This window comes from Bos indicus x Bos taurus, chromosome 21, assembly GCF_003369695.1.
Source record: "Bos indicus x Bos taurus breed Angus x Brahman F1 hybrid chromosome 21, Bos_hybrid_MaternalHap_v2.0, whole genome shotgun sequence".
NCBI classification, from domain to species: Eukaryota; Metazoa; Chordata; class Mammalia; order Artiodactyla; family Bovidae; genus Bos; species Bos indicus x Bos taurus.
In genome coordinates, this window is record NC_040096.1 from 384,811 (window position 1) to 456,899 (window position 72,089).

At 38.9% G+C, this 72,089-nt stretch overlaps 1 long non-coding RNA gene and 1 pseudogene across 1 annotated transcript in view; one reads left to right on the top strand and one right to left on the bottom strand.

Annotated features, from left to right (window-relative positions):
• Window positions 1-6,633: 6,633 nt before the first annotated feature.
• Window positions 6,634-49,632, bottom strand: LOC113880072 (annotated as a pseudogene).
• A 15,512-nt stretch (window positions 49,633-65,144) lies between these two features.
• The window catches only part of LOC113879540, a 20,320-nt gene continuing 13,375 nt past the window's right edge, over window positions 65,145-72,089 (top strand). Inside the window, exon 1 of the long non-coding RNA XR_003507372.1 lies at window positions 65,145-65,280. This is a non-coding gene — a long non-coding RNA (uncharacterized LOC113879540). The remainder of the gene's footprint in view (window positions 65,281-72,089) is intronic.

Consider the following 72,089-nt stretch of genomic DNA (forward strand, 5'->3'; position numbering starts at 1 on the left):
CCTGCAGCCATGAAGTACCTGAAATGTGGCTGGCTCTACAATGAGATGTGCTGCAAGCCTAAAACACACACTGGATTTTAAAGACTTAGCATGAAAAAAAGAATGTGAACTATTTCATTAGGTTTTATCATGTTGATTACACACTGAAATGATAATATTTGGGGTGTGTTAAAATAAAATATATTACAGGTAATTTCACCTACTTCTGCTTTTATTCAACGTGGCTACCGGAATCTGAATTACATGAGTGACAAACCTGATGTAACTAATACACATGGAAGATTGCATTCCCACTGATACATATTATTTTCAAGAGCCCAAGGAACATATAACAAAAAGCATATGTATTGGGCCATTAGGAAAGCTCGAATTATATCAAAGGACTGAAATAATGCAGAGTATACTTAGGGATTGCAATGGGCTGACGGTTTATGGGCCCTCAAACTTCACCCGGCACGTGGTGATGATTCGAGGAGGCAGGAACTCTGGGAGGGGTCAGGCCAGGAGGGAATGGGCTCCCGTGCTGTGAGGACAGGGAGAAGCAGCAGGCAGTCTAGGAACCAGGAAACAGGCCTCACCAGATGTGGCACCTGCTGGTGATCTTGGGACTCCCCAGCCTCTAGGCCTACAAGAAACAACTTTCTGTTGTTTATCAGCTAGTCTATGGGCTTTATAACAGTAGCCCAAAAAGACGAAGATGGGGCTCTTCCATAGTGAAGGACAGGGAAGCCTGGAGTGCTGCAGTTCATGTGTCACAAAGAGTCGGACATGACTTAATGAATGACCACCACCACCATGACCAGCTGATCTGAGTTAAGACTAAAATGGAACTCATGGCTTAGGCTATTTAATCTGTTTAGCACAGGCCAAAATGACTAGTATATTTTAAAGTATTTATCTAAAAGTGCCCCTTGATAGCATTTTACAGCCTGTACATAATAGGATGTATACTTTTAAAATAAATTTAATAGTCTATACTTCTAAAATATAATATTTCAAAATATTTTCCTATAAGAGACTTCGAATATTTTTTCAGTAACTCTCCCTCTTTCCCTCTATTACAGGCACTGAACAATTTTGAGGGAAAATCAGTTTGGTACTAGGAAGTCACAGGCAGGATACTTACCACTTTAAAGATTAATAGCAGGAAAAAAAATTTAGTAGTATATACTATATATTTATAGAGAATTATTTGCTGTCATTAATGTTGGAAGAGCAAAACATACCGATTTCCTTATGGTCCTTTCATAAACAATGCTGATTCCTTTTGGTATTATCTGGTGAAGGGGAAACACTGTTATCAGAAAATGAAGCTAAAATCATAAGTTATATATGATGTTATGATTCTATTTTTGTATGTTTCTGAATCAAGATTAGATAAACAACAGATGGGCTGCCTTCTGGGGCTGAAGATAGAAATAATGGGTTTTTTGTTTGTTTTCTACACAAATAATTTTTTAAAAAATTCTACAAATGGCTCTAATGTGAACTTGATAGTTCTGGCTAAGCTGCTTCTATTATGGTAACACATTTCTATTATTGAAACACAGGTTCTAGTATCAAAATTCCTTGGGACATAGATAATTGGATTAGATGGATGAAAGAGAAAAACACGAAGGGGAAACTTTAGGAAAGGAAACATATTCTTTTGAAAAATCAATGTTTAAAAGACAAAATGAGGATTCTAATACAGAATATAAGAACAACTTTTTTTTAAACCTCAGGAATTATGTACTTGTGACAACAGAATAATGAAATTTTTCTTTGTGTATGGCATTCTAGTAAGAGGCTTAACTTTATTTTCTCATTTAATCTTCACAGCCACGTATGAGGTAGATATTACTGTATTTAACATAGTATTCCCTATATTTACATGAGGAAACTGAGACTCAAAGTGTTACAGATGGGACTTTAAACCCCATGTTTTTAATAAATATGTTACATGTGAATGGCTTTCTAAAAATATCAACAAACTTTGAAATGTGTAACTCTTTCATAAAATCATTTGAGCCTCTTAGAAGCCCCTAAATAAATAGGAGGAAATACTTTACAAGGCAAAACAAAAAACAACAACAAAAACAACAACAACAACAACAACAAAACCTAAGTACCTGGAAAATTACTGTTACTTAAATAATACATAAGATGAAACATATTCTAGGAATAAACTTTACTGATTTTAAACTGTAAAATATACATTATTCTGAAAACTCAAGCTATATTTCATGACCAACTCTTTTCAGGCATTAAATATTACATTCTCAAGAATTATTTAACACACATTTTTTAAAAAGTGTTCTTGCAAAAAACAGTTGGTATAAAGCATTTTAAAATCCAAGCAGTGAATTCCTGTTTTCAGCATGGACATCCATTTTAAATATTTTAAAATACTTTACACAAGCCCACTTTTCTTCAAATCAGGGACTTAAATACATGACATTTACTTTAAACCCAACTGGGTATTTTGAAACAATGTGATCAACTACCTCAAGCAATTTTCAAATGTTTGAAAGTTTCATTAGTATGAGAAATGACACTGATAGAAACCGCACTGATAGTCACGTGAACATACATTCAAATATTACGTTCTCCAAGACCTGAGGCAGCTACCTCAAGGATAACATCATTACTTAATACATTTTAAAAACCTCTCATTAGGAATTATCATCAAAACTTGAGAAGCATTCTTTTAGGCATGGTCAGTAACAGTAAATCATATTCAATTATGTATGGATATTACTTCAAATAGGAATTCAATAGCTCTAGTGCTCAGTTTACAAGTCTGTATAAAATTCCTCTGAAGTAAAATCCTGAATGAAAACTAATATTATACTTATAGTGTTTGAGTTTCATTAATATGAGGTACCCAGAGCAATCAAATTCATAGAGACATAAAGTAGAACAATGGTTGCCAAAGGCCAGGAGACAGGGAGAAATGGAGAATTACAGAATTTCAGTTTGGAAAGATGAAATTTCTCTCTCTTTACTTCAAAGATACCATGACAGAGGATTTTTACAGGATGAAACACCGACTCTTTCAAAGAGCAGACAGTCCCTATTCATTGTAAAAACTGTTTCCAAGAACAGGAGGAAAAGACCTCACTTTATGAAGCTATTACAGCCTTGACACCAAAAAGGAAAAATACGTGGCAAGAAAAGAAAAACTATTAATATCGCAGTCTATATCTCTCCTGAGTATAGACACAAAAATCTTAAATAAAATATAAGAACTGGAATGTGAGATATGAACTTGGCCTTGCTTGCAGCAACAGGATTTCTACAAAGAATACATAAGAGAATTTACACACAATGGCAACCCACTCCAGTACTCTTGCCTGGAAAATCCCATGGATGGAGGAGCCTGGAAGGCTGCAGTCCATGGGGTTGCTGAGGGTCGGACACGACTGAGCGACTTCACTTTCAATTTTCACTTTCATGCATTGGAGAAGGAAATGGCAACCCACTCCAGTGTTCTTGCCTGGAGAATCCCAGGGATGGGGGAGCCTGGTGGGCTGTCGTCTATGGGGTCACACAGAGTCGGATACGACTGAAGTGACTTAGCATAGAGCTAGCAGAAGAGTTCAGCAGGGATGCTCAATATAAGGTCAATATACAAAAATCAGTGGCATTCTTGTAGACCACCAAAAACCAACTGAAAAATGTAACAGAAAAGATCTCATTCACAATTGAAACAAATACTGTAAGGTACCTAGGAACAAATCAATGAATACATACATCAAGAAACAAAAAGATACTAAAACTCAGTATCACAAAGACAGAAATTTCCCCTGGATTCATTTAAAACCTAAAACAATTTCAACAAAATGCAAACTGTTTCTCATGAAGAAATTATTCTAAAATTCAAACAGAAGAGTGCCAGGAACAGTTAAAATAATTTTGAAGAAGCATAAGGTAGAGGAAATGTGGGATTGAAACAAGGTTGTTCAAACAGAGCAGTAAATAAGACAGCCTAAAAATGGAACTTGTATGTTACAGTAATGCATTATTATTCACATGATAAATGTGGCAAAAAGCACCATTCATATGAAAAACTAAAATTGTTACTCATAACACAGATAAAAATGAATTTCAAGAGATCAGAGTCATGAATTAAAAGATCAAATTTTAAAAACTGCTGGGAAAAAATGGCAGACCATTTTTATGATTTTTAGAGGTAGGCAGGGATTTCTGAAAACACAAAAGGCAAAGAAAACACAAAGTAAAAAGACAAGCTAGAGAGCAGGATAAGATATCTGCAATGCAAGTAACTGAAGAAGAATTTAAACAAGAATAACAACAGAAGGCAAATAACATGACAGAGCAGAGGACAAAGGCAACAAATAGGCAAATCACAGAAGAGAAACCCCAAACAGCCAACACACATATGAAAACAACGAGGCATAAGGGAAATAAAAATAAACATCAAGACAGGCTTGAGATATTGTTTCAAAGGTTGACAAAAACTTAAAAGCCTGAGAACACCAAGATGGGGTGAAATGGGGCATTCCAACTCTATACTGCCAGTGTCAATTAAAATAACCACTTGAGTTGAAGATGCCTATATGTTAAAAGGCTGGGACTACACTTTTGGGTATACACCCCATGAACATTCTTAGTCATGTACAAGGAAGATAGGTATTACAACAGTAAAACACTTGGAACTCTACGTCCCTCAGCAAAATAATGAGTAAATGAATTAAAGTATATTTGTCCATTAAATCTCTCTACTGCAGTTAAAATGAACAAGTTAGTGGTACACATACTGTCGTGTATATTCTCAATAACTTAAACATGGCATTTGCTAAAGTTTGGTACTGAATGGTTTAAAAAACAGTTTATGTACGTATGTGTGTGTGTAAATAACAGTAACAGAAGCAACAATAAATTAAAAAATGAGTAACAGAACTAACATTCGAGCACTTTTTATACAGAAGGCACTCTTCTAACTGCATGTAGATGCCTAAAAACAGTCCTAGGATACAGATTCTACTACTATTTCTATCTAACATGATTACTCTCTTATTACTATGAGATTCCATTACTCATTCTACAGATGAGGAATTGAAGTGGAAAGAGGTGAAGTTGATCTAAAACTATAAAACTAGTAAATAATAAGAGTGAGATATGAAGCCAGGATTCCTGACCCAGACTTTATACCTTAATAACTATGTTAGTTATTATACCATTTTCTATTCTTTTTAGGATGTTGGAAATCCAACATTATTTCTGGAAGTTGGAAATAAAAAACACTTATAGAACCTACGACTGTAAAGAAATGAATACACACCCAGGTTTTTATATAGCTCAAACTGGTTCTAAAGATGCTAAAAGATTCTCAGGAATATTTTGAAAATAGTGGCGTACCAACTACTCTAATTTACTATTTTACATGTTTGAGGTCTGGTATTTTTCAGATCATTATTTCTGAGCCAAATATTATTTCTTTTATAGTCCTAAGATAATATATATTTGGAATCCTAGAAACCTCACATGGAGAAGCACATGATGTAATTCAATCATCTCTTTCTCTGTCATCAGAGGCAAAATTTGATTACTTAGCTTCAGGCCTGAAAACTCATATTAAGAGTTTTTAATAAGCAATTCTATCAAGAAATGTAATAAAATTTCAATTATTCATTTTTTCCTGGCCTCTCAATTATAGGTTGGTGTTTTAAAAGCCAGTAGCTAATATTTATAATACTATATTATATATAAATTATAAAGATATAATAATTAAAATGTAATTTTGTGTAGAATTATTTACACCACAAAATAAAAAAGGAAATGGCATTTTCAGTCATCAAGCATTTACGAGAATTGACTATGTGCTAATCACACACTCCTTGTTTCCAGTAAAACTGGAACATTTCTTAAAAATGTCTTTTCTTCTCAATCTACACATTCCCATTCTCAATGCCATCATCTACTCACCTATAGAACATGCTTTGAAAAAATATGAAAAAGATGTTCTTGTGTTTAAAGAGTTCACTGTCTACTAGGGGAAAGAGACAAGTAAACAGAAGTTATCTATAATGCGTAAGTACTTTAATAAAGTGAGCAAGTCACTTAACATTTCTAAGCCTCAAATGAGATAGGTGTTTAAGAACTCTAAATGACAGAGGGAACTTGAATAAACCATCTCTAAGGTCCTCTCTAGATCTAAAATTCTGTGATTATCCGATGTCTTTAAATTAAAAGATAAATCACAAAATATTCAGTATGCAAAAAAGAAAAACTAAGACCAACTAAAAGATGAAACTGTTTGTACAAATGCATTCTAATTTTTTTTCAAAACTGTTAAAACTTCAGTTCTAAGTATCAGTAAAATTTCCACAGACACTGTCTTTTAATCAACATCTTCCCCTCAAACCTGCAGACTTCTAAGTAATCAACAAGCAACTATTTTGTGATAACAGAAGTAAAGTGCTTAAGAGCCCATGGCTTGGACTCACGGAAGTGATCTTTTAAAACGAAGATGTTAACAGAAAAGTGTGTATGACATTCTTATTACAATAAATTTGTTCATTAACTTCACTTCAAAATTTTAATGTTCAGGTTTTTCATGAAGAGTTAAAAAAAAAAAAAAGAAAAACAGCTAAGATTAGCTCTTTTCACTGTTAAATATTTTGAAATTTAGAACAAGGTTTCCCTGACCTTATATGGACATGGAATGTGATATGCTCTGCATCGTTCTTGTATCCACGTTGTTTCCCAGATGCCGCGGTAAGCTTGCTCATAAAAGTAGCATCCAATTACAACCATGAGTGGTACGAGATACAGAGTGCTGAAAACACCAATCCAGATCATAAACTTCACCAGTTTATCCTGGTTCACCTTTTGTAATGGAATCTCAACTCGCACTCTGTTTAGGGATATAATGCCGGCTAAAAGGAGTGAAACCCCAAATACCACATACAGGCAGAGGGGTGCAAGAACAAAATACCTCAAGGCATCAACATCATAGAGGCCAACAAAACACACGCCACTGATACTGTCACCTTCAATTTTATTCATCGCTAAAAGGATGATGGTCAGCGTTCCAGGGACGCCCCACACACTGGCATGGAACAGCAAGGCTTCCTTCCCAATAGCTTCACTACCCGACTTTGGCACAGCTGCCAAGAACCACGTGATGGTAAGAATCACCCACCAAATGCTGCCAGCCATAGTGAAAAAAATAGAGTATCATAAGGAGCATGATACAGGTTTTGTTATGAGATCCTTGGGTGACTGTGGAAGCCTTATACTGTGCAGGGCTGGATGAATTGCAGGCGACTCGGTCCTCAAGCAAAAACCCAATAAAGAAAATTAATAACACCATCATGTAGCAGACAGCATAAATTCTAACGGTTCTTTCAGAATACTGGAATCTTATCACATCAATCAAAAAAGTTAAAAAAGTAAACAACGTGGCAGAGAGGCAAATGACTGAAATCAATCCTATGAAATACCGAGCAAATGAAAGCTCTTCTCTCCTAAAGTACATATTTGGACAAGGAGGTGAACAATCACGCATGTGCAAAAAGCAACAGCCAAGATCAGGATCAATTTTCAACTCTCAGAGACACCAAAAGCCATAGTCCCTCTGCACTGCCACTGAGGCTCCTTCAGTAGGATCGCCAGCTAAATTCAGGTCCACCAGCCGAGGATACGGCTCACCACAATCTGGGAACCTAAAAACACAAGACAAGAATCATTTACTTATTGGGAACCTAATGATTTGGATTTCCACATTTAGCAGTTGTGACTTATTTATGCTTATGTCCTTGGAGAACATTACGGTATGTCGAAGAGATAATGCAAATATCTTGCTTGTGGGTCATATGATGAGATATTCCACAGTTGGCAAAAAAACAAAAAATGTATACTTAAGTTTGTTTCGGCTTCAAAAAGATTATTCTTTATTAAAACAGGCATAGCCATTAGTAAATAGTGTAATTAATACTATTTATTTAGGACACACAGTTTACAGTAAGATTTCAGACTATAAATAAGTATATATAAAATAAACATACACAAATAAAAAGCTTCAGTAGAACAGTAGCTAAGTGTTTTTTTTTAACATTTAATTACAAGATAGTCCTCAATTTACCCCAGACTCCAATAGAACTTTCTTAAAAATAAGAGGTAAAAATCTTCCCTAGAACAAGATGGTGGAGGAGCAGGTGGACATGGGGTACATCTCTCTCCAAGGATGCATCAGGAATACGCCTTCAAAGACAGAAGTGCGTGCAGAACACCAGCTAACAGGTTAGGGACAAAAGTACCTGACCAGTGGAAAAGAATATATAGAACCACGCAAAACTTGGTAGGACGAAGGAACTATGGGAAAAACAGGAGTGTTAGAAGGACTGGACCTGCCCTCGGTGGGTGGGGGAACTGAGGCAGGGGTCCAATCCCTGCATGGGGCAATTGTCTGAGTCAGAGGAGAAACATTTAAGGCTGAGAGTGAAACAGCTGATCTGTGGCAGCCTAAATGGAATAAGAATCAGACAGTCCTTACTACAGCCATACACACCCCGGACAGGGACACAGGTCCCCTGGAAGGCCCAGCAGCTGGGAGCTGGAGTTAAGGATTGTGCTGCAATCCCAGGGCGAGGGCTGCTGTTGAGTGCGGAGAGATGGACTGAGGAGTTGGGAGGGAAAAGAGAAGGATTGAGGGGATATGAGGGAGGAAAGCCAGGCAGCCACAGAAGCAAAGCGATACTGCTGAGTCAGGGGTAGGGGATGGAGCCATCACCATAGCGTCTCTCCCTCAAAATGCCAGCATCGGCAGCTGGCCCATCAAATGCCTGACACACTGCACTACAGAGCAAGACCCCACCCAGAGTGCCACTTTAAGTGCCAGGGGCGCCAACCTACAGACTAGGATCCCAACCAGGAGGGCCCCTCTATGTGCCTGACACACCGAACAACAGAGAAGGACCCCAGGCAAGGTAGCCCTCTAAGTGCCTGAACAGGCAGAGCTACAGATAGGCCTTTTGATCGCCAGCTACAAGAGGCTCGAAAAAAGACTCTGATAGGGACTTAACTCCTGCAGTGGAGGCAGTCCGTGTCCTTGCACACTTGGTGCTGCCAGGGTCCCTGCAAGCCAAGCAGCTGCATCACCTTCATGCTCAACTCTCACTGGGGCAGAGCTGCCACAGGCTAACAAAGTCTTGCATCTATGCCCACAGGGTCACTTCAGTCATGTGCAGCTCTTTGCCGCCCTGTAAACTGTGGCCTGCCAGGCATCTCTGTCAGGGAGGAGGGGGTTCTCCAGGCAAGAATCCTGGAGCGTACTGGCCAATACTGGTTGCCATACCCTTCTAGAGCACTGTATTTCCTGCTGCCCTAGCAGCCAACTCCCCTGAGTACCTGGTGCTGCCAGAACCCTTGCGCCCTAAGCAGCTGCACCACCTCCACACCTGGCCCTCACAGGGGCAAACCCAAGCCCTCCAGGGCAGCCCCGGGAGGAAACCCCAGTGGATGACCCACATATATAGGTGGAAATGTAACCACAGTTGAAACCCAGGGGCAGTGTGGCCAAGGAAGAAGACCTAAAACCTTACCACCAGCTGTACAAGCTGCAGATTAAATCCACACGATCAACTAGGAAGACTCTGTCTCTATGGAACAGAGAAAAGGTCATTGAGAGCTCCCACAAAAGAACACTCACTAGTTCTGATAGCATGGACACTGGAGGCAAGAACACACTGGAGTAGAACCAGATTAGAATCTGATCTGCCCCCACAGCAGGTCCAAAGTTCAGCACAGTGGTGGAGGGCATCCGAGGCGGGTAAAGTGGACTATGACTCCCAGCAATGACTCAAGAAAAACACTTATTATTCTTATTTTTTGACTTGTTCTGTAGATTCTTTTGGATTTTTTTTCTTTTTTCTCTTTTTTATCCCCCTCTGTTGTAGCTGTCGATTTTACTGGCACTGTGAAATCTAATTAAGCTTTTGAGCTTTATTTTTTCTAGTCACACTTTTTACTGTTATAAACCTCTGCCTCTACGTTGGGCTTCTGCGGTTCTGTGGAGTTTTCCTCTTTTTTAATTTTTTAAACCTATTTTTATTTTTTCTATATTTCTCAGTTTGCTTTTCTTATGGTTCTTTTCCCCTAGCAGTTAATCTTTAACATATATAAATCTTCTTTATCTACCTTTATCTAACTTTGCATATCTATTCTTTCTTTTGTTTCTTTCTCTCCTTTCCTCTCAACATAGTTGTTAGTTTTAGTTTCAATGCTTTATTCCCCAGTTGGCACTTTGCTTTAGCTTTGTTTTCTAGTTTGTGCTTTGGCTAGTTTTGTTCTGGTAGATATAATTTTTGGTTTCTTTTGTTCACTGGGTCAATCTACTGTACTTTATTTTTGCTGGACTTTTTTGATTTTGCCTATGGGTGTGTTGGAGAAGGAAATGGCACCCTACTCCAGTACTCTTGCCTGGAAAATCCCATGGATGGAGGAGCCCGGTAGGCTACAGTCCATGGGGTCGCTAAGAGTTGGACATGACTGAGCGACTTCACTTTCACTTTTCACTTTCATGCATTGGAGAAGGAAATGGCAACCCAGTCCAGTGTTCTTGCCTGGAGAATCCCAGGGACGGGGGAACCTGGTGGGCTGCCGTCTATGGGGTCCCACAGAGTCGGACATGACTGAAGCGATTTAGCAGCAGCAGCAGCATGGGTGTGTATGTATATGTGCATATTCAGTCACACTTTTTAATGTTGTTATAAACCTCTGCCTCTACATTGGGCTTTTGTAGTTCTGTGGAGTTTTCCTTTTTTCTTTCTTCTTCCATTTTTTTTCTTTTCTCCTCTTTATAATTTTAATTTTTTAAAACCTATTGTATTTTTGGCATATTTATCCCTTTCTTTGCCTTTCCTACTGTTTTTTCCCCTTGCAGTTAATCTTTGATGTATATAGATCTTCATCTATCTCTATTTAATTTGCATATCCATTCTTTCTTTTCTTTTCTTCCTTTCCTCTCAACATATTTGTTAGTTTTGTTTTCATTGCTCTATCCCCCACTTGGCACATTGCTTTAGTTTTGTTGCCCAGTTTGTGCTTTAGTTAGTTTTGTTCTTAACTGGTAAATATAATTTTTTATTTCCTTTGTTTGCTGGATCAATCTACTGTACTTTATTTTTGTTGGACTGTTTTGACTTTGCTCATGGGTGTATAAGTTTATGTGTATTTTATATAATTATTTTAACTATTATTTGCCTGATTTTGTAACTGCCATTTGTCTGGGGTTCATCTTTGGTTTCTCATTTTCGAATATTTGTTTTAATCTCACTTAATGCCATAACAAACCACTGTGGAGTCTTTGTTTCTGACCAGAGATCAAGTCTTGAACCTTTGGAGTAGGAGCACTGACTCCAAGACCCTAGACTACCCGAGAACTAACCGTAGGGAGTATCCAATAGTGAGAACTCACACAAAGGAAACCACTTGAACACAAGACCCGGCACCAACCAACCACCAGTAGCACCCTGTGCAGGACGCCTCATCTAAACAACAAACAAAACAAAAATACAAACTCAGTCATCAGCAGACAGGATTACCACCCCACTCAGCCTTACCCATGAGAGGAAACACAAACAAACAAACAAAAACTCAGCACAAATCTCACTCTACACAAAGCTTACACAACCACTGGACCAGGCTTAGGAGGGCAGAAACCAAAAGAAATAATTCAGCCTTCTTCAAGGAAAGAATTCAACTTCGCTTGAAGCCTGGGAAAAGGAGACTTCAAACACAACAAGTGAAGAAAAAATTATGAAAAGGCAGAAAAATACTACACAAATGAAGGAGCAAACCAGAAACACAGAATTCCAAATAAATGAAGAGGAAACAGACAAACTACCTGAAAAACAATTCAGAATAAAGATAGTAAAGATGATCAAAAACCTTGAAAACAAAATGGAGAAAATGCAAGAATCAATTAACAAAGGCCTAGAAGAATTAAAAGAATGAAAAGAACTGAGGATAGTCTCAGAGACCTCTGGGACAACAGCAAATGCACCAACATTCAAATTATAGGGGCCCCAGAAGAATGAGAGAAAAAGAAAGGGTATGAGAAAAATTTTGAGAGATTATAGTTGAAAACTTCTCCAACGTGGAAAAGGAAACAGTCCATCAAATCCAAGAGGCTCACAGAGTCCCATACAGGATAAACACAAGGAGAAACACGCCAAGACAAACACTAATCAAAGTAACAAAAACTAAACACAAAGAAAGAATATTCAAAGCAGCAAGAGAGAAGCAACACGTAACATACAAAGGGAACCCCATACACTTAACAGCTATCTTTCAGCAGAAACTCTTCAGGCCAGAAGGGAATGGCAGGATATATTTCAAGTACTGAAAGGGAAAAATCTACAACCAAGATTACTGTACCTGGCAAGGATCTCATTCAAAATTGATGGAGAAATAAAAAGCTTTTCAGACAAGCAAAAGTTAAGAGAATTCAGTACCACCAAACAAGCTTTACAACAAATGTTAAAAGGACTTATACAGTCAAGAAATAGAACAGAAGAGAAAAGATCTAAAAAATCAACCCCAAACAATTCAGAAAATGGCAATAGGAACATATATAGCAATAATTACTTTAAATGTAAATGGATTAAATGCTCCAACCAAAAGACACAGACTGGCTGAATGGATACAAAAGCAAGACTCATATATATGCCATCTACAAGAAACCCACTTTAGACCTAAAGACACATATAGACTGAAAGTGAGAGGATGGAAAAATATATTGCATGCAAACGGGAAATAAAAGAAAGCTGGAGTAGCAATCTCATATCAGACAAAGTAAAGAAAAGTACAAGAGATAAGGAAGGACACTACATAATGATCAAGGGATCAGTCCAAAAGGAAGACATAACAATTCTAAATATCTATGCACCCAACATAGGAGCACCTCGATACATAAGACAAACACTAACAGACATAAAAGGAGAAACTGACAGGAACACCATAATAGGAAGAGACTTTAACACCCCACTCACACCAATGGACAGATCATCAAAACAGAAAATTAATAAGGAAACACAAGTCTTAAATGACACATTAGATGTGATGGATCTGATTGATATCTTCAGGACATTCCGTCCAAATGCAGAAGAATACACCTTCTTCCCAAGGGCACATGGAACATTCTCCAGGCTATACCACATCTTAGGTCACAAATCAAACCTCAGTAAATTTAAGAAAATTGAAATCGTATCAAGCATCTTCTGCAACCACAACGCTATGAGACTAGATATCAATTACAAGAAAAAACCTGTAAGAAACACAAACACAGGGTGATTAAACAACATGTTTCTAAATCACCAACAGGTTACTCAAGAAGATAAAAGGGAAATAAAAAATTCCTAGAAAAATATGACAACGAAAACATGACAACTCAAAACCTATGGCATGCAGCAAAAGCAGCTCTAAGAGGGAAGTTTATGACAATACAATCCTACCTCAAGAAACAAGAAAAACGTGGAATAGACAACCTAACTTTACACCTAAAACAACTGAAGAAAAAAGAAAAGTCCCGAAATTAGTAGAAGGAAAGAAATCACAAAGATCCAAGCAGAAATAAATGAAAAAGAAATGAAAGAAACAATAATAAAGATTAATAAAACTAAAAGCTGGTTCTTTGAGAAGATAAACAGAGTGACAAATCTTTAGCCAGATTCATCAAGAAAGAGAGAGAGAAGAATCAAATCAACAAAATCAGAAATGAAAATGAGAGGTTACCCCAGACAATGCAGAAAGACAAAGGATTATGAGACTATTATGAACAAAATCGGAGAAGGCAATGGCACCCCACTCCAGTACTCTTGCCTGGAAAATCCCATGAATGGAGGAGCCTGATAGACTGCAGACCATGGGGTCACGAAGAGTTGGACACTACTGAGCGACTTCACTTTCACTTTTCCCTTTCATGCATTGGAGAAGGAAATGGAAACCCAGTCCAGAGTTCTTGCCTGGAGAATCCCAGGGACGGGGGAGCCTGGTGGGCTGCCGTCTATGGGATCGCACAGAGTCGGACACGACTGAAGTGACTTAGCAGCAGTAGCAGTATGGTAATAAAATGGATAACCTGGAAGAAAATGACAGATCCTTAGAAAACTTCTATCTCTCAAGACTGAACCAGGAAGAAATAGAAATTATGAACAACCCAACTGCAAGCACTGAAATTGAAGCTGTGATAAAAAATCTCCCAAAAAACAAAAGCCCAGGATGAGATGGCTTCAAAGGAGAATTCTATCAAACATTTAGAGAACATCTAATACCTATCCTTCTAAAACTCTTTCAAAAATTGCAGAGGAAGGAACACTTCCAAACTTATACTACAAGGCCACCATCAACCTGATACTAAAACCAGACAAAAACAATTAAAAAAACAAAACAAAAAAAACAAACAAAAAACCTCCAGGCCAATAACACTGATGAACAGAGATGCAAAAATCCTCAACAAAATTTTAGCTAACAGAATTCAGCAACACATCAAAAAGCTCATACACCATGATCAAGTTGGGTTTATACCAGGAATGCAAGGATTCTTCAATATATGCAAATCAATCAATGTGATACACCATATTAACACATTGAACAAAAGATCATATCATCTCAGTGGATGCAGAAAAAGCCTTTGACAAAATTTAGCACCCATTTATGATTAAAACTCTTCAAAAAGTGGACACAGAAGGAACCTTCCTCAACACAGCAAAGGGCATATATGATAAGTCTACAGCAAACATTATTCTCAATGGTGAAAAACTGAAAGCATTCCCCCTAAGATCAGGAACAAGATAAGGGTGTCCACTTTCACCACTATTATTCAACATAGTTCTGGAAGTCCTAGCTATAGTAATCAGAGAAGAAAAAGAAATAAAAGGAATTCAGATCAGAAAAGAAGTAAAGCTCTCACTGTCTGCAGATGGCATGATACTGCACATAGAAAACCCTAAAGACAGTATCAGAAAATGACTAGAGCTAATCAGTGAATTTAGCAAAGTTGCAAGATACAAAATCAATACACAGAAATCACTTGCATTTCTATATACTAACCATGAAAAATCATGAAGAGAAATTAAGGAATCAATCCCATTTACCACTGCAACAAAAAAATTAAATATCTAGGAATAAACTTACCTAAGGACACAAAAGAACTGTACAGAGAAAAGTATAAGACACTGATGAAAGAAATCAAAGACGACACAAACAGATGGAGCCATATTCCATGTTTCTGGGTAGGAAGAATCAATATTGTGAAAATGACTATACTACCAAATGCAATCTAAAGATTCAACGCGATCCCTATCAAATTACCAATGGCATTTTTCACAGAACCAGAACAAAAAATTTCACAATTCATATGGAAACACAAAAGATCCCCAATAGCCAAAGCAGTCTTGAGAAAGAATGGAGTTGGAGGAATCAACCTTCCTGACTTTAGATTATACTACAAAGCTACAGTCATCAAGATAGTATGGTACTGACACAAAAATAGAAATATAGACTAATGGAACAAGATAGAAAGCCCAGAAATAAACCCATGCACCTATGGTACCTTATTTTTTACAAAGGAGGCAAGAATTTACAATGGGGCAAAGACAGGCTCTTCAATAAATGGTGCTGGGAAAACTGGACAGCTACATGTAAAAGAATGAAATTAGAACACTTCCTAACATCTACACAAAGATAATCTCAAAATGGATTAAAGACATAAATGTAAGACCAGAAATTATAAAACTCTTAGAGGAAAACATAGAACACTTGATGACATAAATCAAAGCAAGATACTCTATGACCCACCTCCTAGAGTAATGGAAATAAAAACAAAAGTAAACAAGTGGGACCTGATTAAACTTGAAAGCTTTTGCACAGCAAAGCAAATGATAAGCAAGGTGAAAAGACAGCCCTCAGAATGGGAGAAAATGATAGCAAATGAAACAACTGACAAAGGATTAATTTCCAAAATATACAAGCAGCTCATACAACTCAATGCCAGAAAAACAAACAACCCAACCAAAAAGTAGGAAAAGACCTAAAGAGACATTCCTCCAAAGAAGACATACAGATGGCTAACAAACACATGAAAAGATGCTCAACACTGCTCATTATTAGAGAAATGCAAATCAAAACTACAATGAGATATCACCTCACAGTGGTCAGAATGGCCATCATCAAAAAATCTACAAACAATAAATGCTGGAGAGGGTGTGGGGGAAAGGGAACGCTCTTGCACTACTGATGGGAATGTAAATTGATACAGCCACTATGGAAGATGGTATGGAGATTCCTTAAAAAACTAGGAATAAAACCACCATATGACCCAGCAATCCCACTCCTAAGTATATACCCTGAGGAAACCAAAGTTGAAAAAGACCCATGTATCCCATTGTACATTGCAGCACTATTTACAATAGCTAGACTATGGAAGCAACCTAGATGTCCATTGACAGATGAATGGATAAAGAAATTGTGCTACATATACACAATGGAATATTACTCAGCCATCAAAAGGAAGGCATTTGAGTCAGTTCTGATGAGGTGGATGAACCTAGAACCTATTATACAGAGTGAAGTGAGTCAGAAAGAGAAATATAAATATTGTATTCTAATGCATATATATGGAATCTAGAAAAATAGTACCGAAGAATTTATTTATAGGGCAACAATGGACAAACAGACATAGAGAAGAAACTTAAGGACACGGGGAGAGGGTAGGAGAGGATGATACATTTTTCACCACCTCAAATTCTATTTTATTATGCCTGTGGTAGAGCCCAAGAAATCTGCATTTTGACAATTTTCCAGACTTGAGAGAGTATCACACGCACAGTACAGAAAAAAACGGATGTGCTGCAGACATTCTCACATGATCGGAAGTACTGTTCTCATGAACTTCCTGCATTTTCAGTTTTCTTGACAGCATGAGTTTCTAAGCCTTCAGACTCCCATCAACTAGATATTCAATAGTTACATGGATCAAATAGTTTCCAAGAAACTGTCACTGATATTAAGTTTGCCAAATACATGTATAAACTTATACTGAAGCTGATTAATACAAACCATTTTCTTCACAAGGCTTGGATTATAAAGCCAAATGACAGAAACATTGCACAGAGACATTTATTAGAACTCTGTGGTAAGCCAGGGCTTTAAGAGAAAAACACCTAAACAACACTCTTGAGTTCAAAAGAAGGCACAAACTTGTAAACACAATACAAAATACAGCAGCATGATGTATGAAGCAATCAAAATTAGGAGAGACTTCATGTCAGTCCCTCAACACAGGATTTTTGAACTAGTATTTGCCAGTACTGCCAATATGGCAATCAGTATTCTAACAAAAAAGGCGAGCAAAGGCACAGAGGTTCGAACAGGGTGTGTTTAGTACTGCTGGGGCACGAAGAGTGCATGAACTGTAAGTACAAGAGGTAAGCACTTTCAGAAATATGTGTGTGCATGTGTGTGCATACACACTGGTATAAACATATCGATGGATATATCTGTACATCCAACTGCCAATTCACCACATACACACTCCTTACGTTTTAATCCTTCCAAAACCAAACTCTTGATTTCCACTCCTTAGATTCTACATTTTCACAAATGGTAACCCCATTCTTCTAGTTGCTCAGGCTGAAACCCTTGGGATCCTCCTTGAAACTGCTTCTGTCATGTCCATCTCACAACCTACCAGCACTTCTTGTCATTTGACTTGGCAACGTATCTAGAACCTGAACACTTTCCATGTCCTCCACAGCGTCCACCTAGTTTGAGCTATTAGTACCTCATCCTTGGATTTCTGGAGTGGCTTCCAGTTCATCTCCATTTGTACACAAGAACCAAAGCGATCCTTGAACCAGAGTGATCCTTGAAAGACACGCCACCCCTGTGCTCATCATCATGTTTCTTCTGCTCAAAATCATCTAACTCACTCAGAATCAAATCCAAATTCCATAAAGGAGCTCTAAACATACCCCCAACCCCAGTGCTTTCTGATCGTATTTCCTTCCCTTCTCCCTTACTCACATGGCTCTAGCCTCTGTCGTTTCCCTGTTGTTCTGTGATATAACCAGCACGCTTCCACTTCAGAGCCTCTGCACGTGTTGCTCTGCTTCTTCTGCCTGGACTGATCTTCCCTAGATATCTGTATCATTTGTTCTCTCATTTCACTCATGTCCCTGTCACAGTGTCTCCGTCTTAAAAAGGACTTCCCTAATATCTCCATACTATATCACTATCACCTAACTATTCTTTGTTATTGACATTCATTGCCATATGACATCTATTTATTTCCTAGCACTTAATTCTATTCTTTCTTATTGGCATTCACTGCTATCTGACATTTCTGTTTATTTATATCTTACCATTACAACCATCATTAGAACTGTAGCTCCATAAGAACAGACCATGTTTTGTTCACTACTCATCTTCACTATCTGGAATAGTGTCTAGCACATGCTGCTGCTGCTGCTGCTGCTAAGTCGCTTCAGTCATGTCTGACTCTGTGTGACCCCATGGATGGCAGCCCACTGGGGTTACCCCCGTCCCTGGGATTCTCCAGGCAAGAATATTGGAGTGGGTTGCCATTTCCTTCTCCCATGCATGGAAGTGAAAAGTGAAAGTGAAGTCACTCAGTTGTGTCTGACTCTTACTGACCCCATGGACTGCAGCCTACCAGGCTCCTCCGTCCATGGGATTTTCCAGGCAAGAGTACTGGAGTGGGTTGCCATTGCCTTCTCTGGTCAAGCACATGGAAGACATCCAATTAATATTTGCTGAATGGATAACTGTTGACTAAATATTTGCTGAATTGATGACTGTTGACTAAATATATTCATATAGCCCTTACCCAACTTAACAGCTTCCCTGCTGCCTCAACTGGTAAAGAACCTACCTGCTAATGCAGGAGACGCAAGAGACGTGGGTTCGATCCTGGGGTTGGAAAGATCCCCTGGAGAAGGAAATGGCAACCCACTCCAATATTCTTACCTGGAAAATTCCATGCATGGACAGAGGAGCCTGGTGGGCTATATATATCGTCCATGGGGTCTCAAAGAGTTGTACATGACAAAGCGCTCACCCCACATACAAGTTAATTAGAAAGATGACTAGAAGGAGTACGGAAGACATTTGAGCTGTACAAAATTGAGAGCAGAGATATCTGATGAGCCATAACTAAAACCAGATAAGGCAGTGAGAATGAGACAGCAATGAAATGAGCTAAATAAAAGCAACAGAATCTACAACTGACTGGATGTGGGAGCTTAGGTCAATGAAGGAGGAATATGCCTTCTAGGAATTAAAAAAAAAAAATGAGCAAGGAGTAAAATCAATTTTATACATGTTGAAGTTGAGGTACTTGAGACAAATTCAGGTTAGGATATCCAATGGCTGCTTGTTAGGCAGATTTGGAACTTACCAGAAAGATGCCAAGGCTATAGATTTGTATTTAGGAGTCATCAGCATGTGAGTAACAGTTAAAATCAGTGAGATGAAATTACCCAGGGGAAGCATGTAGAATCAAAAAGAACAGAAACAGATTGCTAAGAAGCACCAGGAAGAAGAAGGCGCAAGAAAGGAAATTAAGAAGGACTGGACTGAGATGTAGCAGACCACAATAGTGTGCACAAAATGCCAAAGTAATTTTCAGGAAAGGAGGACAGACTGAGGTTGAGGGGAGTAAGGGTCTAATATGGAATAAAGGTGAAATGAAATATAGGTTTGAAGTGAGTGACATAGATTTGGTGTAAGTGCTGAGGAGAATGAATAGAAACTTTCCTGTTGACCACACTGGAAACTGACTAAAGACAAAGAGCAAATAGAGCGGCTATGGTTTAAAATGTCTATCAATAGGAGAACGGGTAAGCAAAATACAGTAATCTATACAATGGAAGACAAGAAAAAGGAAAGAACTATTAATGAACACAAAAACATTAATGAGTCTTGAAAATAGAGCAAAGAAGAGCAATCTTAACTCAAGCAAAATAAGAGTTATACAATGTATGACTTTATTTGTATGAAGTTCTAGAATACACAAAGTAATTCTCTAGGAAGGATGCTAAACAGTAGTTGCTTCCAGAGGATGATATAGACATGGGCTGACTATCAAGGAGCATGAGAGCATGAGGTAATGGTAATGATCCAGTTCTACACCCTTCTAAGGATTTGACTCTCTAAGCTGCAGATTTTTATCAAAACTCATGTGCTATCTTTAGATTTGTGCATTTCCCTGTAAAGTTTTAAATAGGAAAAAAAAAAACTATAGACAAATGTTTGGTGAAGGACCTGATAAAATATTTGTGAGGACAATACCTGTTGTCTCTAATTTATTTTGAAATACACTCAAAGAATAATGTAGATGAGTGGATCAATAGAGGGATGGACAGATGTGATAAATATAATAAAACAATGATAGAATCTGGACTATAGTAAAAAAAAAAAAAAAGGAGCGGCTATAGTTTAAATAATTAAATATGCAGCATATTTAATTTGTAAGAAATTAATTGAATTGGTCCAGCTAGAGATCTGAACAAGCACAGTAGACAGAATACATCGAAATTGTTAGCAAAAGTACTATTTTATGTGACAGACAACAAAACTTAATCTAAGTAAGAAAAGAAATGAGATCAGGAAGGGAGCTATTAGGAAAGGTGAGAGCAAATCCCCAAACTTTGGGGTATCCATAAAACTGAAGAACAGGTGCAGTATGAACAAGGATATGAGAGATGTGGAAGAATAAAAGGTTATTATGAAAGATCAGTTTGTCAGAACTTAAGTAAGAATTCAGAGTTAGGCAATTCCAGGCAAAATAGTGAGGACATAAAACAGATTTAATACTATCAAAACAGAGATCATAATGACATTTCTATAACTGTACATAATCTAATAAAATAAAAAGACCATCAAACAATAGGAGTTAGACACAAAACATAAAATAGGATTCCTGCCGAGGTAATTCATAACTGTTGTTATAAATACCAATAAATTTAGATTTCTAAAAGAGGAACTATAAACATTATAAAGTTTTGGGGAGACAGCAGATGAATGGTTTGATGGGTTAGGGTTAGGGTTAGACAAGAGAGTATGTCAAATAGGTGGAAAATAGAGTAGACAAATAAAAGAAAGCAAACTGTCAGTGAACTGACTACAAGTAACTAATATATGTTTTAAGTTTCTCCATCTATCAATGACAGTAACAGCATAGGCTTTTTACCTATCTCCAAGGGCTATTGATGGTTGACTCATTGGAAAAGACTCTGATGCTGGGAGGGATTGGGGGCAGGAGGAGAAGAGGATGACAGTGGATGAGATGGCTGGATGACATCACTGACTCAATGGATGGGAGTCTGAGTGAACTCTGGGAGCTGGTGATGGACAGGGAGACCTGGTATGCTATGACTCATGGGGTCACAAAGAGTCAGACACGACTGAGTGACTGAACTGAACCGAAGGGCCATTGACAGATGATAAATAAAATTAATTTTAAACATGAAGGAGAAAAAAAAGTGTTCTGTGCAGCACTGCCCATAATAGCAAACCCTTGGAAATAACTTAAATAACCATCAGTAGAAGATGGCTAAATAACTACAGATAATAATATTAACACAATTGGCCATTACACAGCAATTAAGAGGAAAGAACCAGACTAACAAATAGAAACAACAGATACAGATATAAACACAGATACATAAACAACACTATATATTTCTCTATATATGAAACCTAAAAAAGTATATAATGTTGCTTATGGATATGTTTGTAATGTATAGTAAGAGTATAAAAACAAACATAAGAAGAATTAACAACAAATTCAACATAATGATTATCTCATCTCTGCGGAGAAAAGAAGGAAATGAAATCAAGATGGATACTAATGAAGGAATCTTCAACTCTACCTGTACTGTTTTATTTCTTTAAAAAAGAAATCTGGGGCATTCCCTGGTGGTCCGATGGTTAGGACTTGGTATTCTCACTGTCTGGGACCCAGGTTCCATCCTTAATTGGGGGAACTAAGATCCTGCAAGCCATGGGGGATCTTGGGTGTGGCCAAGAAAAAATAATCGGAAGCAAACACTGCAAAATATTATTGGACAAAGCTAGATAGTGAGAGTTTTATAGCTATTCATCTATGCTTTATCCTTGAAACATTTAAGAAAACAAAAAAGGCACATTATAGTATAAAAAATGCAGTATTACTACCATACACGTTATTACTAACAATTATGTTCTCTTATACAAATCTATAGGACTGTCAGGTAAATATCCTCAAGACTTTAGGAACTGCTTACAATCTATATATTGGAAATGATCTGAAAAGTATCTGACATTTTCTGGGTCTGGGTATGTTAATACATGACAGTAAAACAGAACCAAGGGACTTTCCTGGCAGTCCAGTAGTTGATTCCGTGCTTCCAGTGCAGAGGCCATGGGTTCTATCTCTGATCAGGGAACTAAGAGCCCACATGTTGCATGGTCAAAAAAACAAAATTGAAAAAAAAAAAAAAAGAAAGAAAGAAAAATAGAAATGACAGAACTACTATAGTCATTAACACTGAAATCATAAAGATATTCAAGTCCCATTAAATCATTAAAGATATTTAATAATGAGGCAACAAATGATTATGTTCTCTATATCTTCTCATTTTTTATAAATGGCATTACTTTTATAACCAGGAAAAAAAAAAAAAAGTAAGGGAAAGATATCAACAATCAATATCTTGATTATGTTTTTCTTAATTGTTTTTAAAATTTCTTCATAGAAATGTTTTTCTTTTTCTACCTTTTTCATTTCATTCCAAATTCCTAAGGAAATGAACAGCTCTGAGGCATGAAACTTCTGTTCAAAATTATAAGTAATATACACACTTTGAAAAGTTCTTAAAAACTGATGAACTAGAAGACAAATAATTTTAAATATGCTGCAAAAGAAGCAATGGTCCATGAAAAATCTATGATTTTCACACCTACTGCATTCCATATCTTCAGGCCAAGCAACACCAAACAGCTCCATGAGCTTCAAACACTCACTGTGAGCCCGCTGACAGAACCTATGGCAGGGAGGTGTGACACGACTGTATTCCACACAGATAGGAGCACAGAGTGCACAGGGAGATGGCCGGAAACCCCGAGAGCAGTCCAAATTCACCACTGGGCGGAATGGCCAGGAAAAAGTTCAAATCAGATCATTAGATGGAGAGTTGTATGTATACAAGTCAAAGTTTTCTTCATATATAATATGGCAATATTCTTGTTTTTTCTGTTTTGGAAGATTTCTGAAGGCAATTAAAATTTTCTGAAGGTAAATTTTTGTTATTTTCAACAAAACCCTCTTCACCCTACCCCTAGAGATTCTGAATTGGTTAAGTATGAGGTGCATTGTAGAATCTATATGGATATTTTCATTATTACAGGTGATATTAATGAAAAGGCCTGGCTGAAAACAACAAATAACAATACAGTCCATTTTACACACAAAAATCCACAAAAGATATGCGTCAAATGCTCAGAAACCTGACTAATCACTGCTTGGTAATGGGATTACAAGAGATTTCAATTTTGTTTTTCTTATGTACTTCAATTTCTGTATTTTTGTCAACTAACATGTATCAATAGGAGAGGAGGATGAAAAATGAAAGAAAAGGAGAGGAGAGGAAGAGTAGTCATTACACATAGTAGTACATATTTTGAGGTGGGAGGTAAAGGAAGAGATATCACTTTGGTCTCATATTTTCCTGTTCTTTTTACATTAAAAGAAAAATTTAAAAACATACACTAGAGTTCTTTGAACTCTGAAATCACAAGATGTAAACAGAGCTAACACTGTAAGCTGATATTAAGGAAACAGAAAAAATAGTGGCCCCAAACATAAAACCATGCTAAAATTATCATCATACCCACAGGAATAGATCAATTATTCCAAGAAATGTACATCTGGGCTTTTGACTACCAAATTTTTTTTCACATGTTTATGTAACCGGTTTCAGAGTGAGAGGGTAACAGGCAGGAAGGCCAGGGGTCTCCAAACGGAGGAAATAGCCTGCAAGTGTCAGACATTTTTCTCTCTCTTAAGGGGCAGGAGGAAACAAACTAGCGATATTTTTTCTTTCTCTATACAAATTGAAAAGGAGGTTTCCCTTAAAATACTGTGTTGCCATAATGACACCCGGTTTCACCTGAAGTTAACCAATGCCTTTTTCTTATGGGAATGTTTGTCTTAAGCTATGCTAATGTACTATGCATTTACCCCCAAACTCTGTCTTCAAGTTGGTTCTGCCTCTTGGCTCAGAACCTGCTTGACAAACCAGTATGTTAGACTTAGATATTGTTCCCCTAATCTATGTAAATGAAACTATTTGCATGGTGGTCTGCCCTTCTTCAAGATTCAAATTAATCATTTTATGGCCCAGGATAAACCATTTAGTGCCAAGATTATCCCAAAATGCATCTTATGGGCGAGGGCCCTGGTGCCATTCTGAATTTTAAGACATTCCTTTCTTTCATTAACAGACTGCTAATGACTATATAACATCCAGCTGAAGACTAGCGGGCGGGTATTCTTCTGCCCCCTTCTGATGCCTATGTCAGAAGCTTTCTCTATCTCCTTTATACTTTAATAAAACTTTATTACACAAAAGCTCTGAGTGATCAAGCCTCATCTCTGGCCCCAGATTGAATTCTTCTCCTCTGGGGGCCAAGAATCCCGGTGTTTTTGTGTGATTCAACAACAACCTTTCAAGGGTCATTGCTGATTTTTAACTAATAATATATTCTCACCACAAGGCCTTTCCACTAAGACTCAATCAATTTATTTCTACATTGATATAAAACATTTTCCAGAAGACTTCTATACTCAACGCAGTCACAAAACCAAGAGTCACTTAGAGAAACTGGTGTTAAAAGAAGTTAATTGTATAAGAGATGTGATAACTGATACGTAACTATATGTGACAATCACTTTACCAATTATATTAATATATAAAATAACACTACATATAATATTATATATATACACTATATGTAATAAATAGAACATACATTTATATATAGTAACATATAACAAACTATATGCAACCAGCACTTCCAAGCATGAAGAAATAATTTTAAATTAATAACTTTAAATTAAATCAATGTTCCCATCAAGAACATTTTCAAAATATAGGAAAAGTTTTAAAGTATCTATTGAAGGCTACTAGGGAACTACTGAAGGAAAAGAACTAGACAGACCAGGAATCAGAGAGCAGGAAAGCCTGATAAGTGTGGCCACTTCTCCAAGGAGGTATCTGTTGAACCTGGGTGTAAGGCAAGAGACTGAGAAGCAAGTTTTGCTCAGGCTGATGCTAGAGAACCAAGAAACCAGCAGGGCTCTAGTAGTCGAGCAAGACCATATATAACTGAATCACCTTGCTGTACCCCCTGAAACTAATACAACACTGTTAATAGATGATGCTCCAATATAAAATAAAAATTAGAAGGAAAAAAAAAAAAAGACTACAGACAAAATTCAAAACAAAAGTGACAGATGGGTCAAAAGGGAAGTTCCTTGGTTTGGGCCCTTCAAGATATTTGAAAATTCTGGAGATGCACAGGGCAGGAGGTTAAAAAGCTAAGCACAAAACCTCTGAAAAGCAGAGTGGAGATTTTGGCAGCATTATCAGTATGAGGAAACATAAATTAGAGGCTCGAGTCCAGCTAGGGGAAACGAACATAACTCACTTGCAGCTGGAAGCCCCTCCCCTGAGTGACCACACTTCAGCAGTGGGGGCAAATGACAGGGAGGCAGAGACCGATCAAAACTGAAACCCAGCCTCAACTCAGCTCAGTCCCAAGACTACATGAGAAATATGTTGGAGAAAATAAAAGATGAAGGATTCCAGAAAATTGGAATCTATCATAAGAAGGGCCAAATGGAAATTCTGTAAGTGAAAAATAAATGATGACATTAAGAGCTCATTAGATATACCAGAAGAATGAACTGGCAAAATGGAAAACAAGGCAATAGAAAATATCCAAACCAGAAGCACACAGATCAAAACCTATGGAAAAATACACAAAAAAGCATAACAGATGTGTAAAACACATGAAAATGTTTAGGATATACATAACTGGAACCTCAAAAGTGGGAAGAAAGAATGAACAGAGGCAATATATAAGAAGATGATGGTCAAGAATTTCTCAAAGCTGATTAAAGACAACCCATATTCAAAAAGTTATGCAAATCCCCAGAAGAATACATACAAAAGATATACCTAAGCATATCACATTTAAACTGTGGGGGAAAAAAAGAAAAATATTGTAAAAGCAGCCAGTGGCGGGGGAAAAAGATATCTTACCTTCAACAGAACAACTACTGCTGGACTTTGGAATGCTAGAAAACAACAGAATGACTTATTTAAAGAGCTAAGAGAAAGCTGCTCACCATAATACTATGGTCAGCAGAAATAACCTTTAATAAGTGAAGGCAAAGTAAACACATTTTCATATAGGCAAAAACAGAAAAATTACTGGCCCAAACCTACACTAAAAGATAAAAGTAATCTAAGATGAAAATTCAAAAGGAATTAAAAGCCACAAAAGAGGTGAATATGTGGGAAAACAGAAATGAATATTCTCTGCAAAAACAAAAAATGCCTTAAAAGACATATAAAATACAAAATAATTATGTGTAATAAAAAAATGATAAAGACAGGGGCCAGAGGAACACTAATGGGAGACTGATCAAAGTTGTTATTTTTATTAGAATACTGTAAGTCAAGAGTATATATCATAATTTCTGGGGTAAGCAATAAAAGAATGCACAACGAACTTGGTAATCAGAGAGAGAAATACAATAATACAAAAGAAGTCAAGACAGGAGAGAGAAAAAGAAAAACAGTTTGAAAAAACTGAAATCGAATACTAAGATGGCAGATATCAACCCAAGTACATCACCAATTGCATTATATATAAATGAACTATCGACTACATAAGAGAGTAAGATTGCTGGACTAGGTACAAAAAAAATTTGCTGACAGGAATGTAAAATGAGGCAACCACTATGGAAAATAGTCTGGTGACTATTCAAGCAGTTAAACATAAAACTGCCACATGATCCAGCAATTCCACTCCTAGGAATATACCCCAAATAATTTTAAATCATGTCTAAGCAAAAATAACCCTGCTTATTTAACTTATATGCAGAGTACATCATGCAAAATGCCAGACTGGACAAAACACAAGCCAGAATCAAGATTGCTGGGAGAAATATCAAGAACCTCAGATGTGTAGATGGCACAACGCTTATGGCAGAAAGCAAAGAAGAACCAAAGAGCCTCTGGATGAAAGTGAAAGAGGAGAGTGAAAAAGTTGGCTTACAACTCAACGTTCAGAAAACTAAGATCACGGCATCCAGTCCCATCACTTCATGGCAAATAGGAAAACAATGGAAACAGTGACAGGCTATTTTGGGGGCCTCCAAAATCACTGCAGATGCTGACTGCAACCATGAAATTAAAAGACACTTGCTCCTTGGAAGAAAAGTTATGAACATCCTGGCATAATAAAAAGCAGGGACATTCCTTTGCCAACAAAGGTACGTCTAATCAAAGCTGTGGTTTTTCCAGTAGTCATGTATGGATGTGAGAGTTGAACTATAAAGAAAGCTGAGTGCCAAAGAATTGATGCTTTTGAAATGTGGTGTTGAAGAAGACTCTTGAGAGTCCCATGGACAGCAAGGAGATCAAACTACTCTGTCATAAAGGAAATCAGTCCTGAATATTCATTGGAAAGACTGATGCTGAAGCTGAAACTCCAATACTTCCACCACCTGATGGGAAGAACTGACTCATTGGGAAAACCCTTGATGCTAGGAAAGATTGAAGGCAGGAGGAGAAGGGGACCACAGAGGATGAGATGGTTGGATGGCATTGCTGACTAAATGGACAGGAGTTTGAGCAAGCTCTGGGAGTTGGTGATGGACAGGGAGGCCTGGCACGCTACAGCCCATGGGGTTGCAGAGAATTGGACACGGCTGAGTGACTGACCTGAACTGAAGCAAAAATGTGCATATGAATGTTCACAACAGAGTAGTGTTATTCATAATAACCACAAAGAGCAAAATAAAGCAAAAGCAAGCAAAGGAAAGGAAATAATAAAGAAGAGAAGTCAATGACACTGAAATCAGAAAATCAATTTTATAAAAAAGTCACGCAACCCAAGAGCTGGTTCTTTGAAAACTTTAGTACAATTGATAAGGTTCTAGTATGAATGATTTAAAACGACAGAGAAACACAACTTAACCAATATCAAGAATGAAAAAGAGGGTACCACTAGACACTGTACCGACATTAAAAATATAATAAGGAAAGACTTCCCTAGTGGCCCAGTGGTTAAGAATCCGCCTGCCAATGCAGGGGACACAGGTTTGATCTCTGGTCCAGGAAATTCCCTCATGCTTCAGAGTGACATGCCCATGTGCCACAACTACTGAAGCCCACACACTCTACAGCCCAGGCTCTGCAACGAGAGAAGCCACCACAATGAAAAGCCTAAAACAAAGAGTAGCCCCCACACTCTGCAACTAGGGAAAGACTGCACGCAGCAATGAAAACCCAGCACAGCCAAAACTAACTTTCACTTTCCAATAAAAATGTTAAAAACACCTAAGTAATAATACAAACAACTCTATGCATATAAACCAGACAATTTAGATGAAATAGACCAATTCCTCAGAAGTCAAACTGCCAAAACTCACCCAAGATGAAACAGATAATCTGAACAGTCCTATATCTATTCAACAAATTGAATTTGTAGTTTAAAATCTCCTGAAAAAAGATATTCAGGCCTGATGCTTTCATTGGTAAAATCTAACAATTTTAAAAGAATACCAATTCTACACAATCTCTTCCAGAAAACAGCAGAGAACTAATCCAAACAAATTCTATGAAGTCCGGATTACTTAATATTCAGTTCAGTTTAGTTGCTCAGTCGTGTCCAACTCTTTGAGACCCCATGGATTGCAGCAAGCCAGGTATCCCTGTCCATCAGCAACTCCCAGAGTTTACTCAAACTCATGTCCCCTGAGTTGCTGATGCCATCCAACCATCTCATCCTCTGTGGTCCCCTTCTCCTCCTGCCTTTAATCTTTCCCAGTATCAGAGTCTTTTCAAATGAGTCAGTTCTTCACATCAGCTGGCCAAAGTATTGGAGTTTCAGCTTCAACATCAGTCCTTCCAGTGAATATTCAAGACTGATTTCCTTTAGGATGGACTGGTTGGATCTCCTTGCCACCCAAGGGATTCTCAAGAGTCTTCTGCAACACCACAGTTTAAAACCATCAATTCTTCAGCACTCAGCTTTCTTTATAGTTCAACTCTCACATCCATACATGACTACTGGAAAAACCATAGCTTTGACTAGACGGACCTTTGTTGGCAAGTAATGTCTCTGCTTTTTAATATGCTGTCTAGGTTGGTCATAACTTTTCTTCCAAGGAGTAAGTGTCTTAATTTCATGGCTGCAGTCACCATCTACAGTGATTTGGGAGCCCCCCAAAATAAAGAGTGTCACTGTTTCCCCACTTATTTCCTATGAAGCGATGGGACCAGATGCCATGATCTTAGCTTATTTTCTGAATGCTGAAATGATCTGAAAAAGAAAATGATCTTATTTTCTGAATGTTGAGCCTCAAGCCAACTTTTTCACTCTCCTCTTTCACTTTCATCAGGAGGCTCTTTAGTTCTTCACTTTCTGCCATAATGATGGCATCATTCATCTGCATATCTGAGGTTATTAATATTTCTCCCGGTAATCTTGATTCCAGCTTGTGCTTCCTCCAGCCCAGCATTTCTCATGATGTACTCTGCATAGAAGTTAAATAAGCAGGGTGACAATATACAGCCTTGACATACTCCTTTTCCTATTTGGAAACAGTCTGTTGTTCCATGTCCAGTTCTAACTGTTGCTTCCTGACCTGCATACAGACTTCTCAAGAGGCAGATCAGGTGATCTGGTATTCCCATCTCTTTAAGAATTTTCCAGAGTTTGTTGTGATTCACATAGTCAAAGGCTTTGGCATAGTCAATAAAGCAGAAATAGATGTTTTTTCTGGAACTCTCTTGCTTTTTTGATGATCCAGTGGATGCTGGCAATTTGATCTCTGGTTCTTCTGCCTTTTCTAAAACCAGCGTGAACATCTGGAAGTTCATGTTCACATACTGTTGAAGCCTGGCTTGGAGAATTTTGAGCATTACTTTACTAGCCTGTGAGATGAGTGCAACTGTGCAGTAGTTCGAGCATTCTTTGGCACTGCCTTTCTTTGGGATTGGAGTGAAAACTGACCTTTTCCAGTTCTGTGGCCACTGCTGAGTTTTCCAAATTTGCTGACATATTGAGTGCAGCACTTTCACAGCATCATCTTTTAGGATTTGAAATAGCTCAAATGGGATTCCATCACCTCCACTAGCTTTGTTCGTAGTGATGCTTCCTAAGGCCCACTTGACTTTGCATTCCAGGATGTCTGGCTCTATGTGAGTGACCAGACCATCGTGATTATCTGGGTTGTGAAGATCTTTTTTGTATAGTTCTTCTGTGTATTCTCACCACCTCTTCTTAATATCTTCTGCTGCTGTTAGGACCATACCATTTCTGTCCTTTATGGAGCCAAACAATCTTGCTGTTCCAAAGAATAGCAAGGAGAGATAAGAAAGCCATCTGTCTTCAGTGATCAGTGCAAAGAAATAGAGGAAAACAACAAAATGGGAAAGATTAGCGATCTCTTCAAGAAAGTTAGAGATACCAAGGGAACATTTCATGCAAAGATGGGATCAATAAAGGGCAGAAATGGTATGCACCTAACAGAAGCAGAGGATATTAAAAGAGGTGGCAAGAATACACAGAAGAACTCTTTAATATTAAAGCAAAACAGAAGTGTGTTAGTCGCTCAGTCATATCTGACTCTTTGTGATCTCGTGGACTGTAGCCCGACAGTCTGCTCTGTCCATGGAAAGCTCCAGGCAAGAATACTGGAGTGGGGTGTCATTCTCTTCTCCAGGGGATCTTCCTGACCCAGGGATTGAACCTGTGTCTCCTGCATTGCAGCCAGATTCTTTACTGTCTGAGTCACCAAGAAAGCCCAACAAAGATAATACAAAAGATGAAAACTATAGACTAATACCACCCCCTTAAAAATGCAAAAATCCTTCATAAAATAGTAGGAAATCAAGTCCAAAAATATACTAAAAGTATTACACAACACCACAACTTAGTAGGATTTGTTCCAGAAATCCAAAGCTGGTTCAATATTCCAACATCAGTCTAATCCACCAAATCAACAGGCTAACATAAAAAGAGAAAAATCACACGATTATACCAAATGATGCAGAAATAGCATTCATGATTTTAAAAGTTTTCAGCAAACTATGGCAAGTAACTTCTTCAACCTGAAAAAGTATATATAAGAAAACCCTATAGTCAACATCATACTTTGTGGTGAAACACTGGATTTCTATCTTCAATGTTGGAAACAAGGGAAGAATGCCTAGTCCCACCACTCATATTCAGCAGAGTACTAGAAGTCCCATCAGCACAAAACAAGAAAAGGAAATAAAAAGTGTAGAGAGTGGAAAAAGAAAACTGTCCCTTTTTGCATGTGACATTACTGTCTACATAGAACATCCCAAGGGATCTCAAAAAAACATTTTTAAATTAGTAACAACAACAAAAAACTAATACAATTTGTTAGTCCTAGAATGAGTAAGTTCAACAAGGTTGCTGAATACAAGAAAAACATACCTAAAAATTTAATTTCTGTATACAATTGTATTTTTATACATAATGAACATGGAGGAACAAAATTAAAACAATACATTTATAATCACATTTATTTTCTAACACCTGGGTATATACTTAACAAAACATGTATGTCTTCTATGCCAAAAACTATAAAATGCTGATGTAATCAAGGAAGATATAAATAAATGAACAGATATATGTTTTATTAGTTTGCTAGGGCTGTTATAACAAAGTCCCTCAAACTGAGTGGCTTAACCAACAGAAATTGATTGTGTCACATTTCTGGAAGCTAAAAGTCTGAGATCAAGGTGCTCCAGAGGATACTCCCTCTAAAGGTGATAGGGAAAGATATGTTCCAGGTATCTTTCTTAGTTTCTAGTAGCTCCTTGCCTTGTGGCAGCACAAACCTAGCCTTCACAGAGCATTCTCTCCATGCTTCTACACGAATCTTCCCTCTATGTGTACCTGTGTCCAAAGTTACCTTTTACAAGGACACCTGTCATACTGGAACAGGAGTCCCTCACTACTTCAGTATTAATCTGTCTTAACTAATAACATTTAGAATGACCCTATTTGAGGTACATTCTGAGGTACTGGAGGTTAGGGCTTATCAGGGGGGCTCAAGGGACTCCCCTGATGGCTCAGACAGCAGAGGATCTGCCTGCAATGCAGTCGAACCAGGTGCAATCCCTGGATCGTGAAGAGCCTCTGGACAAGGGAATGGTTACCCACTCCAGTATTCTTCCCTGGAGAGAATTCCATGGACAGAGGAGCCTGATGGGCTACAGTCCATGGGGTCACAGAGAGTCAGACACGACCAAGCGGCTAACACTTTCACTTTTCAGGGGGACTCAAGTCAATCCATAACAACACTGTTTATGGATTGGAGATTCCACATCTGACCTCTAGATTTAATAACATTTCTGTCAAAATTCAGTAACACTTTTAGTAGTTAAAGACAAGCTTATTTTAGATTTTATATGGAAAAGAAAGTAGAATAAAAGAAACAATTTTGAAAAAAAAAAAAAGTGGGAAAAAACTCTATCAGTTCACTTCACTTCAGTCACCCAGTTGTGTCCGACTCTTGGCAACCACATGAATTCCCGCACCCCAGGCCTCCCTGTCCGTCACCAACTCCCGGAATTCACTCAGACTCACATCCATCGAGTCGGTGATGCCATCCAGCCATCTCATCCTCTGTGGTCCCCTTCTCCTCCTGCCCCCAATCCCTCCTAGGATCAGAGTCTTTTCCAATGAGTCAACTTTTCGCATCAGGTGGCCAAAGTATTGGAGTTACAGCTTTAGCATCAGTCCTTCCAAAGAACACCCAGGACTGATCTCCTTTAGAATGGACTGGTTGCATCTCTTTGCAGGCCAAGGGACTCTCAAGAGTCTTCTCCAACACCACAGTTCAAAAGCATCAATTCTTCAGTGCTCCAAAAATCAAGACACTGTGGTATTGGTGGTGAAATACGCACAAAGATCAACAAGACAGAATAGAGAACTCAAATATAAATCTATACAAGGACAGATAACTGATTTTTAAGGAAGAAACAAAAGCAGTTCAATGGTGGAAGGATAGACAGCCTTTCCAACAAATGGCACTGAAGCTAGTGGATATTCACAGGCAAAACAATGAAACTCACTTTATACAAATTAACTCAAAATTGATCATAGATTTAAATGTGAGACATCAAGCTATAAAACTTCAGAGAATTTGCAGACCCAGTGAAGAGTTCTTAGAAATGACACCAAAAACGCAGTCCCTAAAAGGAAAAAAGCTTGGTAAACTGGACTTTGTTAAAATTTAAGGCTTCTTTTCTCCTAGGCTTTGTTAAAAGGATGAAAAAGCAAGCTATAGACTAGAATAAAGTATTTACAAACTACATTTCCAACAAAGTATTTGTATTAGAATATATAAAGAACTCTCAAAGCTCAAAAGTAAAAAACAATTCAACTGAAAATGAACAATAGACATGAACAGACATTTGATCAAAGAAGATATATGAATGGCACATGAAAAGATGTTCAATAGTATTAGTCATAAGGGAAATGCAAATTGAAATCATGTAAGATATCACATCATCTGAGAAAAGCTGAATAAAAAATACTGAAAATACCAAATGGTGGTAAGAATGCTGAGAACACATGTCTCTCATACACTGCTGGCAGAATGTAAAATGGTAGAACTTCTATGGAAAATAGTTGAGTAGTTTCTTAAAAATTCAAAGATATGCTTATCCTATAACCCAGCAATCACAATTCTGGGCATTTATTTACACAAAAGGAAAATTTATGTCTGCACAAAAGCCTGTACATGAATGTTCAGAGCAGCTTTATTTGTAATAGCAAAAAGCTGGAAACAACTCAATATCCTTCAGTGGATGATTAAATAAACTGCAGAACATCTCTATTTCTGGAATACTACTCAGCAATTAAAAACAGTCACTACTGGTACATGAAGAAACTTGGATGGGTCTCAAGGGTATTATGCTAAATGAAAAAAGTCCATCTCAAAAGATTATATACTGTATGAATCTATTTATATAACATTCTTGACAAAATTATAGGGACAGAGAACAAATTAGTGGTTTCCTGGGAATAGGAAAGGGTGGTAGGGAGAAAGGAAGCACAAGAAAGATGTGGTGATAAAAACAGTTCTGTATCATTTTGGTGTTTTGTTTTCTTTTTGCCACGCTGCGGGTCTTGTGGGATCTCAGTTCCTCAACCAGGGATCTGAACTCGTGCCCCCTGCAGTGGAAGCACAGAATCCTAACCACTGGACTGCCAGGGAATTTCCACAGTAGCTTAACCAAAGTGATGGCTACATGAACTTATGCATGTGATAAAAATGCAAAGACAATAAAAGTATATGGACATGTGCATATACAGACACAAAAATGAGTACATGTAAAAACGGGTGAAATATGATAAAGGGCTAAAGAGTATACCTATGGTAACTTTCCTTTTTTTTTTTTTTTTTTTTTTTAGATCACCTGTGCCTTTAAAAAGTTTTATTTATGAATTTGGCTGTGCTCGGTCTTCACTGCTGAGTGCAGGCTTTCTCTAGCTGCAGTGAGTGGGGGCTACTCTCTAGTTGTGGTGTGCGGGCTTCTCATTGCAGCGGCTTCTCTTGTTGCAGAACACAGACTCTAGGGCATAGAGGCTTCAGTAGTTGTGGTACATGGGCTTAGCTGTCCCGAAGCATGTGGGATCTTCCTGGATCAGGGATCAAACTGATGTCCCCCGTATCAAACTGGCAGGAGGATTCTTAACCACTTGACCACTAGGGAAGTCCAAGGTCCCAGTTTTGATACTAATGGCTACATAAGATAGCAAGACACCATTCCCCAGCCCCCCGGCCCCGGTGAAACTAGCTACAGTATATAGAATTTCTACACTCCTTAATTTCCTGAGCTGCTGCTGCTGCTAAGTTGCTTCAGTTGTGTCCCACCCTGTGAGACCCCATAGATGGCAGCCCACTAGACTCCCCCGTCCCTGGGATTCTCCAGGCAAGAACACTGGAGTGGGTTGCCATTTCCTTCTCCAATGCATGAAAGTGAAAAGTGAAAGTGAAGTCACTCGGTCATGTCTGACTCTTAGCCACCCCATGGCCTGCAGCCTACCAGGCTCCTCCATCCATGGGATTTTCCAGGCAAGAGTATTGGCTTCTCCCTGTGAGTCTATAACTATTTTAAAGTTTAGGGGTTCCCTGGTGGTCCAGTGGTTAAGAATCCACCTTGTAATGCAAGGGACACCAGTTCAATCCCTGGTCTGGCAAGATCCCACATGCCACAGGGCAACTGAGCCAGTGGGCCACAATTAGTGAGCCCGAGCTCTGGAGCCTGCAAGTTGCAACTATTAAGCCCATGCTCCACGACTACTGAAGGCTATGCATTTTTGAGCCTGTGCCCTGAAACAAGAGAAGCCCCTGCAATGGAGAAGCTCTTAAACCACAACTAGAGAAAGACTGTGCACAGCAACAAAGACCCAGTGCCACCAAAAAAAAAATTCAAAGCCTAAAAATGCATTATATTCACATGCTGATGTATGTACAGACATCATACATACAAGCATATGTATGCCTTAAGTAAGTCTCAAACTTGCTTAGTCCTCAACTATACAATACCAACTAATCTGATATTGATATGTTACCACATTAGTAAAACCTCCATTTGTGAGCACCATCATGAATTATAAAACTGACTTGAATCACCATTTTGTGCTGCTTGCACTGAGTATAAGGCTTTAAGTGTATGCTTCTGTCACTCACTAGCTGTAAGTATCTTGTGCTGTGTCTCAGCTAGCATTGATGGACACTCACTACAGGCTGGGCAGTGCTGTAAGTGCTTCACACACCTAACTTAATCTTCTCAACGATCCCATAAGGCAGGTACTATCATTAGTCATACCATTTTATAATAAATGTGAAGGAAAGAAGACACAGAAAGTTAAGTAGTTCGCCAGAGATCACATAGCTACAAGACAGTCCCAAGAGTTAAACCTTGGCATTCTTGTCCAGAGCCCTCGAGCTTATTAACCAGTTTGTTCTCTGTAACCTCTCTAAATTTCAGCTTTTCCTCTATAAAATGGTGTTAATATATATAGATGTATTAAGGAGATCAAACCAGTCCAGTCAATCCTAAAGGGAATCAACCCTGAATATTCACTGCAAGGACTGATGCTGAAGCTCCAATACTTTGGCCACCTGATGTGAAGAACTGACTCACTAGAAAATATCCTGATGCTGGGAAAGACTGAGGGCAGGAGGAGAAGGAGATGACAGAGGATGAGATGACTGGATGGCATCACAGACTCAATGGAGATGAGTTTGAGCAAATTCCAGGAGATGGTGAAGGACAGGGAAGCCTGGCATGCTGCAGTCCATGGGGTTGCAAAGAGTCGGACACAACATAGCGACCAAACAACAACAACATATACAAATAAGAATATATAAAATAGGATACAGCTCCTAGTAAATGACAGCTTAAAAAGAGATTAGGAAAGAGTTACAAATTAATAAAGCTGCAGAAGGCCTATTTGATGGGCACCAGGAACCCTGCTCAATTCCCTGTGCTCAACTACCAAGTGAAAAAGTCAATTGTCAACTGGAATGGTGTTTTTAAAAAGCAAAATAAAACATGCATTAAAATCTAAATCACAATTCTGAGTGAAGGAAACCAGACATAAAAAAGTAGATGCTATATGTACATTCATATAAAACTCTTAAAATGAACACACTAATCCACAGTGACAGAAAGCAGATCAGTGGTTGCTTCCACAGGGAGTCACCTCAGAGGGGTGGACTACAGTGGGCACAGGGAAGCTTTTGCAGCATAGTAGTGTTAGTTGCCTGGAGAATCCCAGGGACGGGGAAGCCTGGTGGGCTGCCATCGAAGGGGTCGCACAGAGTCGGACACAACTGAACTGACCTAGCAGCAGCCGCAGCAGTGTTAGTCGCTCAGTTGTGTTGGACTCTTTGCAACCCCATGGACTGTGGCCCACCAGGCTCCTCTGTCCATGGGATTCTCCACGCAACAATACTGGAGTGGATTGCCATTCCCTTCTCCAGAGGATCTTCCCAATCCAGGAATCGAACCTGGGTCTCCTGCAGATTCTTTAGTGTCTGAGCCACAGGGAAGATCCCTAGGAAGCTTTTGAGGTGATGGAAATGTATGATATCTTGATAGTGATGATGGTTTCACAGATATATACTTCTGTCAAAACTCAAGCTGAACACTGTTCAATGGGTACAGTTAACTGTATACAAATCATACCTCAATAGAATTATGTCAAAACAAAAAACATTAATATTTTTCAAATAAGCAAACTGCCCTGATTATAACTCTGAACAATTTTTAACTTCATCACAGTCAAAATTAAATGTTAGCCAGCATACTGCCAAGTTGAGAATATATATAAGGAACACAGACTATCAAAGCTCTATAAAGGAGGAAAAAAGAATCTTCAGCTGATAAAATTTTTAAAAGATTCTTACTGAGTACTCCCCTAAGCAGCAGTACTTTTATTCACTAAATTAAGACCAGGGTAAATGAAGTTTACAAACTGAAAAATAACTTTCTAAAATTAAGTTTCTGGTTTCTTCAACAAAGGTGCAAGACAGGGAACCTTCTATTTTTTGTTCAAATTCAAATCAGCCAAGCTTTTGTGCTCCTATTCTCTTTCTTCTTTGAAATTTCCATTCCTGTTACCATAGGAACCTGCTAGCTGACAAGCCTTCAAGCATAGCAACAGCCCAAGCTTAGCAAGAAGTGTGAAAGGGAACAGAGTCAAAGGCCAAAATTTGAGTCATGAGAATCAGAATTCCAATCTTTGTCACTCTACAAAGGGTCTGAGAACCACAGAAACTGTATCCTACTGGGTGTGGGAATATTATGACTAAATTTACTAAATGTGAAACCAAATGTGGAATGGCCTTGAAAATTCAAAAATGGTATTCATTCTATTTTAGATCCAAATTAGAGTAAGAAATTATTTTAAACAACTTTTTAGAATAATTTTAAGTAATGTAAAATAAGACCTTTGAAAGCTTTTTTGTAAGGATAAAATTCTAAACAGAAAAGGTCTAAAACTTTAAGAATTACTTTATATATGTGTGTGTGTGTGTGTGTGTGTGTGTGTGTAATTCTACGTTTGTAAAATACCTTTAGTCCCATAGATTTGCTTTTCTTTTACAAATTTATTTTGTTAGTGTCTTATGACAGCATATTAAATACTTTCAAATATTAGTTCAGTGAGCTAGTTTGCAGAAATATGACTTTATCACAGGAGTATATTTATCTTAAGTCAAAGGGGAGCTCCTGGAGCAGCCCATAAAATCTGACTTTCCTTCAGGAAGTACTTTTAACATTTCAAGTATCATGAATGGTTGTGAATTATTGTCTGACTCAAAAGATAAAACTTTACAAACCAAATTCATCACAATTAATACTTTAAAATAAGCATTTTAAGGCATTCTTTTAAAGTGATATAAAATGCAAGAAAATCAATTAAAATTTTAATAGCTTATTTTTTCTTAAAGTCAGAAATAACTAAATGCAATTAATTCTCCACTACTTGTGTATTTTCCACGTTTTTCAATTTAGAAGTTTCCTAATTTCTGGCTTGTTTCCCTATCACACAATAAGCTCTTCAATTCACTTCACCAGGCTGTTGTTTACTTAGGGAAAACCACCATAATAATACTAACCTAAATAAAAGATAATAAGTCAGTCTGCTGGATAATGCACGTATCCTAAAAATATAAGCCATAAGTTTAAAGAATAAATACAATCAAAGAAATTTCATTTCCTCAAATGCCTATCCACAAAATGTTAATCACTGGTACAAAAGGGTATTAAATTATAGTATCCTCTTAGAAACAAAACAACAGAAAACCCTGTGTTTCAAGGTCAATTCAAACATCATCTGCAACTGATCCTTTCCACACATGCTCCTTTTCTCTTTGAATCTTCTCAGCACTATATGCCTTTTTATGGCATTTACCAAGTTCTTCCTTAAGTTTCTGTCATTCAGATAAAAACATATTTAATAAAAGTTACTAAGTCTTAGACACTGCAACTGGGAGCTAGACAAAAAAGGACAGCTGGGATTTTTAAAAATAAAGTTTCTGTACTAATTTTAGAATTTACAAATACAATGTGTTTCTTACAAAAACATCAGAAAACACAAACATTATATGAAAAACACAGAAAACACAATAAATTGTGCTAATTCAAAAACAATCAACTGTTGGTCTTGACAAAAATCTTTCCAGATCACTTACTCTACATGAACATGAATACACTTCTTTTCTTCAACAAAAACAGGATGATACCATATATATTATTTTATTATCTCTTCTTATTTTTTCCTATTAATTAATGTATCAGATTTGGCTTCAGTGGTGGCTCAGTAGTAAAGAATCCACCTGCCAAGCAGGAGACGCTGGTTCAATCCCTGGGTCAGGGAGATTCCCTGGAGGAGGAAATGGCAAAGCCACTCCAGTATTCTTGCCTGGGAAATCCCACAGACAGAGAAGCCTGGAGGGATCCATCAAGTACAACCACTAGAATTTGACAGGCAAAGATGGAGATGAGATGATTATTTAGGCAGAAAGAGAATGAGAGGTCTAGAGATAAGAAAGTGGGTTTGTTTTAGTCCTTTACTTTACTATACTACTTACAAATGTAAACACATACTGTCAAAAGCTTCAAGTCACTTTGACCTTTCCCCGCTCCAAAAAAAAAAAAAAAAATGGCTAAGTAAAACACTGGTGTTCACAGGAAAGTGGTATCTCTGGTACTCCTGTCAGGACTACCATTACTAACCCCAACAAACCCACAGCTACTTACAATTCCAGGAGATCACGTGCTTGGGTACAGCTCTACAACCACAACCACGACTACCACCACCTCTTCCAGAATTCAGTTTATGAAGTTCATTAACTCACTCAAACATTTATTTAGCAGTTATTATATGTTAGGAACTATGTTACCTGCTGGCCCTACAAAGATGAATAAGGACCTCAATAGCAAGTTCTGCTTTCAAAAGCAAATGTCCTGCAGTAGGACCTGAACTAAAAAATGAGGACAAGTTCGTACCCAATACAATGGCTATTATTCCAAAACAAAACCCCAGAAAATAACTAGTGTTGGTGAGGATACAGAGATACTGGAACCCTTGTGCATCACTAGCAAAAATGTAAAATGGAGGAGCTGCTACACAAAACAGTTCGGAGGGTCCTCAAAAAATTAAACAGAATTATCATGCTATCCTAAAATTTCACTTCTGAGAATAACCAAAAAAAAATTTAAAGCAAAGACTGGAACAAATATTTATACATCTGTATTCATAGCAGCTATATTCATAATAGTCAAAAAGTGGAAGGAACTCAAGTGTCTCATGAATGAGTGATTAAACTAAACACTGGGCATAAATATACAATGAAATATTATTCAGTCTTAAAAAGGAAGGAAATTCTGACACTTGTTACAACATGGATGAATCTTGAGGACATTGTACAAAGTGAAATAAGCCAATCACAAAAGGACAAATATTTTATGATTTCACTCAAATGAGGCACTGGAGTAGTCAAATTCAGAGAGAGAGAGAAAAAAAAAAAAAAGTAGAATGGTGGTTGCCAAAGGTTGAGGGGAGGGGGGAACAGGGAATTATTGTTTAATAGGTATAGTGATTCAGTTTCAGAAGCTGAAAAAGTAAAGGATAGTGGTAATGACTTACCAAGGTGATTGTACTTAATGCCACTGAACTGCACATGTAAAAATGATTGGAATGGGGGAATTCCTTGGTGGTCTCATGGTTAGGACTCTGAACTTTCACTGCCGGGGACTGGTTGAGGAATTAAGATCCCAAATGCCAAAAAACAAACAAGAAAAGATTCAAATGGTAAATTTTATGTTATATATATTTTGCGTGCATGCATGCTAAGTCACTTCAGTCATGTCCAACTCTTTGCAACACTATGGATTGTAGCCTGTCACAGTCCTCTGTCCACTGGATTCTCCAGGCAAGAATATTGGATTGGGAAGCCAGCCCTCCTCCAGGGGATCTCCCCGACCCTAGGATCGAACCCACATCTCCTGCATTGGCAGGCGGTTTCTTTACCACTAGTGCAACATGTATATTTTGCCACAATTAAAAAAAAAATTCTGAGGAATATTATCTGTAAGTGCTACTATGAAATAGCCAGGATATATTGTTAAGTAAAAAAAAAAATATATATATATATATAAGGTAGAGAAAACAAACAGTATGACAATATATCAAAAGAGCGTGAAAAAATATATAGCTATACACAGATATTATATAGACATTTTCTACAATTACTATAACTTTTAATGGAAGAATAAACAAAAAGCTTTAAAAAGACAACTACCCCCCAGGAAAGGAAAGAATAAGGTTAGGATTCAGCTGGTAAAGAATCCAGCTGCAGACTCCGGTTCAATTCCTGGGTCAGGAAGATCCCTTGGAGAAAGGATAGGCTATCCACTCCAGTATTTATGGCCTTACCTCGTGGCTCAGATGGTAAAAAATTTGCCTGAAATTCAGGAGACCTGAGTTCGATCCCTGGGTTAGGAAGATCCCCTGAAGGAGGGAATGACTACCCACTCCAGTATTCTTGCCTGGAGAATCCCCAAGGAATCAGGAGCCTAACAGGCTACAGTCCATTGGGTCTCAAAGAGTCAGACACAAATGAGTGACTAAGCCCAAACACAGTCCAGAAACTAGACTCCTCTGAATGTACCTTGTCGTATACATCAAATTTTTAAACATGATTATAAAATAAATTTAAATAAAAAAAAATTTTAAGTCGTTCCTCAAAATCAAAATGAAAAACAAACCTAAACTGTGTATTGAGTTAAACCAAACAGAGAAGTGCTTAACTCTAAAACACAGCAATCTGACTGCACATCCTTGGTGAAATACATCCTAAGGACATAAGAAATACAAAGAAACCTTACAGTGCTTTCAGTAATGATACTGATAGTATTCTGAAATTATGTAATGTCTGCATATCATAAGGTTTTGGTATAAGAAGAAACAAAAATTCTAAAAAAATAAAAACTCTCCAATATTATTTAATTACAAGTTATCAGTATAAACTCATGCTGAACTTTCTTTTTGTAAAAAAGTATTTCCTAGATCCATCTTTGAAGAGGCCTATAAATTACTAACCTAGTATAGCACCCAGATAGCAGTCTGTAAATATCCATGAAAATTCCTTCCAACTAAAAGGAGCCAGTGCTCACAAAAGAAACTGATAATTCAAGTTCTGAGGCAGAATTTTACGAAATGAGGTTGGATCATACCAAGAGAGCAAGGAAGCGATCAGAAACCACTAGGGTACTATCAAAAACACTTGGGAGCTATCTTGAAGAGGTACTCACTGCCAAAAGCAGAACAGACTGAGCCACAACAAAATAATAACTGCAATGGACTGAAACACATAAAATATGGTAAAAATCCATGACTTCATAATGACAATTGAAAGGAGAATAATGATATTTGAAACGAGAAAGATCTCATTAGTCACATTTGAAAGATTCTTATGAATCAATTTATTATCCTAAAAACTAACAAAGGAGAACAGCTGCATATTTACTGTCTTTTTTATATAAACATAAGAGTAACTCAACAGTCCAATAAGCAAAATGAGGAAGTTTCTGTTTATAAAGTATTCTAGCTGAGACATGAAGAATGACAGAATATCACCATTTTACAAACCCCTAATAAAATTCTTGACCTAGGGAAAGATTGATGGCTGCTAAAATTAAACAGAGTAACAAGCAGATATTACAGTGCCTTGGAACTATTCTTTCAAAACAAAAACAGAGGAACATGGTCAAAAACACCACAGGGATGCAAACAGCAAAATAAAGTCTGAGACAATCTGCAGGGCAAGTGTGTTACAAGAAAAAAGGAAGACGGGAAACGGAAGGAAAAACTATAAATTAAGAGGCACATCAGTTCAGTTCAGTCACTCAGTCGTGTCCAACTCTTTGCGACCCCATGAACCCCAGGACACCAGGCCTCGCTGCCCATCACCAACTCCAGAGTCTACCCAAATCCATGTTGATCGAGTCGATGATATCATCCAACCATCTCATCCTCTGTCTTCCCCTTCTCCTCCTGCCTTCAATCTGTCCCAGCATCAGGGTCTTTTCCAATGAGTCAGCTCTTCACATCAGGTGGCCAAAGTACTGGAGTTTCAACATCAACATCAGTCTGTCCAATGAACACCCAGGACTGACCTCCTTTAGGATGGACTGGTTGGATCTCCTTGCAGTCCAAGGGACTCTCAAGAACCTTCTCCAACACCACAGTTCAAAAGCATCAATTCTTCACCGCTCAGCTTTCTTTATAGGCCAACTCTCACATCTATACATGACCACTGGAAAAACCATAGCCTTGACTAGATGGACCTTTGTTGGCAAAGTAATGTCTCGGCTTTTTAATATGCTGTCTAGGTTGATCATAACTCGTTCCAAGGAGTAAGCATCTTTTAATTTCATGGCTGCAATCACCATCTGCAGTGATTTTGGAGCCCCCCCAAAATAAAGTCAGCCACTGTTTCCACCGTGTCCCCATCTCTCTGCCATGAAGTGATGGGACTGGATGCCATGATCTTAATTTTCTACATGTTGAGCTTTAAGCCAACTTTTTCACTCTCCTCTTTCATGTTCATCAAGAGGCTCTTTAATTCTTCTTCACTTTATGCCAAAAGGGTGGTGTTATCTGCATATCTGAGGTTATTGATATTTCTCCCGGCAATCTTGATTGCAGCTTGTGCTTCCTCCAGCCCAGCGTTTCTCATGATGTACTCTGCATAGAAGTTAAATAAGCAGGGTGACCATATACAGCCTTGACGTTCTCCTTTTCCTATTTGGAACCAGTCTGTTGTCCCACGTCCAGTTCTTCTTGACCTGCATACAGGTTTCTCAAGAGGCAGGTCAGGTGGTCTGGTATTCCTATCCCTTTCAGAATTTTCTACAGTTTATTGTGATCCACACAGTCAAAGGCTTTGTCATAGTCAATAAAGCAGAAATAGATGTTTTTCTGGAACTCTCTTGGTTTTTCCATGATCCAGCAGATGTTGGCAATTTGATCCCTGGTTCTTCTGCCTTGTCTAAAACCAGCTTGAACATCTGGAAGTTCTCGGTCAATGTATTGCTGAAGCCTGGCTTGGAGAATTTTAAGCATTACTTAATTGCCAATATCCGCTGGATCATCGAAAAAGCAAGAGAGTTCCAGAAAAACATCTATTTCTGCTTTACTGACTATGCCAAAGCCTTTGACTGTGTCGACCACAATAAACTGTGGAAAATTCTCAAAGAGATGGGAATACCAGACCACCGGACCTGCCTCTTCAGAAACATATATGCAAGTCAGGCAGCAACAGTTAGAACTGGACATGGAACAACAGACTGGTTCCAAATAGGAAAAGGAGTACGTCAAGGCTGTATATTGTCACCCTGCTTATTTAACTTTTATGCAGACTACATCATGAGAATCGCTGGGCTGGAGGAAACACAAGCTGCAATCAAGATTGCCAGGAGAAATATCAATAACCTCAGATATGCAGATGACACCACCCTTATGGCAGAAAGTGAATAGGAACTAAAAAGCCTCTTGATTAAAGTGAAAGAAGAGAGTGAAAAAGTTGGCTTAAAGCTCAACATGTAGAAAACTAAGATCATGGCATCCAGTCCCATCACTTCATGTCAGAGAGATGGGGACGTGGTGGACACAGTGTCAGACTTTAATTTTTTGGGCTCCAAAATCACTGCAGATGGTGATTGCAGCCATGAAATTAAAAGACGTTTACTCCTTGGAAGGGAAGTTATGACTAACCTAGACAGCACATTGAAAAGCAGAGATATTACTTTACCAACAAAGGTCCGTCTATTCAAGGCTATGGCTTTTCCAGTGGTCATGTATGGGTGTGAGAGTTGGACTGTGAAGAAAGCTGAGCACCTAAGAATTGATGCTTTTGAATTGTGGTGTTGGAGAAGACTCTTGAGAGTCCCTTGGACTGCAAGGAGATGCAACCAGTCCATCCTAAAGGAGATCAGTCCCGGGTGTTCAATGGAGGGACTGATGCAGAAGCTGAAAGTCCAATATTTTGGCCACCTCATGCAAAGAGCTGACTCATTGGAAAAGACCCTGATGCTGAAACAGATTGATGGCAGGAGGGGAAGGGGACGACAGAGGATGAGATCACTGGATGGCATCACCGACTTGATGAACATGAGTTTGAGTGAACTTCGGGAGTTGGTGATGGACAGAGAGGCCTGGCATGCTGCGATTCATGGGGTCGCAAAGAGTCGGATGCGACTGAGTGACTGAACTGAACTGAACTGAACTCGAGTGTGAGATGAGTGCAATTGTGCAGTAGTTTGAGAATTCTTTGCAATTGTCTTTCTTTGGGATTGGAATGAAAACTGACCTTTTGTGGTCCTGTGGCCACTGCTGAGTGTTCCATATTTGCTGGCATATTGAGTGCAGCACTTTCACAGCATCATCTTTCAGGATTTGAAATAGCTCAACTGGAATTCCATCATCTCCACTAGCTTTGTTCATACTGATGCTTCCTAAGGCCCACTTGACTTCACATTCCAGGATGCCTGGCTCTAGGTCAGTGATCATACCATCGTGATTATCTGCGTCGTGAAGATCTTTTTTGGACAGTTCTTCTGTTTATTCTTGCCAACTCTTCTTAATATCCTCTGCTTCTGTTATGTCCCTACCATTTCTGTGCTTTATTGAGCCCATCTTTGCATGAAATGTTCCCCTGGTATCTCTAATTTTCTCGAAGAGATCTCTAGTCTTTCCCATTCTATTGTTTTCCTCTGTCTCTTTGCACTGATTGCTGAGGAAGGCTTTCTTATCTCTCCTTGCTATTGCTTGGAACTCTGCATTCCAATGGGGATATCTTTCCTTTACTCCTTTGCTTTTCCTACCCATCTTTTCACAGCTATTTGTAAGGCCTCCTCAGACAGCCATTTTGCTTTTTTGCATTTCTTATTCTTGGGGATGGTCTTGATTCCTGTCTCCTGTACAACGTCAATTGTACATTGGAGACAATTGTACTGTACCATGTACTTGGCAATTGAGACAGTTCAAAATGGGTATGCGAAACTCAGCAATGAGCAATCTTGTTTCTATCAAAAGCCACAATACTCGGGGAAAAGACAGACATCAAGTTAAGAACTTAAGATAAATTTAATGTGTGTGTTTGTGTATAAACACATATTTTGTAAAGTAAGAGAAATAAACTTACTAACAAGGATCTTTTCTCCAATTTAATAAATGGACATTCACCCCATTTATTTGAACATGTTCCAATTTCAATCGAGGTATTGAGGAGGAATTCTCTACACACAATGAAAGAACACCCAACTTGTTGATTGTGAACAATAATAAGCAAATTTGGAATAACCCGAATTCTGCAATTTCTCTCCTGGCATCCTTAGCTCAATACCATATATTATTTCATTCGAAGCACTGATTTTGATTTCACCAAACATCAGTATGGGAATGAACCTGAGGCAGGCTTGAAGCCTGGGTCTGCTGAAAGATGCTTTACCTAGGAAATGTCTTTCAACTCATCCATTCCCACAAAGAACACTCAAGAATGTGCTGGGGTTACCTGCTCCAATTATTTGCTCCCACTAAAAGCTGGCAAGCTGATCCAAAGTTCCTGGATCAGAGACAGGAGGGTATCATCGGCAGACAAGTCCTTGTAAGGATCTAAGAGTCCTTACTTCTATTTGCAAGTGTGCTGTGTTGATTGCTGAATTTCCATATCCTTTGCTATTACAGAAACCTTACACTCTCAGACTGTCAGGAGACTCGGTCAGTGGCATCACTGTCCTGATATGACGACCAAGCCAACCATCCCCAACATCACTTTATATCACCAGAGCTTTCTCTTACTCATCTAGGTGCTCTCCCTAAAATGAGTGAAATTCAAAAAGATGCAGTCTCACTGCCAGCAAAATGTCTAGCTTATATGGGCATGTTTGAAGAGAGGACAGAGACAGCTCACCATGCCACCATTATGAAAGCCCCAGGAGCCCACAATGAGAGATGCAAATTCATATGAAACAAATACATCGTCTTTCTAGTACTTTCTCTCTAGGGTCACTTAGAAATGAAATTTGGAATAGAATGAACACTTCTGGATCATCTATTTTGCATCATGCATTGTGCTAACTACTTAAATCTCTCATTTAATCCTAATAGCCATTCAAAGTATTTTTGTTATTAGTGCCTTTTCACAAATGATTTTCACAAAGATGTTGAAGTGAAGTGAAGTGACTCTTTGCGACCCCATGGACTGTAGCCTACCAGGCTCCTCTGTCCATGGGATTTTCCAGGCAAGAGTACTGGATTGGGTTGCCATTTCCTTCTCCAGATCCCAAAGATGTTAAGTGACTTAATTTCAAAGTCTGAAAGCTACTACATGAAAGAGGCAAAAGTTAAACCCAAATCAGTATATAAATCTTTATGACTTATTTCTTACAACTCTATTTGCTTTCCAAAGGAGTTATACTGACTTAAAATGATACCAGAACCAAAGATAGTCCTCCTTCATTTTTTTGGTGAGAGAACTGGGTAGTTTTAATACCCAACAGGGACTACCATGCCAGGAACCAAATTCCTATATTAAACCAATACCCATTTTCATCTACCCAATCTAACAGTCTATACCAAATCTCTCCTTACCAGTGAGACTGTGTGTAGTCAGTGGAAGAGCAGAAATATTTTATTCAACCTCTACAATATTTTCAAGTATTTGGACTATACAAGTTGCCCTCTACGTTTCAAAATCTATGAATAATCATCTTTCTACAAAATTTCCCAGATTTATGTTAGTTTACTTGGAAGTACTAAATCTTTGAATTTGACTATAAAATGAAGATTCCAAAACAAGTAGTATTTGATTTGATGAAAGCACTGTAACAAAGGATTAAAGACTAAAATTAAAAAAAAAAAAAAAACAACTTTAAATTCTATGTACTATGTAGCTACATTAATATTAGAATATGAGAAAATGGTAAAATCTATCACTTTAAGAGAACTTACTCCAAAAGTACTGTGCCAAATACTTTATAAACGCTTCATTTTGTATAAACGCTTCATTTTGTATCTTCCAAAGTGTTAACTCTATTTTACAAGCAAAGTGACAATGGTAAGAAAGCCCAAGTAACTTGACCAAAGTATTACAGATAGAAAGTGGTAGCTGCTGCTGCAGTTTATACAATTCCAAAGCTTTTATCTCTTATTGTCACAGTTTACTGCCCCCTAATTCCTATCTGGTACACATATCTTTGTCCACAATTCTAAAACCATTGTTGAAACACCTACAGAATTATTTAAACCTATTATTAACTATATCCATAAATATGTCATAGCTTCTAAAGTAAAATAATTAAAAAGTGCCTAAAGAATTATCATTAGAAAAATTCAAGAAAGGCAACAGATTTTCGTGACATCCTGAGAGGTCAAAACAGATACTTCACACAACAAAACCTCTATCACTGCTTGGGACTTACTGGTCTTAAATTGATGTAAAGATAGTGAGACCAGGATACCATCATCAGTATTTAAGACAATGTAAATACTGTAAACCCACCAGCCTAAAGGCTTAACCAAATAACCCATTTTCAAAATCATGTTACCTTCAATATTTACTAAGTGGATTATGAATATTATTATTAGAGTCTGCTCTTTAAAGTCTTATTATCAAATAACAGAAAAGATGTAACCATAACTTGAACAATTTAAACTTCTGAAAGGCTAATGTTCCAATGTTTCAAAGTTCTTCATAAAAGAATAATATCTGAAAACTAAGATGAGTAACATCCCCCAAACATGAAATCTTCAATCTATCAGAGTCTGAACCTAAAGACATAACTTTTTAATGTACAAGATGCAGTTAAAAATAACACGTTAGTTGTTCCTGTTGTTTATCAAACACATTCATTAGACTGATTAAAAGGGCAATACAAGAATAATTTTCTATGACACGTCAAATAATAGATGAAGTCTTACCTCCATTGCTAAAACTGCCGTCTGTTGGTCATAGTGATTCAGAAGATTGGGCGTGAAGACAGTGTTATAAGGCAAATCCTGGCACATCCTCAAGGTAATAGGCTCAAAGAAAACAAACTGTGCCTACCTATATGGCCCACAAACATAGTCAAGGGCCACAGATAGCAGATGATCCAACTCATAGCCATGCTTTCTTGATTAAATGGGATTCAGATGATCAGGCCTACTCAATATGTATTTTAGATCTTTGTACACCTGCAGGTCTCAGCTTGAAAGTACTTCTATCTTACTGTTAAGTTCTTCAAACAGAATTACTCTTTGCACCATCAGAGGCTTGTTAGCTTGGTCTCACAAAAGGCGTTTGTTTTTGGTTTCACAATATGGGAAAAGGACATCATCTTGCCTCTTCTTTTCATTTTATTACATCGGGTACCATGTGGCCAACGTGTCAAGTTGATCAACCACTTTCCCAAACAACAGATTCCATCTTAGGAGAAGAGCTATTTCTTCCTTCGACTGAAATATCGGAAAAATAATTTTTTTTTAAAAAATGGGAGAAATTTGCAATTTCCTCTTAAAATATGACAGGCTTCATATTAAAACTTTGATTAGCTCAGTAAAGTTACAGGATACAAAATCGTTGCGTTTCTACACACTAACAATCAGCTACTAGAAAGAGAAATTTTAAAATACTGCCTTTGGGACTTTCTGGTGGTCCAGTGATTAAAATTGCACACATCCACTGCTGAGCTCCAGTGCACTCCCTGGTGGAGAACTAAAATTCCAAGTGCCGGGTGTGTGGCTAACATCAACAACAATCACAAACTTTGACGAGAGACACCATACTGCCTTACAGATATCAAATACATGAGTATTTCAGAAAAAAATACAACAGTTTCTCTATCTTCTCATTCTTACTATAGATATACCAAAGAATCCATAAATAGCATTTAAAGGAAAGCACTATTTCCTCCCTCAGTTGTTTATAGAACATATAGTTTAATTTCCCATCTACAGTGGTAGTTTTTCATTTGTCACAAGACATAATTGATCCATTTTGAAAAACTTGCATGCTGTTGTCCTAAATTTTATTTAAATATCTGTCACACTTAGTAACAAGTTATTTAAATTTTATGATATACGTTTTAATCATTCCAGGATCCAGCAGATGGTATCTGTGAAAGGTGTAAACTATAAAGAAATCAAAAGATGTGGACTGAAGCCTCTTCCCAACTATGTGAATCACTTAACTTCTCTGAGCTCAGAATTTTCCTTTCTAAAAATTGCACCTCCCTATCAAAGATGTATGAGTGAATTATAAAATAATGTACTCTATAAAAGGTAAAGCAACGTCAAACTTTAGGTAGTTTTATTACTGAATGACAGCGGATACAAAGACCAACTTCTATCAACCAATACTGAACTGGCAAACAGAAGATTCTAAAAGTAGTATCAGGACATTTTCCGAATAATGCCTCATCCTTTTAGATAGCACAAAATTTTAGTACGTAGATAGAGAACACCTTTGACCAACAAATGCTTCAATACACACAGTCAGGCTGCAGAGAAGAGTCAACTCTAGAAAGTTACAGCGTGGAATATGAATGATTTCCAGTTAAGAGTTTCTACCAAGTTTCAGAGTCGGATTTGACACTGCCTTTCCTGGGGGCTTCCCTGGTGGCTCAGACGGTAAAGAATCCACCTGCAATGCTAGAGACATGGGTTCCATCCCTGGGTTGGGAAGATTCCCTAGAGGAGGAAATGGCAACCCACTCAAGTATTCTTGCCTGGAGAATGCCATGGACAGAGGAGCCTGGTAGGCTACAGTCCGTGGGGTCATAGAGAGTTGGATGCAACTTTCACATTGACTTTTTTTCTAGGGACAAAAATATGCATCTCTTTTGGGGCTGGAAGGGTAAGTAGAGTGGAAGGCAGGATTGGTAGGAAAAAAGCATATTCTAAAACTATCATACTTCCATTTGGCTTTGTAATGATGTCAAGTCTGCTTTTACTTTATTTTTGCTTCACAGATGTCAAATATTTCTGTTTGAAGTACACAACCTCGGCTGGGAAAACATGAGAAAGTCCGGTGCATAAATTCTCAGAGACCCAGGTTAACAGGACAACTCAAATAGATATTAGGGCCTGTGACAGAGAACTTGAACTGGCTTGGCTAAAGCAGAGAAAGAAACTGTCCTTTGCGCACTACCAATGACAGGGACCTCTGCGTCCCAAGCATTCATTACTGGGCAGAAAAAAACTATTTGGAGAAAGTAAAGCCATGGCTGAATCTTCCCAATTTCTCCCCCAAGCATATGGTCTTGAGTAGAAGAAGGGAAAAGGAAAGTCTACAACCTTAAGAATTAGAAACACCAAAGTTACAAGCAGCCTCTGCCCCAAACGTCTCATTTCTCTAATATGGAAATCTCTATATCAGAAATATTTGTTAAAGCTTCTTGGCCTGCCATATTTTTTCCTCCTTCAAGCTGGGCCCAGAAATCTGATGTCTGGCTATGGAAAAGTGATATTAAACACAGTCATGTATATTTAAGCTTAATTATCATGCAGCACGGTAACAATTATGCATATCATTAAATGTGTCAAATAAGCCCTGGAAACTTTATTTGGCTACAGTATCAAACATCCATATAAATTGCATTTTTGTAGTTTGCTCCTTATGCAGCATGTTCATCTGCTTGCAACTTAAAAAAAATTAAAGGGAACATTGCTCCCTACTGAATATGTACCTAACAATGAGAATTTCAAATTTTTAATTTAGACTATTTTTCAAGCAGTATGGGTTCCAAATTTACGGTTCAAAGAAGATGACCACACAAAACTTGAGGAAGAAACAAAGTAATATTGAGTTTTTTTAACTAGATGAGAAACCCCCTTATACTTCTGACTACTCTATTTTACTTGTTTTTCCCTCAGTTATTCCTTTTGCCTCATTTACAAACAATGCTTCTCACAGACTTACAAAAGTGCTTTCCTTTATGTACTTTAACATTCAAATTTCCATATATCAAAACATTTTTGTAGAATTATTGTTAGGCTGGGATAGGATAAAACCTTAATACATTAAGACTGTAGTTTATGATTATTAAGATAAATAAGAAAAAACAGTAGAATGCCATGAGACAAGAAGAGGAACAGTAAAAATATTAAGGAATTCATATTTCTTCCAAATCAGAGGTTCCCTAATTTTAATGTGCAGCAGATTCATAGAAACCCCACGGGTCTAAGAAATCTGAACCTCTGGAAAATGAATGATATACATGCATTCTAATGATTATCTAGGTACTGTTACAAGTGATCTATAAGTCATATTTTGAGAAATGCTATCCTAAAATAGAATAACTTAAAACAGTACAGGATATTTGCACATAATTATGTGCTTAGCAAAAGTAATATATAAAATGAACTTTTTAAAAAGCAGATAAAGAATACTACCTTAATAGAAAAATGGAAAAAGGACATAAATTTACAAATGGCCAACAAACATATGAAAAGATATTCAACTTTACTAATAAAAACATACAAACATGATATTTAACATTTTTGCCAATCAGATGAGCAAAGTAAGAATAACAGAACACAGTATAGGAGAGGGTGCAGAAAAAGGAATATATTCAACATTCCAACACTTGGAAATACTTTTTTTGGGGGGCTGTCCCACACGGCTTGCAGAATCTTAGTTCCCCAAACAAGGACTGAACCCGGGCCAGAGTAGTGAAGTGTCTAACCACTAGACCGCCAGGAAATTCTCCATTTTCAAATACTACTGGAGGAAAAGCAAACTAGTTGGTATTTCAAAAAAATAGCTATGGACATTAAAAGCCCTTAAAATGTATATAATTTGATTCAGCAGACCTATTCTACAATTTATGCTAAGAAAGTAAACACGAGTACACATGATGTATAACTGAAATGTTAGTACAAAAAACCAGAGACAATCTGAAAGTCTACCAATAAGGAATTGGTTAAACTAAGGTACAACCAACACATAACACACTCACTAAAAATGATGAGCAGGATCTGTATATACTGACTTGAAAAGACAGTAACAATAGAATAAGTGATCGATAAAATTTTAAATGGTTTACAGAACAGCATATAGTCTCCCACTTTTGTCAAAAATATACATACATGGAACAGAATAAAACTACCTGAATTGTTTAAAAATACAATATTATAGGGACTTCCCTGGCAATCCAGTGATGAGGACTCCACAATTCTATGTCAGGGAGCTCGAATTTGATTGCTGGTCAAGGAATTAACGTCCCACAAGCTGCACAGTGTGGTCAAAAAAACAAAAACAAAACAAAAAAGTAGTAAAGTATTATAAACGCTGCAATGTTATTTTAAAGTCTGTCACATGTTATTTGTGTATGGGAAAATTAAGTCTGCTAAATCTATGAATGTGTGCTGACAATACTACCACTTGAATCAATGATTTACTGGATGTTGATTAAATAACAACCCAAGGGACACAAAAATACCCTACTACAGGTAGCAAGAAAAGCAAAAAAAAAATGATGATAAATTTAGAATGGGTCAAAAACTGATTTTGAATACTGAAAAAAAATCAGATCACCTCTCAGCTGAACCAAATATTATGCACAGTTAACAAAAACAACTTTTGATATATATTCTAAATTGCTTTTCAATAACATAATGAAATAAATGCTTCTAATCAGGATCACATCAGTATGGATAGCAACAGTCCTTTTTCCTAAGAGATCCATCTTTGAAGAAGCTGTAAGTTTCAGAGAGGACACAGAAGATTGAGGAAACCAGGAAATACTGACAAAATATAGCAACTGATCACATAAAGATTATAAGATATTTGGCATTCTTTTTGATATTATATCTTTTACTATAGGAATCTGCAGAATCTCAGCTGAATAAAGGGAATTGCTAGATTAACTGGAGGGAACAGTCTCAGGCATAAAACCAGTCAAAAATGAGGGGTCTGGCAACAGTTTTTCATGCCCTAACCCTGAGAAAAAACATTCACTTCTTTACAGAGCAATATAAGATATATGGAAAACTAAATTCCAATTAAGTGACCTCATGACTATTTCATCAGAAAACAAAAAGGACTAGATACATTGAACCCTACATTTTAATTTTTATCCATGTGTAACATCAGGAATCTGATATTCCCCAATTTACCAGTTCTCTTTTGATGATAAAAAGTTCAGTTCAGTTCAGTCACTCAGTCATGTCTGACTCTTTGCGACCCCATAAATCACAGCACGCCAGGCCTCCCTGTCCATCACCAATTCCCAGAGTTTACCCAAACTCATATCCATTGAGTCGGTGATGCCATCCAGCCATCTCATCCTCTGTCGTCCCCTTCTCCTCCTGACCCCAATCCCTCCCAGAATCAGGGTCTTTTCCAATGAGTCAATTCTTTGCATGAGGTAGCCGAAGTATCGGAGTTTCAGCTTCAGCATCAGTCCTTCCAATGAACACCCAGGACTGACCTCCTTTAGGATGGACTGGTTGGATCTCCTTGCAGTTCAACGGACTCTGAAGAGTCTTCTCCAACACCACACCCAGTTCAAAAGCATTAATTCTTCGGCGCTCAGCTTTCTTCACAGCCCGACTCTCACATCCATACATGACCACAGGAAAAACCGTAGCCTTGAATAGTGAGACCTTTGTTGGCGAAGTAATGTCTCGGCTTTTTAATATTCTATCTAGGTTGGTCACAACTTTAGTTCCAAGGAGTAAGCGTCTGTTAATTTCATGGATAAAATCACCATCTGCAGTGATTTTGGAGCGCCCCCCCCCCAAAAAAAAAAGTCTGACACTGTTTCCCCATCAATTTCCCATGAAGTGATGGGACCAGATGCCATGATCTTCGTTTTCTGCATGTTGAGCTTTAAGCCAACTTTTTCACTCTCCTCTTTCACGTTCATCAAGAGGCTCTTTAATTCTTCTTCACCTTCTGCCATAAGGGTGGTGTCATCTGCATATCTGAGGTTATTGATATTTCTCCTGGCAGTCTTGATTTCAGCTTGTGCTTCTTCCAGCCCAGCATTTCTCATGATATACTCTGCATAGAAGTTAAATAAGCAGGGTGACAATATACAGCCTTGACGTACTCCTTTTCCTATTTGCAACCAGTCTGTTGTTCCATGTCCAGTTCTGTTTAATTTTTATCAATGTGTAACATCAGGAATCTGATATTCCCCAATTTACTAGTTCTCTTTTGATGTTAAAAAGTAAAAGCCCCTAAAATAAGTTGAGTATTTGTTCTGAAGAGCAGCAATAAAGGGGATGCAATCTTGGAAGACTGTCTTCAGAGGCTGGCTACAAACCCAGACCCAAAGAACTCAGGTGGGAAAAGCAGGAGATGGCAACTGTGAAGAGGAAAGAAAGCAGGCAGCATCCCAGAAGAGACAATGACAAAAGTGGGCCCTGGGGGCTTGTCAGAAAGGCCCTGCAACAAAAGATGTTAGCAATTCTACTCCAGTTCACACTTTCTGTACACAAAGTGATTCCTTTCATCTTTCTCAGCTTAGATTTACTTATCTGGACACACTATACATGTACATAACATTTTGCGTTTCCAATTCAGAAATTAAAGGTTGCCTCAAACACACTGGCTACAATGGGAACAGGAGGATATTCTTTTGTCTTCTTTCAGAATTTTCCATGGAGAAGGCGATGGCAACCCACTCCAGTACTCTTGCCTGGAAAATCCCATGGACGGAGGGGCCTGGTGGGCTGCAGTCCATGGGGTCGCTAGGAGTCGGACATACTGAGAAGCTTCACTTTATTTTTTCACTTTCATGCATTGGAGAAGGAAATGGCAACCCACTCCAGTGTTCTTGCCTGGAGAATCCCAGGGACGGGGGAGCCTGGTGGGCTGCCGTCTATGGGGTCGCATAGAGTCAGACACGACTGAAACGACTCAGCAGCAGTTTTCCAAGACTGCATTATAAGGATTCATTATAAGGATTCACTACCCCTGAAGCTTCTTCTTTCAAGGAAATTATCATCTTATAAGAGAGCAAAGTACACACTGAGAGCATATCACTGCTCAAAGTGCTAGATTCCTTTTTCTGAAACTCATGTGGGTTTTGGCCTTTTGTTTTCCATATCTTAGTTAAAAAATAAATTCATTCTCAGGATACTGTTTTCTGCTTGCTAAAGTGTAAGTTCAGCTCAGTGGCTCAGTCATGTTCGACTCTTTGTGACCCCATGAATTGCAGCATGCCAGGCCTCCCTGTCCATCACCAACTCCCAGAGTTCATTCAAACTCATGTCCATCGAGTCAGTGATGCAATCCAGCCATCTCATCCTCTGTCGTCCCCTTCTCCTTCTGCCCTCAATCCCTCCAGGCATGAGTCTTTTCCAATGAGTCAACACTTAGAATGAGGTGGCCAAAGTACTGGAGTTTCAGCTTTAGCATCATTCCTTCCAAAGAAATCCCAGGGCTGATCTCCGCTCTGTATTTAATTCATCAGAGAAGGCAATGGCAGCCCACTCCAGTACTTTTGCCTGGAAAATCCCATGAACAGAGGAGCCTTGTAGGCTTCAGTCCATGAGGTCGCAGTCAGACACGACTGAGCGACTTCACTTTCACTTTTCACTTTCATGCATTGGGGAAGGAAACAGCAACCCACTCCAGTGTTCTTGCCTGGAGAATCCCAGGGATAGGGGAGCCTGGTGGGCTGCCATCTATTGGGTCGCACAGAGTTGGACACGACTGAAGCGACTTAACAGCAGCATATTTAATTCATAGGGCCTAGATTCTTACTAATCTCAAGGTATCACTTTGCTACTTTATCTAATTTTTAAACTCTGTCTAGCCATCTACTAATTACAAAAGATAATCTAATCTTCCAGTGTGCTGAGTGATGGGGCTTAAAAAAATACAGGAAAAACAAATAAAGTTCAAAACTAAAATGAATAGTAGGCATCAAAATCCAGTCCATCTTACAAATTATACATACTTTTAATACTAGAGAAGGCAGAAGCAGAATATCTTTTAAAACTAAAAACAAAACTGGAAAGTTAAAAGATGGCCAGAGTCTGGACTTTAAAAAAAAAAAAATCAGGTTGAAATTTCAGCTTCGTTTCCCTGTTCCATTAAAATGTATTCAAAAATGCTCTAATAACAAGCTCCTGATTTTTTTTTCCCCTTTAGCATGTCTGCATGTTTTAACTGTAAAATTAGTTTAATGAAATAAACTTTGGGGACCAGGATTTTTTTTTAGGTTTACTAGCCTAGTTGTTCGGAAAAGGCAATGGCACCCCACTCCAGTACCCCTGCCTGGAAAATCCCGTGGATGGAGGAGCCTGGTAGGCTGCAGTCCATGGGATCCCACAGAGTTGGACATGACTGAAGTGACTTAGCAGCAGCAGCAGCCTAGTTGTTTTTTCTTAAACTTCATTCACAGCACATTCCTTGGATCCCCCAAAACTGTTGCTAGTTCTCAGCATAACAAATTGTAACTCAAAGATAGATTCATCATTTCTGATGCAACAGTCAGTTAAAACTAATTTCTACTCAAAGAGGAGCTGGTACTCTTCAAACATTCATTCCTAACCTTCTGGAAATTCCACTATTAAAAACCTTCACCTCTTTCCTCAAGACACTGTGACCCTTCTTCTCCCAAGTCTATACTGAACAATTCCTCTCATACATATTTCAAAGTCTTGCTTTTCATTTGAACTACTGCTCTTATTGTGGGCAGCTGCAGCTTTAAACATCTCTAATTCTAGAGATTTAGGGGTTAAAAAACACTTGAGGCCAACACTGCTCTTCCCTGTGAAAGAAGGTAAAGATGCAGTAAGAACTGTTTCCTATCACATGTCTCCTGAAGAAAATAAAGTCAACAGCAGTCTAACATCAACAAACTAACATGTTCAGAATAAATTTTCAGTATGAAATCTCATAGTTTTACTAACACATACGAAATTTAAGTCGGGGAGAGAGATGTTTTGCCTGCCAAGTGGGCAACAGAGGACTTACAGTGAGTTTAAAACCCCCTCTCTTTGCCAATGATGACACGCTCACAACACTGTGCTATACAAAACAAGAATGTGCACTTTACTATTTATCTTCCCCGGAGAAGGCAATGGCACCTCACTCCAGTACTCTTGCCTGGAAAATCCCATGGATGGAGGAGCCTGGTGCACTGCAGTCCATGGGATCGCCAAGAGTCGGACACGACTGAGCGACTTCACTTTCACTTTTCACTTTTATGCATTGGAGAAGGAAATGGCAACCCACTCCAGTGTTCTTGCCTGGAGAATCCCAGGGATGGGGTAGCCTGGTGGGATGCTGTTTATGGGGTTGCATAGAGTCGGACACAACTGAAGCGACTTGGCGGCAGCAGCAGCAAGCCTCCCTACTTCAAATATCTCAATCATGGCTGGGGCTCTCTCTAGAAAAATCCACCTAAATGTTCAAAACACAAAATAAAGCTCAGAGGAATACAGTACCTAAGACGAAAAAAGGGATCAAAGAACCTAAAGTCCTTTCTTCCTCTATTAATAGAGCACTGGTAGATTTAGGAGAGATGTAGAGGCAGGGAATATTAGTGTATAAGAAAAAGAAAAAAGAAAAAATGGAGGAGGAGGAAAGAGAAGGTAAGATGATAGGCTTTACTAATTGTTGAGGTCCTTTAATGGACTGGACCAAAGGAGAGAAAGAGGCTAATATTCCTTGGTTTACGCAGAAAGCCAAGAAAGCCCCTGGCACAGGGCTCGCTCAGTTCACGGAGGCCTCGGGCGCCCTCTCAATGCGGTGAAGGCGCACAGTGCCTTCTCAAGAGGGTCTTAGAAGCCCAGGCAGGAAAGTGAATTCAGAGGGCCTCTGCACTCCAAAGAAATAGCCTGATAGAGAAAAAGAAAGACACGGGGACCAGAGCTCTGATGGAGCAAAGATGTTTTAATTAACATGGTGTGGGCATATAGACTGTCTTACAAGGTAGTTGTTCTCAGCAAAGATAAAGATTAAAATTCCAGACTTACAAAACATAGGCGATCCATATTAAAGACAGAGAGAGTTGTAAACAATCACTTTTACTGTATGGTTCACAAGAAGGAAGAGGGTACTTTTCTCTGTATAGAAAAACTAATGAAGGAAATGCCTGGATTCCTCAGCCCCTGGGAGAGGCTTGAGTATTTAGGAATTAATAAGGAACAGAGAATTCCTGACAGATCCAAAACAGCACACAGGAAACCTCCTGTTAAATGCTTCCTGAAAACTAATTACCTTATTTTCCTGACAGTTTCAAAGCATTTGTGGGGAGGAGGGTAGAGGAGGAAACTGTTATTTCACTAAATAAAAGGCAACACTGTAAGAAGAACTGCATCTCAATTATCTTTTATTTTCAGCTCCATCCTTGCAAGCCTGCCCACTTATGGTTTTACATCACTTTCCTATCTTATTACCTCTACTTTGTGGTTTGGTACTTCAAACAAACACTTTTTTTTTTCCTTCTTAAGGAGGAAAAAGATGGTATTGATTTGCTTAAAAGTACAGATGGGAAAAAAAAAAAAAAAAGGACGGATGGAAAGCATTATCTTGAGGAGTAAATGGTTCTTAATAACAGAACTACGGATTTATCTATCCCTTTGACTGTCAGCACACCACTAAAGGCTAAAAGAAGGCTCAAGAGGGAGGTAACATCCCCCTTGTCAAGTGTTTGTTTCCTTGCTCCTGCAGTATTGGCTTTGCCAAGTAACCCAATTCCCATATGTAAACATTACAGGTCTCTCCAAACTACTTCTATAAAATAAGATATTGTTTGACCAACCTTATGGAGCAGTCATTTATTTCTATAGCTGCTGGTCTGCTCTGCTGCTCTGTCTGCCTACATTCATAAGGGAACCAAAATTCAAAATTTCATTTATTCTGGGCCCCAAACCAGACCTTTTGTCCTTCCTAGATATTTTGCAACTTCGAGTTGACTCCTCTGCCTAAACTAGTGGCATATGCTTTTGTTCTTTGAAGAAAGAAAGAAAGAAAAAACCACTCCTTATTCTCTTATTGAGGAAGGCACCTAATTCTGAAAAAGCCCTCTAGGAAGATGTTAAAATGTCTTGAAATGTTTAACAGCACCTTATTTCAGAGGCTATGGATGAACCTCCCTGCGGTACCCCAGAGCAAACACACGGAGCGTCCAAGGGGGATGAGGGGGAAGCCTCAAGGAGGAATATGCAGACTTTGCAAAACTGACGGGAGGAAGGAGAGGGGACAACTTTCAGGACTAGAAACAGGAAGCAGTCCAGATGCTGGGACGCTGCCCGCGCCCCTGCACCCAGCCCTCGGTGCATCGTCCTCCCTGCCAGCGGCCGCATGCTCCACCCACAGCCCCCAGCGGCCCAGGAGCTCCACAAGCCCCCGTGGGGCCAACCGAGCCCCAGGGCTGGGCTGAGGGTGCGCACAGGGAGCACGGGCCACACTCAAACAGGTTGTTTGGCACGGGCTCGGGACTGAAAGGGTTAATCCAGTCTGCGGGCACAGTCAGCCCAGCCCCAAACGCGGGCTCCCACGCTGGCCCACCACCCACCCAGAGAAAGCCCCGGGACACCCTTCCACAGCACAGCACCCAAGGCTTTTGTTTTGGCGGCGATGAGAATAACGATCCCTGAGGAGGAGGTGCCGTGGCTGCTGGTGGCTCTTCCGCACAGGGTTAGATGGAGGGGGCAGCTGCGGAGGCACCTCCTCAGTCCCCACTCCCAAGTCCTTTTCCCACTGAGCCGGACGGGAAGGGGCCTGCACGACCCGGGGCTCACCTCACACCTCAGGGCCGGGCTCCCGGGGGGCTGCGGCACCGCCGGGGTGGGCCGCAGGTCCCTCAGGTAAATGGAGCCAGTGAGGACCACCAGTGTGCGCCTCGGAGCCACCGTGAGCTTTCGCGACGGCCGGGGCACATGCGCACGCACGTACAGTGCAAGCACACTGAGTGTGCTGGGCCAAGTGCTCCTATTTTGAACCCAGCTTCTGGATACCCGTCTTCAGGTTTCGTTGCTCTTTACCTCGCGCCGAGGCTGATGCCTGGCCCTGTCCTGCTCCATCAGAGTCGCTCCGCACTCTGGAAGCTTTTCTTAAATGCCCTCAGTCCCCTTTGCAAAGCTCTCCCTCCCTTCCTTGCTGAGACAGTGCAGCGACTCTCATCACTCAAGCCTGGAACGCTATTACTGAGAGACAACCAAAACTTGTTTGAGAACCAGCGTGCCCCCTGGGAACTGGAGGATTGGAATTGGTTATGAGGCGGGTGCTGAGAGTGGTACTGGGTGCAGATAGAGGTAGTCAACTTTCATATTGCAGAGCTCCAGGCTGAAGCAGCAGAGCAGATACCCTCTTTACCAATACCCACTTTAGTGAGCAGGTGGGGCTTGAGGTTATTGGTGACATTCCCCATCTTCTGTTCTTTGGGAAATGTTTCTTCTCTCTTTTTCTTCATAAGTGATTTTATTTTTTTCTACATAAGCTATTTCAGAACTTAAAGATTCCTTAGAAATAATCTAAACCTAACCTCTCATTATTCAGACACAGAAAAGAACGGTCCAGAAAGGTTAAAAAGACTTAGCCAAAGCCAGGCAGCGTTTTAAGGGCTGAGTCTGGATTCACTCATTCCAAGCCAAAGCTGTTACCTTTGCCTCTATCATTTTACCTACCTTCCTTTCCTTCCTTTCCCTCCCGTTTCAACCTAGACTTCACAGGCATCATTTTGTTCTATGGTAGCACACATGACTTAAAGAAATACTTTAATCTTGTAGCATAGTATGACTGTACTTAACGTTATTCAACTGTACACTTGGTTAAAATGGTGTATTTTAATATAATCTTCTGTCTGAATCTTTGCCACCCCATGTTAGGAGACTGACCAAAAACAGCTATATAATCTGTGGTTTGTCCAAACCCTTGGGACACATCTCTGTGGCATCTTTAATTATAGGCAACTATTTTATACAAAGAAAAGTGGAAGTGTTAGTTCCTCAGTCGTGTCCAACTCTTTGCAATCCAATGGACTGTAGCCCACCAGGTTCCTCCGTCCATGGACTTCTCCAGGCAAGAATACTGGAGTGGGTTGCCATTCCCTTCTCCAGGGGATCTTCCCGACCCAGGGATGGAACCCAGGTCTCCTGCATTGCAGCCAGATTCTTTACTGTTTGAGCCACCAGTGAAACAATCTGTTTTAAAGGTGCTCCCTAAATGATAATAAATACTGAGCTTAGACAGTCATAAATATAGTTTAATGTCAGAAGATGAGCTATGGGAATTGCATCATAAAAGGGATCTGAAATGACATTTTCAACTTCATTAATAAATACTAATGCAGTAATACTTTTTTTTTAAAAAAGTAAGGTTGATCCATAGACTGATTCTTATCAAGTCATTGTGTCTTGTGGAGCCAACACTGCCTCTACTGAGGGTGAGTGAAGCAGCTAAGAGCATTTATGAAAAGCAGTATGGACCTACTTCGGGTACTTCTAGATCCCTTGTACCTTCAGATCCTCTAGAGATGTGCTGCTCTCACATTTTTATGCAATTTACACATGGTCTTGTGAAAACTGTCAGGCATAGAACATATCTTGGTTCCTAGTGGGAGGTGGGGATGATGTAGAAATTATCATTGAATGTATCAACATGATCACATCTCAGAAATAGACCACTGAGTGAAAGAAGCGAACTACAAAGTATGTAAATTATGATAGCTCTTTAAAACAGTCACACTGTTTACAAGGCCAAACATGTATATATAATAAGCATAAAAAGTGGACAAGTAGGCAGCACACTAAATTTTATGACAGTGGATGCCTCTAGGCAGGCAGGGTGGGAAATGAGATCTGGGCAGCATGTAAAAGAGGCTTCAACTGTTAATCACACACATGAAGCAAAATGTTAACATTTTTTAAAATCTCTGCAGGGAGAAAAGCGTGTTTCTTAGGCAAGTATGTAAACTTTTCTTTATGGTTGAAATGTTTCCTTTAAAAATAATGTTGAGGGGCTTCCCTGGTGGTCCAGTAACTAAGATTCTACCCTCCCAATGCAGAGGACCTAGATTTAATCCCTGGTCTGGGAACTAGTGAAAGACAGGGAAGCCTGGAGTGCTACAGTTAATGGGGTTTCAGAGTCAAATACGACTTAACGACTGAAGAACAACTGGGAACTAGATCCCACAAACTGCAACTAAAGATCCAAGATCTTGTGTGCTGCAACTAAGATCCAGTGCAGCCAAATAAATATTTTTAAAAGGAATTTAAAAATTTTTAAATGAAAGTAATCTTAAATTTTCGAGGACATTGAACCAATGTGCTCACTGTGAACACAATGTGAATGGTGGTGTTCATTAGGGGATCAGCAGTCACACTGATGAAGGGCTGAACAAGGAGAGGTCCAGAGGATGCTAGTTGAGAGGATCAAGAAAGGGACCTTATTTTCAGGGATAAAAATATTCAGATCTAACAGGGATAAAGTGTCCGGCTCTCTTTAATCCCATCTTTCTTTCATTCAATGTTACAACCACCAATAGAAAGCCTTAAGGGCTTCCCTGGTAGCTCAGGAACTTCACCAAGACCCAACACTCTCCCAGGGAGTTGTTAAAACTGGTTTCTTTCTGGATGAACCCATTTTGAAACCATCCATGTTAACTGGTAATACATGGTAATTTAGTATCGAATCTACTTACCTCCCCCAGGCCTCCACCCCTGCAAAAGTCTTTTGTTTATTCATTTTACGAACAACCTGATCATAAAACATACAACCATACTTAAAACCACTGGGCTGGAATTCAGACAACGTTAAGTTATCATTTCAATTTGGCCACTTACTGATCCTTTGTCAACTCCAAAGAAAGCAGCAACCTCTATGAGCTTTACTTTTCATTTTCTTTTTAAATGGGAGATATACAAATGCTGCCTATTTCAAAACAATGAAACAATATAAACATAGGGTTTACATTTATTTACCTTGGAAGAGAATACATTTTTATGTATTTTAGAGAATGTGAGATAATGAGAAAAGTCTTCTTTTTTTAATTTGGTTAGCTGCTGCCCATAAGAACGGTTTTACACTTCCCAGATGTCCCTTCTGAAATGTTGTTTTTCTCCAGCATTAGTTTATAGTTCTATCCCAGTAGTTATTTCTACATTGCATTTTCAAATCCTCCTCATTAGATTTTTTTTAATTCTTTCATTCTCACTCTGCCTCTCAGTACATGGTAGATGCTTCATAAATTTCATTAATTATATTAGATCAGATGGTAAAATTTCCCAAAGTTGGAGTTATCCTTATTCAGGCACGCCATCTGCTGGTTACCTGGTGTATCTGTTAGTCGGCCTGAATTCTTTAATCCAATAAATTACAATTCATGTTGAAGCATTGCTGAGTTTGTGTGTTGAGCAATTTTCCCACGTTCTTTCACTTCCTGTGTGCAGGTGCTATTGTTTCATTGAACCTCTCCAGAATTGTTTTTCCTGCAACCTTCTTTTACCTGTTGGCCACTCTAAAAACCCGGAGAAATGGAGTTTACGTTTCAGAACCCTGGAGTGACCAGAACGATATAACTGGGCATGCTCAGTAGGTTGGCCTGATTTGGAACATACTTACGGCTTGAATGGGCGCATTTAATGCTGTTTGTTTCAGGATTGGCTGCATATTCGTCCTAACATTCTACTGAGAGATGGCAGCCTTTCCCACCCTCTGGGCCCTCCCACTTTTCCATTTTGTCCGTGTGCCCAATTTTGGAGCCAGCCCTCTAGGATCTCCCGGCCAATCAAGAGACCACACATTGTTGCCTAAGAGACCCCGGATGCCAGTGAAAAGATTTACAGGTAGTGATTGGCCTACTGGAAGGGGTGGGGGCTAGACGGAGTCACAGAAACAGCTATGGCAACACCAGCACTAGAGGCTTGAGGAGAAAGACTTGAAGAGAAAGACTTAAAGAGGTGAGAGCAGTGATCACTGCATGAAAAAGATGGAGACTTTTAAGAGCTCTTCTCTCAGGTCCTCCTGGGCTTCTCACGAGCCTTGGCAGTGACCCCGGGAATTACATTCTGCTCTGTATTAGCAGTTAAATGACCAGGTGCATCATATATATGAAATTAACAACCAACAAATAATTACTTCTATGCTTATCAAAGCATTAGGTGTTTGCATTGTTTTATAGTTTATCTTTGTTTCCACCTAGTTGAATATAAGATGAATTCATATTTAAATCTAACCATACCCTATTTCCTGATCATTTCCTGGTAATCTCTATTTCCTTCTCTGATGATACTGCAGCGTACAATGGGTGAGCTGTGTGTTAGTGGAGAAACTCAACCGTGTTCTGCTCTGTAAACACCAAATAAAAACCCGATTATCCTGAGTCTAACCCCAGTGCTCGGTTCCTAATGTTGAGTTGTACCTTCTTTGCCACTAGCTTTAATCCTTAAACCACTCACCTCCACTGTTGTGTTCATTCATTCCGCTGATTGAGACAAGGTTTTATTGAGCACCTACTGTGTACTACTGAGTTTAGGATTCAGGTGAGCACATTCAGAAAACCACATTAGCAGAGAAGCACCGGTTTTGTACCACATTCTCTGGTCTGAAGTTCAGTGTGTCTGTACAGATAGAGCATAAAGGGAGAGGAAGGAGGATGAACCAAAAAGGTAAATTCATGGTGTACCTAGATTAGCATGCTAAGGATTCTGTAGCCATTATCGAGTCTCTGAAGGTTTTTGAGCTGAAAAATGACTAACAAACCTTTTAAAAAATACTTCCCTGAATAGAGTAGTGGTTAGCCAAAGTTAGGGAGTAGGGAAGTGTGGAGTTATTGATCAAATGGTACAAACCTTCAGTTATAAAAGGAATAAGTTCTGGAGACCTTATATACAGCATGGTGACTATGTGGTGATGGTGGTGGTAGTTTAGTTGCTAAGTTGTGTCCCACTCTTGCAACGCCATGGACTGTAGCCCACCAGGTTCGTCTGTCCATGGAATTCTCCAGGCAAGAATACTGGAGTGGGTTGCCATTTACTTCTTCAGGGGATCTTCCTGCCCAGGGATCATGGTGACTATAGTTAATAATAATATATTATATACTTGAAATTTGCTAGAAGAGTAGATCTCAAGGGTAATCACACACACAGAAGTGCACAAATGCACACACATGCACACATGCACACACACACAGTAACTATGGGAGGTGATGGGTATGTTACATAGTTTGATTGTGGTAAGCATCCCACAATGTGTACATATACTAAAACATCACCTTAAATATATACATTTTTGTTTAAAAAAACCCTCTTGTAATAGACTGTAATCTCCATTATAGTCAAGACTTGTCTTTATACCTGTAATACAGACCTAATAAGTCTTTAGTGAAGTTGTGCATTGGTGACAGTGTGAAGAATGGCTTTGAAGATGGGATTGGAGGTGTGTTACCACTGGAACTTTACCAGAGGACCTATCCTTGCCTTTAAGCATGACACTAGAAGCACACACTGGGGGTAAGGGCCATAAGCCCTTTTTCTTCCCCTTTATCCGAAGAAAAATTAAAGGGGAACATGCAAGGACAGCCATTAAGGGGGAAAGAGGTCATGAAAAAACAACAGCAAGGTTTGTATGTAGAAGGAGGGAAGGCAACTTGCTTTGTCTTGTAATTTTTTTGTATGTTGTATGAAAGCGTCTGAGTGGTCTATACTGTGAACCAGTGTGGGCATGCAGATATGCACACTGCCCATCTTCTAGAGTGGACAGAGGAAAAAGCTGTAAAAGGATAATGACAAAAACCAGGGCAGGATACCTCCATTTGCCTGTTTCAGGAAGACTGTTACCAGGCCCATCTCATGAAAACCAAACTTTATTCAAGTTGATTTGAAAAAAAAAAAGCCTAATTGAAATAATTTCTAGCTCTGAAGAACCAGGAAGGGAAAAAAAAAAAAATGCAAAACCTTAGGGAGGACCTGGAAAAGCTACTTTGTCCTAATCAGAAATCATGCTTAGAATCAGTCAGGTTTTTTTTCTACTCAAACTGGGAAAAGAGTTTCTGAGCTTACAACAGAAGTTTTTAACCTGGTATAAGCAAAATGTAATGTTAATATGCATTTTTCTAGGGAGAAGATTCATAGTATTCATCATATCCTCAAAGAGTTTTATAGCCCTGAAAAAAATAAAATAAAAGATTGAAAACAATTGGTTTAAGGAATCCCCTGGCTGTCCAGAGTTTGGGACTCTGTACATTCATTGCTGAGGGCCGGGGTCAATCCCTGGTTGGGGACTAAGATTCTGCAAGCTAAGTGGCTTGGCCTAAACAGATAAATAAAAATTAAAACTCACAACACACACAACTTCAATCAGTTTAAATAGAAGAAACATCAAACATGAATAAATAGCAATAAAAAAGGAAATATGTGATTTTTAACTGAGCAGATCTAGACTCAGTGACCATGCTTTATATATTTGCCTGCTCATGTGTATTTTTGTAGCAGCCAATTAATAATACTGTAATGAAATCATTTCTTACACCTTTGCAACTTAGCTGTTAGGAGCTAAGAATGTGAGGGCTCATCTGAACCTCCTTAATTTCCCCTTATTCCAGTGGAATGGTATCAGCAGGCAAGTGCAGGAAGATATTATCTATGGTTTAAAACCCTGAGGTTTTAAAACTATTGGCTTTCTCTTCAGCTCTAATTTAAACCTGAGAGGGAATATTACATGTCAAGTGAGAGTCACAAAATTTCAGATCTAGCATTTGGGGGAATCCTCTGTAAGTCAAAAACTAACGTTTTTTTAATTTAAAAAAAATATTTATTTTTATTTATTTGTCTGTGCCAGGTCTTAGTTGTGGCATGTGGATCAAAATATTGTCTGGGTGAATTCCCTGGTGGTCCAGGGGACCTGGGTTCTATCCCTGGTCAGGGAACTACATCCCACATGCCCTAACAAAGACCTGGCTCAGCCAGATAAATAAATAAAAATAAATATTTTTTTAAATTGTCTTATATTTGTTGCTATAATTTTTGGAGCCTTGGGTCAGGCAGGCAAATCCTGTGCAGTCCCCAACTCAGCATCACTGCTTTGGATATGAAACATACCTTCAGAGAGGAAGAAGGCACAAACAAACAGAAACACTGAGGATATATACTGAAAATGCCATCCATCTGCTTTAAATATTTTTTACCTTAAAATATTTTGTTGTGCCCCTTTCAAGGACAGGCTTTGAAGACCTCTGGAAATAACAGGAAGTTCTAAGAAAGTCTGTGGTGATGCTATCTATTTTATTTTTTTAACTTTTTATTTTGTGTTGGAGTGTAACCAATTAACAGTGTTGTGGTAGTTTTACATGAACAATGAAGGGTCTCACCCATACATATACATGTATCCATTCTCCCCCAGCCAGGCTGCCATTGACCACAGTTCCTTGTGCTATACTGTGGTCCCTGTTGGTTATCCATTTTAAATATAGCAGTGTGTACCTGTCCAAGTCAATCCTAAAGGAAATCAGTCCTGAATATTCATTGGAAGGACTGATGCTGAAGCTGAAGCTCCAATTCTTTGGCCACTTGATGCGAAGAGCCCACACATTAGAAAAGACCCTGATGCTGGGAAAGATTGAAGGCAGGAGGAGAAGGGGATGCCAGAGGACGAGATGGTTGGATGGCATAACTGACTCAATGGACATGAGTTTGAGTAACCTCCAGGAGATGGGAAAGGACAGGGAAGCCTGGTGTGCTGCAGTCCATGGGGTTAGTCGGACACGACTGAGTGACTACTTGCAAAAAGTTTCAAAGCTAGTAAGTTTTAGAGCCAGGATCAAAACTGTGTAATGTAAAAAGTTTTGGTTGCAAACAACAGAAATAGATTATAGCTAATGTGTGCATGCTGTGTGCTTAGTTGCTCAGTTGTTTCCAACTCTTTGTCACCCGCCAGGCTCCTCTGTCTATGGGGATTCTCCAGCCAAGAATACTGGAGTGGGTTGCCATGCCCTCCTCCAGGGAATCTTCCCAACCCAGGGATCAAATCCAGGTCTCCCACATTGCAGGCAGATTCCTTAACATCTGAGCCACCGGGGATGCCCCTACAAGAAGGGTCTTCTAGCTAATGTAGGTGAAATTTATTGAAGGCTATCAGGTGGCTCACAAAATGGATAAGAAAGGACATGTGTGCATGCTAAGTTGCTTCAGTCATTTCTGATTCTTTGTGACCCTGTGGACCATAGCCCACCAGGGTCCTCTGTCCAAGGGATTCTCCAGGCAAGAATACTTGAGTGGACTGCCATGGCCTCCTCCAGGGGATCTTCCTGACCCAGGGATCAAACCTGCATTTCTTATGTCTCCAGCATTGGCAGGCAGATTCCTTACCACTAGCACCACCTAGGAAGCCCCTCCAAGAAGAGTCTAAGAACAGCTTAACAGTCTACTCAGAGCATCTACGGTACTTTGAATGATCACCTTGGCTGTAAAGCAAGGATAAGCCAGCATCAGTTACCTGGCCTAGCTTAATCTCATGACTGGGAAAGGGGAGGCCACCTTGATTAACCAACCCAGCAGACCCTAAACACTGAGGGAAAAGTAATCCCTTATGGAAATTAGAGTGCTTTAATCCAATGAAGGCAGACATAGGGACTTCCCTGGCTGTCCAATGGTTAGAATTGGATCATAAAGAAGGTTGAGCGTTGAAGAATCGATGCTTTTTAATTGTGGTACTGGAGAAGACCTTTGAGACTCCCTTGGACAGCAATGAGATCAAATGAGTCAATCCTAAAGGAAATCAACCCTGAATATTCATTGGGAGGACTGATGCTGCAGCTGAAGCTCCAAAACTTTGGCCACCTGATGCAAAGATCCGACTCCTTGGAAAAGACCCTGATGCTGGGAAAGATTGAAGGCAGGAGGAGAAGGGAGGCAAGAGAGTATGAGATGGTTGGATGGCATCACCAACTCAATGGACATGAGTCTGAGCAAACTGGGAGATAGTGAAGGACAGGGAAGCCTGGTGTACTTCAGTCCATGGAGTTGCAAAGAGTTGGACACAACTTAGTGACTGAACAACAGCAGTCATGGTTAAGACTCAACATTTCCAATACAAGGGATGTGAGTTCCATCTCCGGTGGGAGGACTGAGATCCCACATGCCGTGAGGCCACAAAAATGAAGGCAGACATATACAGTACTGGGTGTACTGTATATTTTCCCCAGTGTATTTTTCTCAATAAACCCAAATCTGTCCATATATAAATTCTTGGCCTTGTCCATTGTACTATTCTACTTCTTAAATATGGGAGCAAGCTAGAGCCCTTGTTAGCTAGATGTCAGAAAGTTAACAGAGGAAAGAGGTCACAAGGGACAAAATGGAGTAGTTCAGATTGCACGGTGATTTTATAAATACTTCTTTCTGACCAATATGGTATGTTCTTCGCTAAGAGTGATTCTGATTTTTTCCCCTTGGTCCAGTGAAAATCAAACAGAGTTAAACAGACCTGGATCTGGTTCTGTGTTTCACCACCTACTGTCTGTATAACTCTGGGCAAAGCATGGAACTTCAGTGAGCCTCATTTTCTTCATCTGTAAAATAAGCTAAAACCCACCACCTTACCATATTGTTATGGGTTTTAATTGAGCAAATCTGTTAAGTGCCTGACATATAAAATACTCCCAGTAAATGTTATTCTCCCTCTAGTCCATGTCCCAGTGTACTAAAAAAGATTTATGGTATTAGTATTTTTAGTATTCTGAAGATTGTGTGATTCATTTCTTCTGCAGGTGTAGTTTTTCTTACAGAAGAATATCCAGTTATTTCATGATGGCATTTTCACCTCCAAAAAACAGAAATGGCCCCAAAATGCAGACAAAGATGAGTACCTGGACACCCCTAAACCATCAGCTTTTGAATGACCGGTTGAGTAATGAGAACTACTGTATTAGTTGAAATCATGCTTTAAAGGAAAAAAAAAAAAGCATTAAAATTTTGGTAATCAAACCATGAACAGGAATTGCTTAGGATTGTATAGTGGATAAAAAAAAAAAAATGAAGGATTTCTTCAAAAATTTTAATTGAAAAAAACTGAAATAAATTTAGAACAACAATAAAGAAAACTTTAATTGAGCCCCAGTTACATGGCCAGAGTTGGCAAGAGATACAGAGTTTCTGCTTAGAAAGAAAGATCTTAGGGACTTCCCTGGTGGTCCAGTGGCTAAGACTCTTTGCTCCCAGGGCTGGGGCCCAGGTTCTATCACTGGCCAGGAAATTCAGTCCCACATACTGCAACTAAAGACCTTGTGTGCTGCAACTAAGACCCAGCACAGCCAAATAAATTAATAAATATTTTTTAAAAGATTTAGGAGATGAGAAGGAGGAGTGTCTACCAGCTCCCCTTCACCTCCATATCCAACTGGTTTTCAGGTTCTGTGAGTCTTCTTCCGAGGTCTCTTCATCCAGACCCCTCTTCTCCTTTGACTTGTGCACATCCAGCTCCATGTTCTCAGTTCACACACTCAGCCCCCTTTGCCTGGCACATTGCAGTAACCCCTCAGCTGGTTTCACTGTCTCTAATCCATCCTCTATTCTGGTCCCAGAATGATCTTTCTAAAATACCAAACTAATCCTATGAAGCAAAAGCGATAACAGACTGCTCCAAAGGATAAATTCCACCCTACCTACTGTGCATAGCACTGAGGACCCTTCATGTGTGTTAGTCACTGAGTCATGTCCGAGTCTTGGAGACCCCATGGACTATAGCCGGCCAGGCTCCTCTGTCTGTGGGATTC